The sequence below is a fragment of the Molothrus aeneus genome, chromosome 9, assembly GCF_037042795.1.
Source record: "Molothrus aeneus isolate 106 chromosome 9, BPBGC_Maene_1.0, whole genome shotgun sequence".
In the NCBI taxonomy this organism is placed as follows: domain Eukaryota; kingdom Metazoa; phylum Chordata; class Aves; order Passeriformes; family Icteridae; genus Molothrus; species Molothrus aeneus.
The window spans coordinates 15,149,476-15,220,000 of NC_089654.1; the positions used below are offsets into that span (position 1 = coordinate 15,149,476).

The 70,525-nt window shown below is 41.9% G+C and overlaps 1 protein-coding gene and 1 long non-coding RNA gene across 2 annotated transcripts; both read left to right on the forward strand.

Moving 5' to 3' along the window:
• The first annotated feature begins 2,194 nt into the window (after positions 1–2,194).
• LOC136560400 (uncharacterized) lies at positions 2,195–19,791 on the forward strand. The gene is made up of 3 exons (XR_010784142.1): positions 2,195–2,372; positions 15,049–15,219; positions 19,664–19,791. It is a non-coding gene; the product is annotated as an uncharacterized lncRNA (long non-coding RNA).
• Positions 19,792–45,040: 25,249 nt separating this feature from the next.
• LMO4 (LIM domain only 4) lies at positions 45,041–60,438 on the forward strand. The gene is made up of 5 exons (XM_066556055.1): positions 45,041–45,692; positions 47,944–48,182; positions 54,937–55,033; positions 55,391–55,546; positions 59,694–60,438. Exons 2-5 carry the CDS (start codon positions 47,947–47,949, stop codon positions 59,700–59,702), a joined length of 498 nt encoding a protein of 165 aa, XP_066412152.1. The 5' UTR covers positions 45,041–45,692; positions 47,944–47,946; the 3' UTR covers positions 59,703–60,438.
• Positions 60,439–70,525: the final 10,087 nt, after the last annotated feature.

The window sequence follows — 70,525 nt, forward strand, 5'->3', positions numbered from 1 at the left end:
CTTGTAACCCATCTTCTTCCCATGGCTCTAATGCAAAGTTACATTTGGAGTGGCAGTTTTATAGTGGGGAGGATTAGGGTGCCTAGAAACTCTTCCTCCTCCTCCTCTTTTACCACCTCCTTGTCCTCCTCTCCTTCGGGTCACATATCTGGGGAGCACCCATGGCCCTCATCTGCTGCTGGGTAATGTTGAGCAAGAGGATGTGGACTGACACACCCTCATTCCTTCTGTCTTCCTTAAGGTCCTGGTTTCCCCTTCTCATGCTTTCCCTTGCAGATTTGCTTATTTCTTACCAGCGCAACATAGTATATTATGCTTTTGCGAGGAGCCTAAAAAAGCAAGACAGATTTTATCATTTAGGCTGTAGATATTCAATGCCCATTATGGGCTGACTAAATTTAGCAGAATGGCAATTCACCAGACTACTAAATTTAGTTAGGACATCCGGTCATATCATTTTACTTAGCTTAATATTGGATATCATAAGATAGGGCCTATCAAACAGTATGGCTCCAGCTTCCCCAGCTGCAGATTATATTATCACTATAGCTTTTCAAAACATTCATGCTAAGTTTTTTAAAGTCTTAACATTTTTTAGTTGGTATATTTTGTTACAAATTTATAAATATGGTCAAAATTAATTTGGTTTTCACCATAAAAATCACTGTTAAAAAAAATGCTGCTGTTTTCATTTTAAGTAAGACCTTTGCCTTTCCTTGTTTAACTTCAGTTAGAATAGGAGGAATTTTATCATCAAAGCTAGGTGGACAAGGTGGAATCCCATTTGGAGAGAAATTTTGCACAATTATTTTCATTGCATTCATGCATTTCTTGTTGCTATCAAATTTCTGTTTTGTTCCAGATAGGAAAGAGAAAAGCTTTATGAGAATCCAGACAACCTGGCCTGTGACAGCAAGGAGTACTCAGTGCTGAAAATTCAAACTTCTCTTGTGTAGAGTAAATAGGAAAAAGATCTTGGTAGATCCCATTCACAACAGCTGGAGTTATGGCAATGGGATCAAATATGACTGACAGAATGGCACTTACAAGCTCATCAGCCCTGCTATAATTCTTATGTGTTATATGGCAAGAAAATTGCAGTAGCAATATTTGGGAGTCTGTGCATTTAATATATGGAAAGAAAATTGCAGTTGCAATATTCTGGGAGTCTGTGGACTTAATCTTTTGTGGGAGGCCTTGAAAGGGAGCCAGTGTCTCTCCATCCTGAGTCAGTCATTTCCTATCCAAGTAAACTGGACTGAGATCATCTAGATTCTGGTCTTCGTTTCTAATGAGCTTTCACAGTAAAACAGGAAATAATAATCTTGAAAGGGGAAAAAATGGTCAAAAATCACTCAGAGAACATTTAAAGGTTTGTTCTGAACAAGCAGGGCTAAGAAAAAGGCCTGAGAAAAGTGTGTCCTGGGATCACTCACAGTTAAAGCACTGATTAATTAAGCAGAGGGTCATTCTTCAGAAAGACTCAAGGGCAGTTTTGGCCCCGCGGCTGTAATTTGGACACTTCTGGAGTTCTAGATACACTGAGCTATTCTGTGCAGGGCCTGTGAATATGTGCATTCTTCTGGCTGAACAATGGCATCTTTATTCAAATGGGAGCCACTAAGTAAGTGGCTGTCTCCTAATATGGGTGGTATTTCTTCCTGCTCTGCCTCAATCTCTGCTGCTTTCCCGTGGCCTTATCAGTGCTTTGTAGCACAACTTACAAAATGAAATCTATTCATAATGTTAAAACCCTCCCCCTTTTACAGACACAGGAAAAAAACCCCAAACGCTTACATATCCTCCAATTCTATGGCAGGGTGTTTACTTTTTTAAATGCAATTCTGCTTATCTGACGCTGGTTTGGAAATTAATAAAATGGTGCCTGGCTTTTATTGTTTTGACTATGGGAAGGAAATTAATCCACAACTATTACAAGTGTTTGATCCAAATAAGCAGAGATAAAACTATGGTTTGAAGAAACGTCGTCCCCTGTTTGTCAGGTATCCTAGTGCTCCTGACATGTCTGATTTATTCCTGCCTTGTTTAGCAGCAACACTGTCCAGGTAGTTGATGCCCATTCATCTTGCTTTGTGTAGGTATTTCTTCAGGGTGGCTTTATTTATTATGCCTTAACAACTGTTCCTTCTTACTCGCTAGGTTTGGCTCTGCCAGCGGTTAGAAAAGACATTGTTTGTCTGAAGAGACAAGGGTGTGGTGAAAATACTCTGTGCCAGCCAAGTGAACCAAAACACTCTCTGAATTACTACACAGGCTGAAAAATGAAATTTAACTGACAGAATATCTGGACCCCACCTGTGCTGAGAGACAGAGAGAAAAAGAATCACAGGAATTGCCACGTACAGTTGGAGGTAGGTCTGGAGAGGGGGACTGTGTCCCTCAAATCCTCTCAGCAGTTCACAGCAGAGGAGGATTTATAGCATTATTGCTTGGGGAAAGCTAATATTAATGTTTATGCAATATTAGTTGGTATTGTTAATAGTTAATTTGGCGACAGCAGGCTCACTGTGAAACTGTACTGCAGAAATCTGTGACTTCCCTTATCAGGGGAACTGGGCTGTGGAACCACTCACAGACCAGACCTGTCCCAAAGCTCACTGAAACTGACAATGGCTGCTGGAGTCGCAGTGACCGGAGTGGTGGGGCAGGAATGTTACTTATTTCTAGCAAAAAGCAGAGCCTAGGCATCTTTAGCTGCATGTGTCTCCAGAAATTGGGCTTCCTGAAATACTTCTGAACATCCTAGATCTGTATAATCACCAGAAGTTACTGTACTGAGTGGTGGTTTGGTATTTCATACAATTGCAATGTAATATAAAACACACCATCCCTGGAGTGGAGACCATGTTTGTCTTCCCCTGTAAGAGCCCACCTATGTGAGTGGGCAGCTGCTATCCATCTTCCCAGAGGCTTTTGCTCCACTCCACCATCCCACAAGTGTTAGACAGACCAGCAGCCACACTGGTGGTGTCAGGGCAGCCTGGCAGCTGTGGCCCTTGGTGGAGGCATGACTCCTCACAAATCATGTGGCTACCATCTAAAGCTCCACCAAAACACCTGGCAGTCTTCAGGCTGGGGATAAAATGGGAGGGAAAATGCCATCATTCCTACAGTCTGCCTGACCTGCTAAGCAGTGCGTACTGTGAGAGAGGGCACTGGGTGGATGTGTCTCCCCATGCCTGTGTGGGGAAGGAAGCCATGAGCAGAGCCTTGGAGGACTCCAGAGGACAGAAGTTTTGCATTAGCTATGAGCCAGAGGCAGTTACTCATATTTAAACTGTACCAGATTCTGGGGAAATTCAGATGCAGACCTGAAATACATGGCTTGGCAAAAGACTTTTGTTACTGTCACATGTCTGACCTCTGAAAAATAATACTAATGCAAAAGCTAAATGTGTTCAGCTGACAGTGATACAGTATTTGTGTTAAGGAGGAGATTTTTCAAAGGCATAAAATCAACTTAGCAATGTGGTACAATTGCTTCCTTGATGTCCTACAGAAGGCCTGAGTGCAGCAGGTTCAGAGGACTTTCAGCTGCCATGAGGCACTCATTGCACTGAGGGGTGTGGTTGTGGGCTCCCACTAAAAGGGTTGCATTTCCATAGGTAGTTCTGAAGATTCATGATCTTTCTGGACACTTTACAATTATTCAGGATATTATTTCTCCTTGTTTAGTTTCCAAGCAGGCAGTTAGATTGAGCAACCACAAACATAGATCTTGTAACCAGCTTTGATGTGAGAGCAGTATTACCATGATTCTGGAGATATCTCTTTCTTTTCTGAACTATATTGACAGCCCATGGTACCAGAATGTCAAAATGACATTCACTCTGTATTACACAGTGTATAAAAATTTGTGTTTACATTTTGTCTCCTTTGCCCTTTTCAATTTTGCTTTATTTTCTTATAGTTTTGTAACTTAAGCTGTACATATTTGGAGATTTTTTTTTCCTTTCCTCATCTAGCTTTATGGCTTGTTCTGGCTGAGATGTCCTTACATGATTTGATTTACAAGAAATATAGGCTAACACATGTAATTGTTCCACAGTGAAGCAATCTGTCTGCAGCACTGGGGAAAGATATATATTAAAGTTTTCTTTCATGCAATTTAAATGTATTGCTGGCTGTACAAATGATGCAAAATATTAGGAACTGAAACAATAAGGCTTGGGCTAGTTAGCAGAGAGCATAAATGTATGGGGGAGCCAAATACTCCTCAGAGTAATATTTTCATCAGAGACAGCATGTACTGTAACCAGGGGAGATAAGCATGAGTAGGCAAAACTGGCTATGCTTAGAGCCAACATGCAACAGCAGCTTCAAATCACACACTGCTGAGTGACACCTGAAAAATTGAAGCCTGATTCTTCTATCAGGAAGAGCCCTTCCTGCTCTAAGTAGGGTGTGAGGCAGGAGCAGGTCATAGGGACTGCTAAAGTGTGCCAAAATGCATCTGTGCCAACAGCAAGGAGCAGCTGTGACAATAGCTAGGAGGGGAGGCCAGGCTGTGCTCGGCCTCTGGAGTCCTGCCACTTGGTTCTTGTGCTGGTGGCAAGTGGCCCTCTGATAATGGAGTGTTTAAGGAAGTGTCACAGAGCCAAGTGGATTGAGAGCAGGGAATCATCATGGAGGAGCTCAGTAGCCTTTTCCATGCAAAGAAATGTGGGAGGACTTTGGAGCAGGACAGCAGTGATGAAAACAGCCAAGAATTGTTGCTGAGGTGGAGCAGCAAAGCTTGTTTAACTCAGGGTGCATTGCAGTGGTATCAGCACTGTGGAGTCAGTGCTCCAAGTGCTGCATAGTAGGACTTCTTATTTAAAGCAGCTATTGTAAATGTCTTCGAGCCAGTTAATTACCAGTTTTTGTTATGTCAGGAACTCCTTGAGTTAAAGCAGAAAGAAACTATTCATGAATATGTTCCAGTTCTGTAGTTTAATGGGGCAAATTAAAAAAAAAAAAAAGAAAGAGAATGAAACTGATAAAATGATTTAGTTCATGGAAAGATTGAAAAGCCTTACAAAAAAAGCTGAAATTACATATTGTGCCCCATCTACTCTTGCATAAGCCATTGAAATTGCTAGAGACTTAGCTGGACTAATCGTCCATTGCAGTTATGCATGAACCTTAGGGAGTGCACGAGGTGCATATAGGTCAAAGCACCAGCCTATGAAAGAGAGGGAAATTATCCAACAGCATTTCTAAAAATGTAGATGTCCAGGTATGAAAAGCCAAGAGGCTTGGCTTGCATTTAAAAAGTATTAAGAGCAAGTGAGGAATTTAATTTATTCACCAAATGGACTCGAAGAGGTGTGAAAAAAGGATCGAAGTTGGCCAGGTTGAGCAGGTCTTTGAGCACCCAGATCTTATGGAAGGTGTCCCTGCCCCTTGCAGAGGGGTTGGGACTAGAAAATGTTTAAGATCCCTTCCAACCCAATTCATTCTATGAAGTGATGCTAGGCAAGAGAAAACTTTCAATGGAAAACAAAAATCTACAGAGGACATTAATGTAGACTCATTCCCTTCCTGCTTACATGAGTTTTTCCCTCTGCACCTCCTTGTTTGCTGTGAAGTTACTGAGGGACCATGGTTATTGGAAGCAGATTTGGGCCTAGAAGTTCCATCTGATCAGAAAAAAAGTAATAATGCATGCTGCATATTGAACTGATCTGCAGATATTGGAGTAAATGTCTGTTTAGAGCCTGTCTCATACTATCAGTATTCTTCAAACATCTACTTTGCTCCTTCAGAACACCCTGAAAATCACCTACGCATCTACTGAATTGAGTTTTAAAAACAAATCAGAAACAGAAACAAATCATAGCTTTTGGCTCTGCTGGCTAGAAGAATACTGTTGCTGAGGGGGTGCTTCCTGCATGTGTCTGAGTACCTCTAAAATGATCTGTCATGTATAAATGTGTCCTGGTTTCTTCTGTTGCAAAGAGAGATTTTTAGGAATTTAGCCTATCTCTTGGGAGAAGAAATGAGTCCAGCTTACCAGAATACCCACCTTCCTAATTCTTACCATTCCACAACTGAGACCCCCTAGACCTGCTCATATATGATGAAGCATCTTGGAGGAAGCTTTTATGATTTTGTGCCTATAAATGCAGTAATCTCTCAGGATATGGAGAAAGTGCAGAGGATATTGAACACATTTTGTTAGATATTTTTTCTTGGTATTACTTGTATCTTTTCATCCATGGTAAACTTCTCTGTGCTTGGCTTTTCAGAAGTCCCCAGGTCCTACACCAAACACCTTAGGTAATGATTCTACTGTAATGTAGGGCTGACCACACTGTAGAGGTTATCAGCCTTTCAGCTGTGCTCTCTTCCCAGGGCTGATTTCCCATTTGGCATGCTACTCCTCACTTCTCCCTGCTCCTGCTCCCCTCCCCTGCCCAAGGGCTTTGTTCTGGGTGTAAGAGCCCCTCTGATGCATGCTGAATTTACAGAGTTCAAGACATGAGGCTTTTGCTGTGTTGTTCTTTAAAGTGCTAATTTGGTTTTACTAATATATTTTCAATGTTTGGGATTAGCAGAGCTTGTAAGAACACATCAGACCTGCTAGGTTCACAAGTCCACTCACCACCTTCACCCCCTTACATATTTTTTAATATAGCTAATTAGGAGATAACGCTGGTGGAATGAAACACTGTCATAAGATAATGATCTCACACCACTATAGAAATGGTAAGTGGGAAATGTTTATTTTCAAAGGGAAGAAACACTGATCATTGTGCTTAATCCTATATTCTTAAACAAGTAAAATTCCTATAGATTTCAGTAGAGCCTGAGGTGACAACATCCTATTATGTGGTAGTGTTTCTGGATATCAAATGGCCCTAAGTGATGTAGTCATTTTCTCCAAATGATACTGGTGCAGTATTGGAACAGATGTTTCTCTTACCTTTATTAGCCTGTTGTATCTTCTAACTTGGAGGACAAATTTTGCATGCGCTTCATTGCACCAGCTTAGACAGTTTTTTTAAAGATGTGCTTTAGGAAGCAGTGAGCTGAGGTTTGGATGAAGTTATGCATATTTTTAACTTACTGACAGTTCATAGTGGTGATACACAAGTCTCAGTTGCTACTGCAGGCTCCCTTTGGTACACTAAGGATCCTCTCTGTTTAAGTCAAAGATGGCCTTCCCTCTGTCCTTATGGAATTTTGGAAACAAGGGTTGTCTTAAGTTTACCTTTCAGGAGTACACCACCTTATCTTTGTGGTGAGGGACTACTCACAGGTAACAGGTACAAGAGCATTAGCTCTTCTGGCCTAACTGTTCTTGTTTCCCAGTAATAGAATTGAGACAATGTGGGGCAGCTTTACCTTTCGCTCAGCCTAATCCTTGTGTTTGTATTCCCACCAGCACTGCTGCTGGGGGCTGTGCTGTGCAAATTCTTCCCCAGATCACCTTGCAGGGAGCCTCTCTCTGCTATGAGGTAGCAGTAATGGGGTGGCTACACTCACCTTTACTGTCTCCCCCAGGGGGGCCATCTTTCTACTGCAGCTCTGGACTCACTTCAGATGCAGGGCTGTCTCACAGACAGGGGAATACTGCAGTAGAAATTGGAGGCAGCTACAGAGCTGCTTTCAGAGAAAAGCCTGACAGTAAAAGCATTGAGGTTTGTCCTGGTTAGAATTAACTTGCACAAGTTGTCAGTGCTTCTCCATGGAAGGTGGCCATTGGTTTTCAGAAATTACTGCTGTTTTCACTATTAATGAAGCTTCATCTTTCCATTGGATCATCTCTAACCTGCTGTAATTGTTCTGATTTTTATTTTTTACCTTGTTCACCAGTTCATGTCTAAATACAAGAAGATGTTTATATTGCATACATTCAGCTTTAATTGGCCCTTAAAAGAAGGTGTTGATTAGAATCTTCTCAACATCAACAGCTCGCTCGCACAACATTCTCTAATTACTGTTTATTAATTTAGTTCAAGTGGCATAGTTGAAAGCCCTGCTCAGATGGGAGAAGTAAATTGTCACTGGTATTGAATATGTAAATTATGTGCCATGTAAGTTTCCATGAAGAATGTTTAAAGTTAAATGTTACCCACATAAAGCCTTCCAGTTTCATCTAAGCCAGCCATATGACAGCTTTGCAAAAAGTGTCATGAAAATTTACCAGCCCTGGCAAAAAAAGTACTTGCCTATCCTTTACTTTTTTTCTATTAACATAATCATTATGATAATAATAATTTATTTGCCCATCAAAAAAAAAGTAATCATTCATTCTGGCTGGCTGGAGTTTTGCAAAGCTGCCAATTGAATCTGAATTACATGTTGCTACAGTATAGGCATTCAGCAGCCTGGATTTCTTGCCCTAGTGCAGTAACCCTCCCTTCTCTTTAATTAGCTTATAAAGTCAGAATTTCTTTAACAAAGTACTCATTAAACATTGCCTTGTTACATTACTTTAAAATGCAATTAAAAGTTTTAAGAGTGTTGTGGAGTTTGTGTGCCATTGTCAGCATCCATGTCACTCACTATCGGTTTCCACCCACTCACACAGATCAGAAGCCTCCTGTTAAATATAGATGGCACTTCATAGCATGTCTATATAGACTAGGCATAAAACAATATCCTGATGAGGATGACCTGACTGCACCTTATATTTCTGGGAATAAGAGAGGAATGGAAGGGAGGACATCTAGATGAAGGAGGAGCTCAGAGTATTCGCTGTCCTTCCACCTCTACAGTCCTCTCTCTGTGGCCCTTTGCGTGGCAGTAGCTGCACATTGTTGGTAAGTGTGCTGCTTCCAAATCTTCCCAGACAAAGCTGCATGGGAATACCACATAGTTATTCTATTATGCATCTGAAACAAGAGAGACCAGACATTGCATTAAAAGAGAATGAAAAATATTCAATGCCTGAATGCTGCCTGGGCCTTCACCCAGTCCTCACACTCTCGCTGGCTGCTGTTATCATGAATGGCACTAATCAGTTCCAGGAAATCTCTACAACAAGCATTATGTCACATATGGTTACGTCATTCCCTCTAACCTCTAGGGCTTCCTGTTGACATCTCTGGAGCTCTTCTACTACCAAATGGTATTAGAAGAAATGCCAAGCTGTATTTTTATCCATTTCTGTCTGCCAAAAGGAATTCAAATGTTTCCCATTTGCAGGTTTCACCTGCTGGGTCGCATCTTTGCTTCTTAAAATGAGCAAACCTTAGTGACCCTTCTAAGGGACTCTCCAGATCTTTGCATAAAGGATGGTAAGAACATGTGGGGGGTTATTGAGACAGAAGGGGCAAATGCCTCTGCAAAATGCATTTATTCTTAATGTTTACCAAATTGCTAATCCAGCCTGTCAGCTGTGTAACCTCTGTTATAAATTCCACCCCAGGAAGCTGTTTCTCTGTTTCATTCTTAATTATTTCCTAAGAGATTCTGTTTCCCAGTGTGGAAACAGAATCTCTTAGGAATCTCTTTCACTCTCTCATTGATTTCAAGCATTGTGCTGCATGGCATTCCCCTTTCTCCTTGCAGAGCCATCTCCAAAAGAAGGAGCCATTTCCCTCTTGGAACAGACAGTGACACCACTCAGCTTTTCCTTGCAACCCCCACTTACCCAACAGCTTAGCTGAAAAAAGTAGGGCTCAAAGTCTTTCCAGATCTAACGAGCAAGATTTTTCCTTCTTGAAAACCACTGTGCTCCTTGGTTTGGGTGGTTTTTATTCTTATTATTTGTCTGGTTTATACCATCCTTTCATTCTAAGTGTTTTATTTTTGTGGATGTTTCTGTGTTTATTCACTGCTGCAGTAGGTATCAACAACATGATTAAATTCCAGCTCTGACTGTTGCAACATAAGCGCTCTGCCTTCATTATCTGCAGTGCCTAAAACTATTTGATCTCTAATAAGTTCACCTGCAAGTGTGCCTCATTTGCATGATGAGGCTAACTGGTGCAGCCTGGGTGCATATTGGTCTGTAATTTCAGTTTCTCTTCGATCAGATGCATCAAACAGAAGGAACTATTAGAATTGCCAGCGACTGTATTTTTTAGTGTTAATCATGCCAGAATACTAGGAGTCCCAGGCAGCTTTACCAGGCTGGAGAAATCCAATGATAAAAAGCATGGGAGTGCTTCCGATGTCAGATCGCATACAAAACAGTGCTGTGCTGGGGATAGTTGGTCTGCTTTGATGGCACACAGTGTTAAGATCATACCCAGCTCCTGAGCAGGTTATTCAGTAGCCTTCTTTGGTGAGCTGCACCATTGCTCCAAGCCCTTGAGGGAGCTGTGGGCTGTGCCACCCAGCAAGGACGTCTCCCCTGGCCCATCGGGCTCACAGACGGAGGTGTCCTTCAGCATCTCTGAGAGTCTCAGAGTGCCCCCAGCTCCCATTCATCCTCTCTGGTCCTGCACTTAGATCCAGCTGACATTTATTGGGCAGTAATGCCAAGGGTTTTACTGCCCAAAGTGCGTAGGAAGAGAAAATGTGTTCTCTTACATCAAGCTTTTAGGAACCTGAACCTTTCTTTGTGTCTGAAATAGAAGCAGCAGACTTCAAAGCTAAATGTAAGAACAGAACAGCAGCTCAGAGATTGTGAGATTCATAGCAATAGTGCTGCAAACGTGCCAAGTTGCCTATTTCCTTTCTAGATCAAGCTCAGGATAGTCCTGTGTGTTTTATGTGTTCAGCATGACTTTAAGAAATGTGATTTGCCCCATTGCAGCATCCCTGACTTCTCTAATTTCAGATTTCAGCTTCTTACATTGCATTTTCATTTGAGACAACTTTTAATTGAGCTGAATGATCTCTGAGAACATCAAAATGTCTCTCATTGCTCTGAATGGGTCCTAGACTGAGTTTGCATTTCATACACAAAACCAACTCTTTTCTTTTGCTCTTGGGCTCACACAGCAAATAAAAAACTAAACCAAGCAGAACCAAACAAAAGAATTCTGAGAAGCTCGTCAGCAGTATTTGCTTTGTACAGAACAGTAATTTTTCCCTAGCACATACTTCCAAGAATTTTTTAAAATGTCATTCATACATCATCTGCCCCAACAGACAATAGTTGTTCCAGAGAAGCTGTTGCTCTCTATTAGGTCAATGATCAGTGAACTAAACATTTTCTACTTAGGCCCTCATATGATAAAAGCCTAAGAGCTTTGAAGGAGCCATTACAGACTATTGCCTAGAAGAAATATCCATTTGAAAATTCAGCAATTATGTACTTCTATAATAGCGTGTAAAAGGAGCTCTGGACCCATTATGGGTTATTGAGTAAATAATGTATTTTTAAAAGTGTCTAAGTAATTTATATGATAGCCTGTATTGGCAGCAAAGAGTGACTGTAGACTAAACATTCTGTCTTTCTCTCTTTTTAAAAATCTCATTTAAATCCCTAAATAGCAATTAAAGAAAGAAATCCCTGATGCAGTTTCAGTATTTCTATAGTAGTCAATAGCTAATGGCTCTGACTTTGCTGCACTGAGGCTGCCATTTTGTGCTGAGACTTTTTTCTCTGGTCTGACTTTCTTTTTTTGTTTTGATTGGATAAGACAGGAGGCTTCATTATCAAATATAATATAGGAGTGTCCAGAGGCCTCCTGGAAGTCAGACTCACAGTCATCAGACCTACCCATAATCAGAAACAGCCACTAACCAGAAGAGCCACCAGCCCTGAGAGAGGACAGGAAGCTGACAGTCCCTATTTTGGGGAAGAAATGAGTCTTGGAGAGAAGAAATATGTTGTTTGAGATCATGCAGGAAACAAAGAACCTCTGCCTCCCAAGTCCAAGTTTAGTTTCCCTGCTTTATGTGTGGACCTTCCACGGAGAGGCACAGCCTGAGCTTCTCGTTGCTGTGCATCTTGAGTGCTAATGCAAACTGCTGCTCTGTCAGGTGACCTCAATAGTCTTGCTTCAGACCACTGCATTCAGCCCTCTCAGGCACAGATCCAGGTCAAAGCAGATAGGAAAACACTGCAGTTCAAAAAATTTACACTGTAGCAACAATGCACTATGAAACATGAAGGAAAACAAACTTGTTTTCCTCGTGTAAGCATGGAGTAAGTTTCTTTAGTCCTCCCATTTATCTATCATACTGCTTCCTGCCATAGCAGGAACACAGCATAGTCACCTCTTTAATAATTTTCTGTCAAAATTTGAAAGAATAAGTTGAAACAGTTTTGGTTTTTTTTAAGAAACACTGGTGCTTGAGCTGCTCTGAATTTTTGGACATTATCTTGGGATCTCCAAATATCTGTCAGACCAAGCAGCCTTCAGTGCCCCAGGGACAGTACTGGACTTCTGTACTACCTGTACCTTGCAATATTGCAAGGGGCCTGACTTGAGGCAACAAAAGTAAAACAATTTTCTGCTGATGGTGGTGCTCCATCTTAACTCTTTTTGATGGTACTTTATCTGGCATAAATTTGATGCAAAGTCTCTTTGGTGCTCTGGAACCTGCAGGTCCAGACCTGTGTTGTAACTCATTTTGTACATGAAACACCTGACCAGCCAGCAGGAAGCAAGCATCTGTTTCCCATGTCTGCCAGCAGTCCTGATTTCCCTCTTCAGAGGCTGTGTAATGCTCCTTCATATGTGTTCAGAGCATATTGTGCTTTTCCCAAAACTAGCTACGCTCTTCAGTCATATCTCAAGAACATCAGCTTTAGACCTGAATTTGACTACATCTGCTTAATTCCTCATTGTTTAACAAAAGTGGTTCTGATGCAATGAATAAAATGTGGTGTTTTAGCTGCCCTCTGGGAGATGTCAAGGGATAGGTCTGTGTAGTGAGGCTACTGGCATGTGAGAATTTGTTTTTCATGGGGGGCTTGGAAATACACAAAGAAGAAAAGAAATGCAAGGGTAATGAGCACAGTTCAGAAGACTAAAAAGAAAGGGAGTCAATGTAGAAATGGTAGGTAGTATGGAGAAAGTCCACCTTGTAAAGTAAAAAATGTAAAGGAAAAATGTAAAGTGAAAAATGGTGAAGGACTGGTAACAGAGACAGAAATAAATGAAGAAACAAGGTGAAAGGTGTAAACACATGTAAGTTGAATTCAAGAAAAATATATAATGCCTTAAAACGCCATTGGTCTCTCTCACAGTTAGACTGTATTTGTCACTTAGGAAAGGAGAGTTATCTGTTGGGATAATTGACCGGAGTGATGATGAAGTACCTATCACTGGAGTATTTCTATGACAGAGTAGTCAAAAATCTGAGGAATGCTGCCAGCTATTGGATGAACCTTCCAGTTCTATTTTCTGTGACCTCAGCATCCCATAATGCCTGAGTGGGAGCAGTACCTCAGTTATGTGATCATGGAAAACCTGTTTCTCACCTGGTCACCTCCTCACCAAAATTCTCTATGATCTCAAAGAGTAAACAAGGCACAAATTTGGAAATGAAGTCTATGAGGAAAATTAATGTACAGGGGGAAAAAAAAAGAAAAGGAACTGGTTGATCTGCAGACAACATTTTCTTCTTGCCTATAGACTCAATGCCACAAAACTTGCAATTTCCTCGTCATGCTGAACAGCCCCATTCTGCAACAAATACCTAGTTTGGCTTAGATACAAACCCAAAGCCCTCACAACTTGAGTTAAAAGAGCTTGGGGTTTTTCTTCCAAGAACAGTTATTAATTGATCTACTGTGCTTCAACTCTAAATAATTCTGTTCTCCCATTCAAGGAAAATTCCTTCTTATTTCAACCAAAGTCACACTTCTGAAGTGATCTGGGATTATTCTAGACTGGTGATTATTTTTATGCAAGCCACCAGTTATCATCACTCTATAAAACAATGTGCAAAACAGGGTCTTAAAAGTAAAGTAAAGTGAGGCATCAGATTGAGATGAAACAAACTTTCATTCTCCCATCATGTGGAGTTTCTTGCCAACAGGACCTAGGGCTTGCCAACAGGACCTAGCAAAGCCAAGTATGTTAATGTCAGTGGTCCTCCCTTGCAGGCAGGAGACTTGGATTGCTGCAGTGCATATACACATGTACAGTATAGGAAGGCACAGGCCTTTAAAGTGACCACTCCTTCCCCACACAAATCTGCCCTGTGTTCTTCTTTTTACACTCTGGGCCACTGAGAACAAGGCTGGTAATTGGAGGAAACTGCTTTTTTTTCTCCTGACAGTACTTTAGAGACATTAGATTCATTATTTGAGGGTGTGTATGAGATTTTGGAAGTAGAATTTATGTCTGCTATGCTGTGAGATCTTTGGTATGATATTGACTCACTCATTGGCACCTGAGAGACGCGTGGGTAATTCAGCAAGTTTTCAACAATCCAGTTTGAGAGATTAACAGAATTATAGCTCGCTCAGGTTTGTCCTAATATTATTAAATTTTCACCATTTCTAATTGCATAAACATATGCAGCCAAGTATGCAGGTGGGGACTGGGATGAAGTACAAGGACACTCAGGCTCCATAGGCAGCTAATTGGTGGACTAAGCAATAGGGCACTTGGAAAGACTGGTATTTTTTCAGAACATTCTAGGATAAAATCCTGTCCCCACTTAAACTGAGTGGTTGTTGTGGGCAAGATTTGTTATTTATTTGTCTTGGACACAGGAAAAAAGATATAATGTCTCAAGACCATAGAACTCGCCTGATAAATATGGTGATAGCAGAAGGTTTTTGATCAGGGCTGAACACAAGACAAGCAATGGTTAACATGTTCAGATAATAGTAGGGCAAAGAAGTAATTTTGTGTGAACATTGTTATTGTTAGCAAATGCTAAGCTGAAATGTTTACAGTGATATTTTATATTTTGTTTTATAAAATAAATCTGTTTTTTCTATGTATAGAACTCTTGAGCCCCAAGTTAAAGTATGCTGTGGTAAAATGACACCAGCTGAGGTACTGGCCTGGCTGTTTATGTGGGTACTTTCTCATGAAATAATATTGCTGTCCATATTTGTTAAGGGTATGCTGCTGTTGACTTATTTTCTACAATCATAACAGAAAGAGGAGTAGGAGGGAAAAGTGGGAAAAGTCTACACTGGGTTTTGCTCTGCAGTGTTCTTTATCTCTGATACAGCATCTGCACTATGAAATTCACCCGGAATGAATGGACACTCAGATGTCTTCACTTCCAGCAGAGAATACACAACTCTCAGGCTGAATTAGGCCATTTGGAGAGGTTTACCAAAATCTCCATGGGTTACAGACACAAAACTCTTCTTTCACACTGGTCTGGACTGAGCACTTGGTGAGTAAGTAAAAATTTACTTTTTCCCTTTTGAAAAGTAGAATAAACCAAAGAAGTTGGTCACACATTTGGACTTGGACTTCCCAGCAAAGGTTTGCAAAATCCTCTAAAAAGTCAGAATATTTATAATGAACTATTTTCTAGCAAAAAAAAAAAAAAAAAAACAAAAAAAAAAAACCAAAAAAAAAACAACAAGAGGGATTTAATAATGTTGGGATGAAGTTTTCTGTTAATGACTTAATTTTCTTTTTCCTCCTGTTTAGGCTGTAACATGAACTCTGTTACTGCCTAACTGAGTAACTCTGACCACATCACCGGTGTGAAATTGCTGATTAACCTTTTGACTCTGACAATTGGGACTTCTCTCAACACCAACTGGTAATGCAGAAGACCATTAGTAGTTAATATTGGGACATCCCAGCTCCAGATGTCAAAAGGTTAATGAAAAATCAAGTATCTTGCTTTTGCTGGGGAACTTGGAAACCTTCCCCCCAAAACAGTTCATTTTTTCTGGTAAATAAGCCAGACTGCTTGAGCTGAGAAAGACGGGTATTTTGCTAATGTGTACAACTGTTAATTGAAAAAGATTTGGGTATGCTTGTTCTTCTGGATGTAGATAAAAGAGAGATTTGTTGGCGAACTTAGTTAGTCTTGAACAGCCCTTTGTTCAAATACACTACATAATAATCATGCTTTGTTCTTTCTGTAACAACCATGGAGGGATTTTGAGTGGAATACTCATTTTCTTTAAGTCATATCTGCCAGTAATCATTCCTGGCTTAAGACCAGCTGCCATTTATGTGTTTTATGAAAATATAACAGTTTTATACTCAAAACTATTTTCTTTTTAAGTAAAAGTTTCAGCACAAGCTGGTTCCCCATATCTACCATAAATGCTATTTATCACAGATTTTGGTCTTTAAAACAGAAAGACAATGTTAAAACATTTTGATTACCCTTTCTTGCTGCTATCATTCACAACCCATCTTTTCTAATTATGGTATTAGGACATTTACATAACCGGGAAAAGGGTCCTTTAACTACATTTCTATTATGTTTGGCACTTCTGTGAAAGGATATTATATTCATGTGCATTAGAGATTGCTTATAAAAGATCAAGACAATAATAGCAGATCAGACGATAAAGGTTCCCTTTTCTCCTCCCAGACAGGCTGTCTCTGACAGAAGAATACAGTTCATCAAAATTGTCTGCAGGTTGTCAAACTCAGTGAGATTTGGGGACACTCGGAGGCTGTCATGGCCAACAAGAAGATTTTCTGTAGGGTTCTGCCATCATTCACCCTCAGGAAATAATCACTCACTACATTCTGCATGCTCTCATGATAGAGCTCTATTTGAGAGAAAAGAGCCATTTTATCAAAGGACAATATATCCCTTCTCTTGGTCCATGTAGCTTCCATTATCAGACCATAATAAATCATATTTATGTTCTCAGTTAATAAGACTGATTACAATGCAGGTTACAGGCATGGGAAAAGAAAATCAGGTGAAAAGATGTTTTAATGAAAATATGATAAGCAAACAGCTCCTTGTGAACATTTCAGACTGTTATTTGTAATGATCACAGGCAATTTTTGATACATCTTCTTTAGCAATGGTTTAAGCTGCATAAATTGGCTTGCCACTTTATACGTTGAAATAGGAAGAATCTCAGTGTCCTTCTTATGTTGTCTAGAATCATTATATATATTATAAGCATAAAATGAGTTTAATGTATGTGCTTTGAAAAGAAGGGGAAAACAGAAAATCAGGGAAGACTGATTTTAATGCTGCTCAGAATGATTTTGAAATTTTCTACTCATCTTTGTTACTAACGGTGCATTTTCCATGAAATTTAGGAATGACATGTACTGCTTTCATCTCTTTAAAATTAATATACTGTGCTCTCTGTTTTTCTCAATTTCTTCAAAGTTCTTAGAGCACTGTGCAAAGAGACAGAGAGAAATTCTCCACTCGAAGCGTAAGCATATCTGCTGTTAATGCTGAGGGGAGTTAAGTGTCTGCTTCTACGGGAGAATACACCCCTGAAGTGCTCCTGAAGGGCACCCTTTTAAAATGGTGTAAGAATATTTAACTTTGGCACATGTGATGCATTCAAGGGCCAACTTCCACAGATTTTTTTAAGTGATCAAGGCAGTTTTTTATTAGGGTAAATATTATGATACGATTTCAACATATAAGTGTATGGAGGGAAGTGGCTGGTGGACTGTCTTGCCGTCATCTTGTGAGAAGTCTTATTTTTCTATTATGTTCAGCATCATACTTTCAAGATCAAGTCAGAAATTTAAGGAATAATTTCCTCCTGCCAATACATAATTTTGACTGAGTCTCTGAAATTCTACAGTACTTGCAGAGCAATGGTGACAAAGACTCCTTGGTGTTGTGTCTGCAGGACCTATTTTGCTCTCTGGTATTTCCCTAAAATAATTCTTAAACAAATTTTAAAGCTTTGTATTTGTCCTGGCGCTGGAGAATGGCCATAAAATTACCTTAACCCTTTTAGGACACTTCAAAAGAGCAGTACCCATATAAGAAACAGCAGACTGCTCTTCAAAGGCAATATCCTGATATGACAACAGATGTAGATAATGTACTTCATGATGGAACTGCTTGATACAGAGAAAAACACGTTGTAACTGCCTTCACCGTGAAAGGGGTTTAAAAACACTGCCTGCCAACTCCACAAAAACCAGAGCTGCTATTTCGGTTAAAGGCCAGTGGATTGTATTTTTCACGTCAGTTTTCACTAACCTCAAACATCACTGTTATGACAGACTGTCATCCAACCAAACCAGCATTCTGTTGCCATTCAAGCAAGTAGGAAAAAAGCAAACATGAAGGAAACTTAAAAGTCCAAATAGTAATTGGGGGGTGCATGTGAGTGAACTACTTTTGTGTAACAATACTGATTACTGAAAATGAAACACTTAAAGGAAAATAAACAAAAATCAGTGCTTTCTGAGCCAGTGGTGTTTTCTTGGCTGGCAATTTCTCTTTGTTCTATTTCATGACACCAGGCTCAATGGTTGAAGGGGTGTTCTGGGCCAGATGTCAATCACAATGTCTGACATAAACAAAAATAGCTAAAAAGGCATGCCAGCATCTTCCTTTTGTTTTGCCATTAGCTCCATTTTTCTTTTCATAGGCTGACAAAAAATTACTGCCTCCAAGTGAATTCAGTAATGTCACTATATATCTAATATCTAGGAGACCTTTTGTTTTAGCTTTACCGGGCTTAACCACAAAAGACACTTGACATTGACAAAGAATCTGTCAAACATACAATGATCAGTGCAATGAAACCTCTCATGACAGAAGGGCACTATTCTGCCTCCCCCTTGCCTCCAGCAGCAGCCTGTCTGAGCAAAATATGCTGGAGCACATGTAGCAGCTGAACCATTACAGAGCAGGCCAGAAGCTGAGATGTGTCTTGTTTAAATTGTCATAGCATATTAGTATAATTAAAACTGCCAAAAGAGTAGAAAAGATAGATGGAAATGTTACATTACTTGTTTCTAGAGATTAACCCCCAGCCAGAACTGAAATAGAGAGACATGTTTTGGATTTCTTAGAGCTCTGATATGGAATAAAACAAGCCCAAGAGTACATCTCTCAAAGTGCGAGACATGAAGTCATAGTTCCTATATTTACACCAAAAAAAGCAGAAATAGTGTTTCAGACAGACACTCTGTTTCCTCTGTGATTACAGCTCCCGTTGTGGCTGTGCTCTGCAGAGCAGTTGTATCATCTCTCAGCTAATTCCTTTCCACTCTGCCTTTGTGCCTGCAAGGTCTTGACACCTCCTGGGCTTGCTGATGAGCCGATGTCACCCCTCTTGGTCCTGTCCCCATCAGTGGCCGTGGCTGGTGTCCCAGGTACCCAGCCCTGCAGCAGTACACGGTCACCATGGTCCAGGCTCTGGGCCCCAGCAATGCCCAGCAGCAATGGTCAGGAACTCATCCTGCATAGGTTTCATCCTTTGGGCATGCCTGTTGCTGGGAAAGAGAAACAAATGTCTGCTGGAAGCAGGCACAGATAGACCAGCCCTGAGATTGCTCTTGAATCCAGTTCCCTCATGCACAAAAGAGCCAGAAAGGGAAGACTCAGACTGCTTTGCCTAAGCTGCTTCTGCTTCTCGTTGCAAGGGAAGATGTTTGAACAATGGCTTCAATTTAAAATCTGACCTTTCAAATGCCAAGCTTTATGCTTGTTTCTGTGTTGAATGTATAGATAAAACATGTGGCTTTCTAAAATTGACCCTGACAATAAGGTTCTCTTCATCAATGAGATGTTTTCCTTCCCATGCATCGTTACCTCTCATAACTATTCAGGACAAACTAGTCATGATCCCAATTTATAATTATGCCCTGAGTTATATCTGGTGGTGAGAAAATTATTTAAAACCTTCTGTGTGTTCATTCAGTCGTAGGTGTTGGAATTCAATTTACCCAGAAGCTGGGGAGGACCTGAACTGCAAACAGCCATTCTGAAAGAGAGAAGAAGCAGCACAACTGCCCTCTAACAAAAATGGTACATTCAAGGGGAAGCTTCAGGAATCAGGTAGGACTCATGTTCATTTCTTCTAGTATTAATGAACTTCATAGCTTTGCCTCATTTGCTGACTTGCTTTAAGTAGAGAGATGTTAAATGTGAGCCTTTAATTTTAAGTTCCTCCATATTTCCAGAATTTCCAAAATTTAAATCTTAGTTAATGACTTCTCCATATTGGGCCTGTAGATGTGCAAAACTAGTAAAAAATATGTTATCTGCATTAGTGTTGGCTTTTGGAACCCTCACCGCCAAGTCACCTCTCTACTGCATCTCACCTCACATGCATTTCTGTGTAGTGCCAGGAGAGGAATGGAAAATAGCCATGAAGTAAAAGCAGATTCTGCTCCCATTAAAGGCAATGAAAACTGTGCTTTTACTTCTAGTTACTCATAATAGCGGAGAAAAATGAAGTGGAAACAAGCACAACAAAACACCTCTGCCAGCTATCTACAAGCTAACCAAGGCTTCGGCTAATGAGGTGCTCTGGCATTTTAAGAAAGACAGGTTCTTCCAGAAATGGAAAAAATACGCTGAGTTTTTCCTCCAGTTCTGAAAGGCTAGTGAAAGAATAACAAATTGTATTTCAAAAAAGGGATAACAAACTTTTAATGCCCACTGTGCTATTAAATACTTAAGGATGCCCATACAATTCTTGTAAATTAAATGCTTTTACATACATATTTGGCAGCTTATTAAATATTAATACTTACATACCTCACTTAATTATTGACTGCATTTACAGGGTCCTTTAAATGACCATAAAATTTTTGAGAAAGTTAGTAATTTCAAATTACAGTAATGGAGTAATTTTCAGGTCAAATTTTCTAGTAAATTCTATACCATGGACAATCACATAGTCTATTAAACAGAACACTACAGTTTGTGGAAAAGATAATACTCCAGATCATGAGATAGCACCAGATTTCACATTATGATTTCCAGATGTCTTTGTGAGCTTAATGCATACAGCATTGGTTTAAGTCTAATCTGCATGGCAGAAATGCAAGTTGTTCCAATTTTCTCCTCTCTGGGGCTGTGTGGAGAAACAGGAGGGTATTGTTCTGCTGCTTCAGAGAGAGCAGTTTACCTGAAGCACAGGGTAAAGTCACACCTAGCAGTGTCCACATCCTCATCTGGCTGCAGAAAGCTGGCAAATCTGCCCCTGACCTTTATCTTCCCACCTCAGCAGCCCTTTTTCTGCATGCTTGTCTCCACACAGTGTCTCAGTCACCCAAGACATTGGACAGAGCTGGCCTCCCTGTCCTGTCCCCTGCCCTAACCACTGGAAGCATCAACATTCTCTTTTGTTTAGAATGCTGAAAATATCTGAGTTACAGCAGCCTGTCATAGCTGTCAGTCTGTGACAGTTGTTGTAGTATTCTAAGCAGTGTGTGTTGATTCACTTGAAGGGAGAGAGAGGGTGGAATTTGGCAAACTCAACATCATATATACTCACTAGAAGCTCCTGGAGTGAGTGTCTGTGCAACCAGAAGGCAGCTTCCCAGCTGTTTCCAGGGTGCAGCTTTGGAAACAAAGTTCCCTGAAGATCTACTGTAAAACAATGTATTGCATCAGTTTCCTGGACCAGGGACTAGGTGAAGTCACAGTACATCAGTGGCAGCCTGGGGGATTAACAGCGCTTTGCAGGGCAGCCCAGTATCTTCCTGGGCTCAGAGGGGCACAGATGTCCAGAAGTTTCTGGTGGGTCACACATAACTATAAACATGAAATAGTATTTGCTCTGTTACATTCCTGCTGGAGAGCATTTTACTGCTACAGGTAGGTGGGTAGATAACAGTGCAAGGATATGACAGGACATTTGCTTTTCAATTCTAGCACTCTTGGGCTGGGAAGTGAAAAAGAGCTCTGCAAACAGAACAGGTGTCTAGCATGACAGTGCAATGGGAAAGAAAGGCTGAAGCCTACTTTTTCTCTATGGGAATCTCTACCAAAAATTGCCAATTTGGGGCTTTATGAATTTTTCTCTGGAATCAAATATTCAGTGTGAATTTACAGAGTGTGAGGAAGGAGTATTTTGGCTCCTTCAATCCTGTGTACAATACCTCCCAGGGTTTCAGTGAGGATTTTAGCATCTCTTGCAGTCTTCAAATGTTATGCTGTGCAAGGATGTGCTTATACATAATTTTGTAATTGAAATGGCATGTTTACTGTTCTATTTCATGCTTGATTGTGTTTCTTAAACACCTTTACTCATGCTGTTAGAAGTGGGATTATAATTAAAATGTCCTGTTGAACACCTTGTTCAGTTCAATGAAGGCATAATAGAAGTATAAAGACTTGTTCTCGTTGGCTCTGTGATGTCAGCACAACAAACACAGTAAATGTCATAAAACAAATCTCTCTTTCACCAAAGCATCTGCCAGAAGAGAAGGGAAAATAGAATCTGTGACTGGGCAAAGAGGGGCCTTCCCCTTTGGAAAAAGGAAATACCTTGAGATGTTATCCGTGATATAGATGTGTTAACTAAGGCATGAAATGATTGATTGATTGATTGATTGATTGATTGATTTAGCCAGTTATGAAGCAAAAAAAAGATCAGAGGGGAATTTGTTCCTGTATTCACAGTCCCTTGGCCTAAAGACTTAAGTAGCACTTTCTCCTACACTTGCCATTAGGAAATGCTGAATCTGCCTGTGAAGTGTTAAGGAGCAACTTATATTTCTTAATTTTCCTGTTTCCTTAAAATACTAGGCTCAACACTGCACAAAGCCCATGAGATTTTGGGTTTGTGTCCTTTCAAAGAGGACACAAGAGGGCTCAAAACCAATCCCAGGATGTGTAATATTTCTGTGCCAGAGCAGTACTTGCCAGTCAGTAGCTGCCCTATAGGAAAAGCCCACAGGATCTTTATGAAGCAGGCAAATAAGCTGACCCAAAGGGTGTGGAAATTGCCTTCTGTACCCAGTTTCATTTCCAGCCACTTCAAGCTTAGCAGAAGTTGGACAGGCAGAGGGTTCATAGAATTTAGTCTTTAGAATGAAAATGGTGAGCAAGTGACAAAGTAGGAGGTTTTTTTCCCCTGGGATGAGAGAGGCAGGTGGGTATATAGGACAGTCCAGTCCAGACCAGAAAAAGATTCATCAGCATCAGGGATAAGGCTACAGAACACAGAACACACAGGACAAAATGGACAAAAATGTTGTCAATGAGGATTCCAACTAAATTTAGTGTATTTGTTTGAATGTCTCATTATATGTACAGGTGCAGCTCTACACACCCACACATGCTGCATTTATTTCAGTGTGTGATCATATAAATGCCTGCAGGTGTGATACAGAAGAGATACCCATGCTGAGGCATGAATATGGAGTTCCACATCTGTATTGGCTGCCTGGCTCACACAATGAACTAGTGCAGTCAGTGAGTTCTATTTCCACCTCCTGTATGCACTTCAGAATTAAAAGCAAAGGAAAGTCCATCCTGGTAACTACATTTAACAGGATGTTGTGGCATAGAACTAAAATATGTGTATGGGACAGTCATCATTACCTCACTGTGTTGCACATTATATACAAAATTAGGAAGAAACTAATTTCAGATAAAAATGGCCACATCAATTAAATGTATGGTAATAAATCCATGGAGTTGGAATTTAATGTGTCTTTTGGGACACCTAAAACTTCAGCTGGGCTTCAGTGCAGTGGCTGGTTTCTCACTTCTGGCACACACAGAGATGGCTCCTTGTCTATAATACTGTCAGATAGTCTGTAATACATGGGGTGAAAATTGTGGCTGCTGCAAAACCATGCTTCTGAATCCACTGACTTGCTTACATGTAAAAAAGTCTCAGCCATGGCATTACACTTATGCAGCTGGTTTCATTAAACAATAACATGATGCTAACTACTTGACTACAAACACCCTCCTTTCAGTGTCAAAAATGTAAAACAGCTAAGGGATACAAACTGGGGGCAACCTTTTGCATGTAATTGCTGCCTGCAGAGATTCAAGGTTGTCAAAGTTTCCTACCTTTTATAAGACCTTTAGTGATAACTTTTGTTTCCCAAAGAGAAAAATAAACCTACCAAAGTTCCTTTGAACATTTCAGCAGCCTTTCATAGTGTTAGCTGTGATAGTAATGGTGTCACCTTCCTAATAAGGATGTATACAAACTGTGTTTTAGGAGTCCCTGCTGCTTTCTTTGTGGAAATGATCTCAGATGCTTTGGAATTATTCGGCAGTAACTTCTTTTTGCACCATGATTTCACAGAGATCTTCTCTGTTATCTTCTCTTCAGCATATTCCTTTGAAGATCTAGGTAGGAAATGTGGTGCTTGAGCATTCAGTGAAACCCGGTTTGCATCTCCATCTAGCTAAAGTCTGGGCTGCCCTGTGACAGAAAATGTGAAGGGACCATAGTACCCATAATTCAGCAGAAATTTTACATAGTGTCGTCCAGGCAAAGGAATAACGAGAATATGGTCAAATGAGATTTCATAGGAAGCAAAGAAGGAAAGAAAGCACGATTTTTTTTCAGGATTGAATGTCATTGCTTTGCCCAGAGGGACCCCTATGGCTGCCATCCACGGCTCACAATAGCAAATGTACTCTGTGCAGTGACGTGGGCAAAGGGAACACAAGTGGCTGGGGCAGTGGTAGAAATAACACTGTGCTAATGAAGAGTTTTGTCCAGGCAAATTTAACTCCCTATGAATTAGCCTGGCTATCTCTCCATGACACATTTGTTTTAGAGTCACAGCATGTTGCAAATTTTAGGCTCTGGCAGGCTCCTATGTAGGAACTGTGTCCAAGAGCCTTTATTTCATCTGCTTCAATTGGGAAGAGCATGGCAATTTCTTTTGGTTGAGACTTTGCTATAACGATCTGAGCTTTAGTCACTGTGAGACTGGCCCTCTGTAAAGCATTCACTTGGTGTTACAACCAGGGACAACTGAGCTCCAAAAGTGAGTGCAGGCTGTGTCTACTTATTAAGTAAAGGAGCATGTGGAGAGCCCATTACTCAGTAATTGGTGCTTGCTGCCAGTTAGCATTCACCAGGACTTCCAGGATTTGTATAGACCTTACAGCCCAGAATGGCCTGGGATTGTTCTTGCCTTATTTGCTTCCACTATAATCAGCTGGTGGCTCCCTGCTTTGCAGAGCTACCAAAACCAGCTTGATCAGACAGAAAGGCACCTGGAAGTACAGCACGTCCTCAAGGAATCCATTGAGAGGGACATGCAGTTCTGAGAGATTTTGTGGCTAAGATTGTGTTCCAGTTTTGTGAGCTTGCAGGTTTCTTCCCCTGCCATGGAAGAGGTAAATGATGACTGGGACTTGTGGTAGTGATACAAATGCCTGCCTGATTGTGTAAAACACTGGATAGATCTTTAAAGATGAGGCGCTCAAGTGTCATGTGACTCTTTAAGTGAGACAGACTGCACTTTGGTATGGGGAGACTTGAAAAATAGTGTGGTAAGTCTTTACAGAAAAGCCTATATAGACATTTGACAAAAACACAGCTCAGTGGGGTACATGGCGCTTGCCGCTTTACCGTGGGGAAGCCTTCTGTTGGCCATGTCCCAAGTGCTGCTGTTGCTCCCCAGGAGGCGGCTTGGTGAGGTTTTGAGTAGGTGTCCAGAGCCCCTGGCAGGGCTGATGGGCTCAAGCAGCCCACTCTGCTGCCAGGGGCAGGTGGGCTCCGGGAATGCAGGGGAAGAAAGAGGCTCTTTCATACGCCTATTCCCTGCACTATTGCATTTATTTATTTATTTACAGCATAGGCAGTGTTAGCCCCAGAGGCTGGCAATGTATGCAGACCAGCTGCTCTCCCCAGGCAGGCGGGCTCTGCCAACACCTGAGAAGTGAAAACCTGTCTGCGCCGCAGATGAGACAGCAAATAACGCAGGGTGCTGCCGCGGGAGTACCGCCCGCCAGCGGAGCTGCCGCAGCCACGTCCGCTGCCCCCTGCGACGGCGGCCCGAGGCCCGGGGCCGGGTCAGAGCCCCCGGGACCGGGCAGGGCCCATCGCGGCGCCCGGGCGGGCGGCGGCCCCGCCATCCCCGGCCCGCGCGCCGTTCGCCTTAGCGCCCGCCAGGTGGCGCCCTTGCTCGCCGAGTGGCGTGAGGGCGGGCGGGCCCGAGAAACGCAGGGCCCCCACCCCCCTGCCCGCCCTGCAATTCCGGCAGCATTACAACCAAAGTGTTTTCAACTTATTATTATGCATGAGTAAAAATTCCATGAATGTGTAACATTTTCGCCTGTATTTCCCTCTTTTATAACATCATTTAAATTCCTCATTAATAATTTAGCAACGTTCTGGATTTTAATCACTTTTCTCATCCCCGCGGTCTCTACCCGAGGCAGCGCTCTCCTGCTCACCTGAAGGTGACATGGAGGCAGAGCTGGAGCCAGGGACACCCGCCCCAGCGCCCTGTCCGGCTGCAGGGTGTTTCCTTCATCAATTGAAAATCCAGAGTTTACCAAACCTAAGGCTTGAGTAGGTCACCATTAGTGAAATTTTTTTTTTTTCATCTGAGTTTAATTATGGTGGTATTTGTTTGATAGCTTGTTACTGTAAATAAAAGAGATAAAAGGAGCCCTTCACTCGAGCAGCTTCAGAGTTGTGAAATATGTACCTAATTAAAACTATTGGTGTAAGAGGCTAATAAAGCACATGTGCCTACTAGATGTCTTATTCTAATGAATCTCGGATAACTTACTCTGAGCGATGTATTTTGGTGTTGGTAGTAAGAGCTGAATAATTATAGAATTTATCATGAGGTGCTCATGAAGAACCACGGGGATCTGAGAGGATAAGGGAAGGAGCCCCAGCCATGGTCGGGTGCAGGAGAAGCGGAGCCCAGGCTCCCCCCAAGCACAGGGGCTGCCTGCGGCCCCCAGGGTGGCCGTGAGCCCCGGGCCGGGCCCCGCGGGCTGCAGCCGTGCGGCGGGGGCAGCCCGAGGGGCGGCCTGAGGCGGCCGGGTGCGGGCTGGGTGCGGGGGCGAGAGCGCTCCCGCTGCCCCTGGGCGCTCCGCCCCAGCCAGCTCCTCACCCCCTGCTTTCCCCCTTGTTTTCGCCTGGCACGGGTGAGGAGCGGGCCGCAGCATGCGCTCCTCAGACTCCCAAACCCAGTGCAGATGGGTTGTCTAAAGCATTTCAGATGGAGTTTTGGTCTTGTGCCAGCAGCTAATCAAAGTCTTAATTCTGGAGAATAAAAAGGCCGGGCTTTCCAAGCTTCCTCCAGCTGGTTTCTGCCGGGGATGTGGACGGCCGGCGCTGCTGAAAACCCTTTTGCTGTGGTGCTCCCAGCGTCACGGGCTGGATGCGGGGCTGGATGCGGGGTTGGATGCGGGGCCGGCACAGCTCTACTCCCCTGTGCAGCCAGGCTGCGCTTGAGGTCACTTACCTGGTCCGGCTGAAGGGGTCAGCTTTGCACAGGCCTCAAATCCATGCCAGTCTGACCTGTAGTGAAGTCAGGCACGTGAAAATGTGTGTCGGGAAGCCCTGCCTGAGATACGAGCTTTGCCCTTTGGAGCAGTACAGGCTTGTCAGGATAAAGGGTATGTACTGAGAGAAGCTGGGCAGTAATAAAGGGGCTGGTTAAGCAGAAAAAGAGCCCTCAGACTAGCACATATTTTTATTGCTTTTTTTTGTAACAGAGCAGTGAAAACATCCCAAGGCAAAATGTCTATTGTCGGCTTTGCTGTAGTCCCCAATAACAAGTATTTAAACGCTTGCACGTGTGCGTGTCCTGCCGGCGTCCCCCATTTAGCGGCACCGCGGGCGGCCCGTGGGTTGTGCACTGCGCTCTCCCATCGTAACCTGGCGCCCAGAAAATCTGCGGGGCCCCAGGCACGCCGTGCCTCGGCCCACGTGAGGCTGCAGGGCTTTGTGTACAGCCGAGCCATCTGGGCTCCGCTGTCTGTCCCGGAGTCAGATCTGATGAGTTCAAATGACTATCTGCAAGTGTGTGGTAGCTGCAGCTGCTGAAAGCGCTCCGGCAGTTTCTGATCTGCACATGAATTTGGAGGTTTTTTACAAGTGCTGCATCGGCAGTTTTCCTGCAGAATGAAATTTTCACTATTGCTAGTATCAGCTGGAGAGACGGGTGGAACTTGTTATCTTCCTTGCAAAATCTACCTTTTCACAGGGAAGAGATCGTTTTTCATGGTTGTACAATCTGTTAATGGGGTAGACTGAGAATGAGATTGGGAAGAACTAGTCTGTTTCTCTCTTTGTCCCTGACTTACTGTTTGACCTTAGTAAAGTCTCTTGGTCATTCTGGAAACCTGGTTTCTCTATCTGTAGAAAAAAAAAAGCAATAATAGCTATATCAAAAGAGACAGTCATCAATATCTAGAAGTGGCTGTAAAATTTCAGGTGAAAGTATTATGTATTGTCACACAAACAGTGTCTGTTCTGCTTTCTCAGAGACCTGTAAAAATTTGGTTTTTCCTGCTGAGAGAATTTTTTCCATGTTGCTCAATCAACGATCATTTTAATATATTTTTCTGCCTTTCAGATACATGTCAAATATTTGTGTCTGTACAATTTTCATGGTCTCATATCTTGTCTCTTTCTGTATAAAATGTATGTTGTCAGCTAAGGGGAATGCTTTTTTTTTTTTTTTTTCAGTTTCTTTGTAATTACCAAAAATATTTTTAACCTGTTAAAATATTTTTGTGTTGTTGGCATGATGTGGTACGGTATTGAAACCTCATTACTTTGCAACAAACCTTCCTGTGCATTATCTTCCTTCTGGTAACATTTCTAATAAGAAACCAAACACCAACAGAATGAAGGGGATACTTGCACTGTTGGGTCCAGTGTGACTTTGCATATGAAGATATGCAAAAGTAAATTACACTCTCATGTAGCTAAGAGAGAAATATAATCAAATTGTTTCTGCTGGCTTTTCTTCAAGGCAGAAAACCTGTGTGTGTTTTCTAGACAAGCGTTACTTGTACTATGGTCTGGCATCTGGCAGCAGGGATTCCTGTGCCCTGTGCAAAATTATTTTGATTTCAGCAAGACTCCACCAAGAGTGGAAGTCTGAGAATGATAAATGCAAGGCTTCATCCCTCTGGGTCAGTGGTCTGTGGGACAAGACACAGAGGAGACGGGAGTTGAGGAGACACTGCTGTCCTGAAGTCTGTATTTCAGGTCACAGTCTTGTCAGGTCAACAAAAGTCATACAATGTGAATGGTGCCAAAGCAGACTTGGTGGCTGGGCATGAATATTTATCCTCTGTCTTTTTATTATGAACTTCATTTTGCATTCTGACAGAGCTGTCATTACACACCTTTTTTGAAGACTTACTAGAAAAAAACCCCAAATGTGCTTTGTTTTGTAGTACCCTAGGCAATGAGCCAAAATGTAGGTCTGAGGAAACCTTTGTGTCACCCTCTTATTGGAATTTTCTTCCAGATCTTCTGTGTTGTACTGGATCCAGCCCTTTCCTGCTGGGCTGTGGTCATCCTAGACATTGTCCTGAGATATGTTTTGGGGCTGCTCTCTGGGCTCTGGTGCTACTTACAGCAGCTCTTGAATATCTTCAGCTGATCATCAGTTGGAGATTATGGATGGTGCTTGACCCCTGACTTGTGTCTCAAACCCTTGTTTTAGACCCTGGTGCTGACTGGTGGCCCAGACTGCCTTTCCCCATTCTCTTGAGTTTATAGGTAGTTCTTTGGCATGTATCCAAACCTAATGCAGCATAGAGGGAAAGGTCTTCAGGTTTCCAGAGTGTGTACACACATGTGGTCAAAGCCCCAGCTCATTAAATTAGTATGTGCAGTGGAGAGCAGCTACTGATTTATGTTTTCATCTACGCAAGGTAAATTGGATTGAAACTTCACACTGTTTAAAAAGGAGAGCTGAGATCCTTGCTTACCTTTGAGCTCTAAATTAGCAGGCACATGGCAAAGCTTCATGGACCTGAAGAAGCTGGTTCTGAGTTAATATGATGCCCATACTGTTGATTTCACTGGAGCCTTTTGTATCAGAAACCACATGTACACAGCCTCACATTGTGAAGCAAGATTAATTTAGCTGTTGGCAAATTATGTGCTGTATAAGAATGTTCTGTGAATGACTTTTATTGCAAATTCTACTGCTTAATTTTTGCAATGCAAAGTACCAGTAACAGGAACTACTGGTTTCAGCTGAACTTTACAGAAATGTGAATGACAGGCAGCCAAAATAAGGAGATAAATGGTGGAAAACTAAACAACATAAGGCCCACTGAATCAGATATTAAGGGCCTCAATATAAATGCTAACATGGAAGATGAACTTAATGGCAAAAGTTTTAGAGCTTCAGACCCCCTAAAAATACAGAAGTCATGGCCTCTAAACAAAATGTTTATTTGTGATTCTCAGCTATAATTATAGGGAGCAACACAGGGGTGACTGCTGAGAATATTTCCATGTTTCAGTTTAATATGTTATTTTAATGTTTCTAAAATCTCTCCACTTTTAGAACCAAAATTCTTGTTCTCTCTCTCTTTGAATTGTTGTAGGAGTAGGTGAAGTGAAACAAACTTCCCATGATCTACCTACTTTGAAGAACAGAACCACTCTGGTAGGAGTAAATGATTGGTATGGAAACTTAGTTTTTGGTGTGCTTCCTAACTCTACCAATTCAATACCTTTGATGCAAGTGTTCCTTACTCATATCAGTGAGATGGAGAAAGATGACATTTTCTTGCTCTCTGTATTGCTGATGATAACTTTTTCTTTGAGTTTTATTCAACCTTAAGATTGTATTGGTTCCAAGTCTTCATGTTTATGTGTTCATCTAGTCCAAACAAATATCTTCACCAATGCCTTTAGACACTCTTTACTAGCTGAAAACCACACCACATTTTGCTGCTTGCTCTGGTCCCTCCCCATATCTGTGCCATCAGAAGAGGCCAAGCAAGCATTCCCTAATGCATTACAAGTAAAGCCAGCCTGGTTAGCTCATATCCATGTTCATCACCAGGTGAAATGACTCTGGCTGCCTTAGCTTAAACAGATTAGGTGATTTGTGATCCCTTTTGCTAATGGAGCAGTTTGTTGAGTTCTTGGAAGACAGCAATAAGTGCTATAAACAGTGCTGTCATCTCCCAGAAGAGATTTCCTATAGTCTCAGGTTTTCACAGCACTCCCATCCTTGAACCCAGTCTTGCACCCCTCAACTTCCATGTTTTTTCTATGGATGTTGCCTTTATTTTTACTTTAGCTGCCGGAACTAAAGATATATTTTGACATTTTAAATGAGTCTTCTCTGTTCAGCTTGCTCTGCCTGTCTTTTTTAATTAAACTGGGGTCTTCATATTAGGCTCCTTCAGTTCATCTCTTCCAGTTTCAGCTCTTACTTTCCATTTGCCTTCATTATACTTTGCCATCCTTGAACTGCACTGAACTCTTCCTCATTTCACATCTTCCCATACAATATTCAGATCTGCTATTCCTCTGTCTAATTTTACCATGGCTAATGTGAAAATCATCTTTGCTAGAGAAGCAGCAGTGAGGAGGCAAACCTTTCTTCTCTTTGCCACATTCGTTCTCACTCTTACATAAAATCCCGGCTGAAAAAAGGGCATTCTCTTCTGTGATCATAACTTCACATTCCTCTTTTTCCTGCTACTCTTCCCTTTGGAAAACATTTTAATACATTCTCATCCATGAAAACTATACTGTTTATGTTTGCAATTTTTCAATGTGCTTGGAGTTGGTCTTTTTCAGATGAACGGTGTATTAAGATTTAATCTGAACCTAGTCAGATAATATTGACCTGCAATGAAAAAGCTGTATGAATGAGATAGCAGCAGACAGCTAAAAGTGCTGAATGCCAATTGCTGACTGAAAAATGATACCCAGAATTTAGTGGTGGAGAGTAGATGGGACATTTATGAATGGAAAAGCTTTCTGATTGCTTAAATGTTGTGATTTTTTTTTCCTAAGTTTCTCTGTTTTTTCCAATGTTTGCCAAAATTTGCCTGTGCCTGTAGGGTGGTACAGCTGCAAGCTTCCAGGAGGTGCTTATCCCTCTGCAGGCTACCACATCCTGATATCAACTCGAAGGCCTCTCTGTTTTGCCACAGTAGACTTCCCCAAAATTAAAACAAAGAACTGAATCTAAGACTATGGATTCCTGATGCATCTCTGTGTGCCCATTTCAGCTATATTTCCCTCTGTTCACTGTTAGCAGTCATTAGGAAACATGCATTTTGGTTCCAAAATCAGGATCTCCTGAAACAAATCCCTGGGTGTTACAGTATTGCCACATTGTGTTAGGGCCACAAACAAGGAGTTAGTCCTTGCCCAAAGCAGCTTTTAATCCAGGTCATGTATATGGAAGAGAGGCAAGGGAAGCTGATTCTGTATATATCTGAGTTGCCTGGGCAAAATGTGGTGAATTATTGTAGCAAATACATTCTAAACCCTCCCCTTCAGTTTTTCAGAAATTCCAAATGTGGATGCTGCTCTAAATTAGAAGAAACAATTAAAATGCCTTTCTGAATGCATTTGAAATGAAATAAGTTACTGTAATTTCCCTGGGCAAGCCAGCTCTTTGGAGGGGGCAAAAGTTGCAAATGGAAAAACAAACAAACAAATGAGTGAGTAACTGGGATGTGCTGCCAGAAAATCAGAAATGAGCCTGGTTGAAGGGGGAGGGAAAGGCTCTTGTCTGCCCTGGGACAATTTGTAGAGACTAAAATGTGGGAGAGAGTTGAAATGAACAGGAGAAAAAAATTCCACTGCCTTTTTTTTTTATCCAGATAATCAGGTTAGCAGGACCCATGATGCTGCTATGAAAGATGACTGACTTCAGGCCTTTGAAAAAGAAAATAGAAATTTCCAATTTTGTGGTTCAGGTTTTTCCTTTACAGGGAAAAGGAAATTAGGAGGTGAGTTCCTTGGTTGCAATTGTAAAGGAGAAGACTGAATAACAGTGCCAGATGCCCCAAATTAACAGTGAGTGAGAAAAACCTGACTGTCTTTCTTGCCTTGCAAATCTTAGACCAGCCAGAAATGGAGCCGTGGTTTAGGTCAGTGTGCAGGTACAGAGCATGCTTCACCTCCCATGAACTGGGGACGGGGAAGCAAAGGGAAGAGTGCTGCAGAGCTGCTGATTGTCTGCTCTCTGAAGGCTTCCTGTTAGGGAGAATCCGCAGTATCAGAGCTGCTCAGAGCTGCTGAGGCATGCAGAGGAGCTGCAGATGGGGCTGAGAGTACAGCTTGATACTTCTCTGTTCAGCCACTAGTTACAGCATTATCAAATGTTCACTAGAGGTGGGTACCAAGACTGCTAGAAGGGCTGAAGGCAAAGCAGGAGGTCTGCTTTTAATGAAAAGGTAGTTTACACACAGCATTTTTCTTACTATAATGGTAAAATGGATATGAAACAGTTACACTCCAGACCCTTACTTTTTTTTTAGTGCTTTCTTTTTTTCAGAACATTGAAAACAAAACAAGCAAAAAGAGGGGAGGGAACAAAAAAGGAAAAAGAAAACTCCCTTCAGACAACAATCACCTTTTGAGTTAAATTCTCATGCTTGGTCTTAGCCCAGAGGGATTTGTCTTGAGTGAAGTTCGAAGAAAATCCTTTCAGCAGTTTCTGAGTTACTTAAATGTAACCATGGAAGTTTGGATTCAGATGCTTTTTTTTACTTATATAACTCAAAAATAGCTTTGCTTTAAAACTTTTAAATTAACCCTCCTTAACTTTTCAACTTGTCACCTATCCTACTGTATGGCTTATAAAATTTTAAAGCTAATAGTATAACAAACTCAAATAATGATACTGCAGATGTTCAAATGAATCTTGGGGGAAATAAATTATAGGAGTTACAGTGGGTTGTTACTGAAGAAAGAGCGGCTGCATGCCTTAAACCATGTGTTCTTTCTGGTCTGAAAAAGGCTCAATTTTTTTCTACTGTTAAGAAGCATAAGTGTTCTGGGTGTGGATTTTAATACTTGGTTACACATACAAAATTAAGCATATAAGTCCTGTTCCTTTTTTCCCTCCTGATAGCCCTGATTTAGACTTGTCAAAACATTTTCTTAAATTTTCCTGCTCTCTTTTTAACACAATCTCAATCAGCAGGCCACTTAAATGTCTCCTAAATATTTATGGACTTCAAAGTCACTGAAATGCTCTGTGATTCTCTTACTGTTATTATTTTATTGCCAGCAGATTGAGGCAATAAGAAGTGAAGTGTCTTGGTTAGAAATGTTTTTTTTCCATTTTCTTTGTCCAATCCTCCTGTTGCTCTCTGATGTTTCTTCCTCTTTGTCTTCTTTCCAACATTTCTGCCTCACTTACTAGTCCCATTCTCACTGTCTCCTATCTATCTTTCAACCATCTTTCTCCATTTATTCTTCTCCAACAATTGCACTGAAGAGAGCCCATGATAGAAATTATTTTTACTTTGGCAGCCACTTTTTACTTTTATCTTTTCCCTGAATGTCTGGGATGGGTCCAGGCAGCTCTCCCCACTTTCATCATCTCTCTTCACATTCCTCGTGACCCTGAGCTCTAGTCAGCAATCTGATGTCTGCCATGAGAGCACCTCCCATTATCCAAAGCCACAATCAGACTAAGGTGTTGTAACACTGTGTGTTGCTTTACTTACCACGCTTGCTCTGCTGCTTTCTAGGAACTGCACACCTGTGCCAGGTTTTTCTCACAGAATAATAATGACAGCACTGTCACCTTTTGCACGTCTCTCCTCCTTGCTCCTGTGCCCATCTTCCTCTGCTGAGCTTTGTGGCTCAGTCTCCTGGCTGGTGCAGTTTAGCCAGGATATGGGAGACTTGTATTTACACTCTGCCCGAGGCAATTTGAACTTGAATCTCTTGCCCCTTGAATTTGCACCCTACCCAAGAGATTATCAACTCTTCTGTGAGGAGGGTGACCTGAGTCCTTTCTTTGAGTGGGAAAGCCTGAGCTTGACCTTTCAGTCTTGTACTGGAGACACTCTCCCGGGTGGGGAAACCACGTCTGCCAGGGCCTGCCCCAGTCAATGCTTAAATCCAAGTATGGAGGTGTTCCCTGGAAGACAGTAGCAAACCCCAGGTTTCTTGCTCTCAGTAGTGCTTTGCCAACAACCACACAGAACAATCAATTTAATCCATTTAATTATTCCATACGGGCTGGAACAGCTCCAACAGGATGGACCGGAGAAAGACCCTGCTCAACAAGATCCCTTTAGAACTGTGCTGAGCTCACTGGGCTGCCATGGGTCAGTTCCCTCATAGCCCAGAGCAGCCATGGAGCTGCCTCAGCACCACTGATTTGACAAGGGACTGGGTAGTGAGGACGTGTGGAGACTGGAGGGGAGGGGAGGGAAGGGAAGTGTGCTCCTCCACTCTGTTATCCATGGTGGCAGGTTTGTAGCTGTAGCTGAAACACACATCTGCCAGTGCTGCCTCAGTCACCATTCTGGATAGGAGTGGCAGCAAATATGTGGTGGAGGGAAAAGAATTCTATTAAAAGACAGGGCAGCATGCTGGAGCATTACAAGGCAAATTGCTTTTAAAGGTGGAAATACAATAAAAATAGACTAAAGAGTCTTAAAATACAAAATCAGTGCCAAAACAGAGAAAGCCAGAATGACTTCCAGAACTCAGCTATAGGCAGTTGTCCCCCAGTATAAGCCAGATACTGTGTGGGAGACATCCAGGAATTTTCTCTCCTACAAAAATATTAGGGACATTATATGTTCTAACTGTAATGGAAAACTAGAGCTCTAGTGCTCAGTTCCAAAGAAGAGCACTAACCATTAGAGGTGATGTGGTACAGGGTGTGTGTGTGTGTGTGTGGCTGCTCCTTTTCTCCTCGAGATTCTATAGCTTCCTTCATTCTTCGCTTCTCTCATATTACAGAAAGAAGGTAATTTTTCCTGGCCATTTACTAAAGCTCATTAAAGACTGAAGAGAACAAACAATGCTATTCCTTAGAGACTACCATTCAAAGTCATTCTACAATTCTCTGTTCTAATACTTGAGACAAATTAATTATTCCTTAGTGAAAAGTGTATAATTCCTATTCTTCATTTTTGGGGTGGGGAGTGGGGAATAATAATAGGAAGTTTATATCTGAGTCAAAAGCTGTCTGAGCTGAAGGGAAATGAGAAAAAATGTGTGTTCCAAGAAGAGTAAAAGCAATTACTCTAATAATAATTCTAGGGATATTAATGTCTTTTTAAAGTAAATTGCTTTCAAATAAACACCAAAGTTGAAGGCATAGGAAAGGCTGGTTTATTTATTAATCATTCCAAAAGTGCATTTTTCTAAATGAACAAGTGCATGAGCAACTTCACTGGCACATATTAAATTTAGTTAAACGGCAACTTGTAAATATCTAAAAACTTCTGTAACCAGAGACTAATTTGTTTAACGTGTTGAAAATGTTCTGTGGATGTGAGGAGCTACATATTAAACTTCAAAGCAAAATGCTCCAGAGATTACACCATCTTAAAGACTGCATATTGGAAAGGCCTTTATACATTAAACATAAAGGACTTTTAATTCTCTTCTATTTTGAATACTTGTCAATCTGTGTGACTCATGCTTAAGATTGTAAACTATCATTTTAAGGTGTGATGTCCAAGTTGAGACCTGAACCATGATTTGCAAGGGGCTAGCTTTTCTCTTTCATCTCTATTAATTAATCCTGTTTCAGTTTGCCCAGCGTACACTTCTGTTGACATCACCTTTTCCATATACTTTAAAGAGTCCCCAGAGAGATCTACTGCAGAACAAAAACTGGACAGAGAATACATTTGGAAACCATTTTATTTCTCAATTACCAACCAAAACGTATGGAAAAGATTTACACTCTATCTGATTTACACAATAATTATACTTTGAAAGCTTAGAAATAAATGGCTTGATCCCTGAAATCATTAGTTACTATACCAAATGTAATTGGTGTAAACTAATGAGTTTACTGGATGGCTGACCCTTAATTACTGATTATAGTTAAACTCTAGCCAATCAAAATTTCGTTTACTTATAAAAGTACAGTGTAGTATTAACAAGCATTACATTTCCAAGCAAGCAGCTTTATGATTAGTTGTAGCACACAACTCAAGCCTGTTCAGGGCTATCAAAAGCAGCTTTTTAATAACAGTGCACTAAGCAACCATCATTCTCTTACCTCAGCTTCTATCAGACAAACAGAAAGAAACCACATAATTAATCATCTCATGCAATAGAAATAAAGCATCTGGGCCAGATCCAGGTGGGATATACACAGCCTCCTTAGTTCAAAGAGCTGCAAGAGGCTGGGGATCTGCCTTAGGATAGGATAACTGACAAGGGGAATTCTTGCTCTCTTGGGGGAGCAGTATGGGGTATGGAAATGAAATACTGATTGGTTGTGTGCAGTCCCATGTGATGTGGAGAAACCTATCAACAAAATAGGTTTAATAATTCCTTAAATTGAGGAGGATTTCTTGGGCAGATTCAGTACGTGGTGGTAGGACATACAATTACTGTACTGGCAATCCCAAAAATCCAGAAGTCATGACTCCTCTCTATTTATTAGATCAAATGGAGAATATTTTTTAAAAATAAAATACTAAATGGGAACAAATTATTTTCATTTGTCTCTGGTTGATCTTTAATAACTAATGTCTTGCCTAACCAGGAAGACTCAAAATTGCTACTAAAAAAGTTGAAAGCAGATTTCTATTTAGACCATGATTCCAAAGTTGGAACTTTAAACAGGTACACCAAATATATTAATAAAATCATAAGACTTTGCAATGCTTACAGTTACATCCTTAAAGGTACTTAGGTAAATGACTCAAGTGATTTAAGGATGTGGAAATTCTCCATCTCCGAGATCATTCCTGTGAATCCTAAACTTCAGATAGGAGATTGATACCAGAAGTCACAAGCAGAAGATCAGGGGCTATGGAAGGATATGTATTTGCTGGAGCTCTGCACTGTATGATGACCCAACAGACCTGACAGCTGCAAGGGTTAATTCTGTCACGATTGCAGGTCTCTCCTATTTCTGTTTTTCTCTATGAACCTTACCTGATGGCCCTTTAGAACAGGTACTGTAACACTTGCCCACTTGTTAGTATAAACATTTTCTTAAAACTCAGAAATTTAAGAATGAAGTAGTTCTCAGAATATCTGCACATGGGTTAAAGTGAAATTTTTGTATTTACTGAACTCCTGTTTGTGAGATGTGTCTGGGGTCAAGAAAAGGTTAAATTTGTTTACTGCCTTCAAGCTCTGGTCTTAGAAGTTAATTCAGAACTGTGCTTTGAGCAGCTACAGAGAGTAGTAAGTCCTTGCAGCAGTGAATTGCTGGTTTGATGTCAAGGTCCTTGAGCCTTAATCATAAAATTAGTTTGTTTCTTAAGGAAACCCTAGCAGGGACTTTATGGTTATATAAAGTCATTATACTATTTTACAACACAGCTTTAAAGATGCCTCAGAATGATCAGAGTTTGTAGGAAGGGATCATGTTTTTTATTATTTGTGGAATATCCTCAAGCTGTCATAGCTACAGCACTGCCACTTGGAATAGCTGCTCCACAGTTCAAAAGAAAAGACAAAGGATTTGTTGAAGCCTAAGTCAGGCAATTAGGGCATATCTGTCCAGAGAAAGCTCATTGAATTGAATGGATTCCATGTACTTCCTGACAAGTGACTCCAGTTTTGTAGGAGCTGTATATTTGGGGCAATCAAGGTGTTTTATTACAATTCTACAAGAGCAGATAGAGGGCCTATGAAGCTCTACAAGTTCTGCTTTTCACAGTTCTCTGTTGGAGAATTCAGAGGTGAGTAATTTTGAAAGTCATGGAGAAAGGAGCAGGCAAATTTTCCAAAACCTCGAGATCCTGTGAATGCAAAGACAAAGGAAACACTAGACTACACAAAAACTTTCCCATCCACCCTCTGCACAGCAGCGCTGGTAAGAACACTCCTGCCATTTCTGATTTACTAACACTGAGACAACACCCTCCAATGCAGAAGGGGGACAAGGAACCATTGATTTAGGAGGAGGGGAACACACTACAGACAGGTTCACTGTCCCCAGCCTGCCATCCCTGCGGCATGGAGGAAAGGGCAGGCTTCTGGAATGACTGGTGGAACGAGCACCAAAGGGCCCCTCTCTCCTCCTTTCCTGTGAACCCTGTATGACTCTTTCTGTGGAAGAAAGCATCAAGCCCCATCTTGTTCATGGAAATACAACATATTTGAAAGCCATAGTTAATGGATAAACTGTTTTCTGATAGGATGAGCCACACAATAAATCTCTTCCCAAGCCAAGTGCAATGCAGCTTATTCAGTTACAGTGAAATGAGCCACTGTCACTTTGCTGCACTTGCATACATCAGGCAAAATGCTTCCATCTTCATCAGTCTCTTAGTGAAATAGAAATAAAACAATTTTAACAGAATGGTGTCACTAGATCTGTGGCACCTGCTTTAAAAATAAATCTCTTAGCTTTGTCTTCACTATTACTTTCAATAAATGTCCTAGCATTGCCACAGCATTTATCTAGCAGCAGGAAACCATTATCCTATGACAACAATCTATTCCATTAACATTAGCTCTTAATTGTAAGATTGTTTATAAGACAGCAAAAGCTACTGAATCATACTAGAATGATAAAAAGAGTTATGGTCATGGAGTATAGTAGTCCCTCCAGTTATGAAAAATAACCTAAGAGTAGAAAGCTATATTTTTATATTAAAAATAATGTAATATTCTTACACAATATAATATTTTAAAATAATGGATTATATCAGGAAGGTAGCTATTAAAGAGTTAATTTTAAAAACTGTTACTAAGAAACTCTTTCTTTGATAAGGCTATGGCTGAAAAATGAAATAGAAAGCTTAGAAACCCTTCCTCTTGCTTTTAGCAATGCTGCACTGAGCTAGAGAAATCATAATAACAGAAATATATTTGTCTGGTGGAGTGAACAGAAGAAATGTTGCAGAATTGAGATACCAAGAACCTCACTGCAGAATTGAAGGAGAACTGTCATTCTGATTGTTTGTCATTATTGCTTCATGTCCAGTTAAGTGAAATTAAAGTGACAGTTGTGTCATAACTGCTGGCATCTATGTAAATTTCAAATCAAATATGATAGAGGCATTTCTGCCAGACAGAAGTCACCAGGCTGCTCTTCCTCTTCATTTTTGTAACCCTCCATTTTCCCATGCCATTGCTGGTAGCCCTTAAATTAAAAAGACAACTTCAACAGGGGATCTCTGTCTTGTGTGTGTGTTTTCAGTGCTTAGCCTGTACCTTGCTTACTCTCAGCTTTTTGAAACAATGCCCAGTGTCAAATTTCCACCAGAAACAGTCACCACAAACATCTAGATGGATTAGCTAAACCTGTGCCTTCCCATTAATGATGTATCATACAACAAGACCCTGTGAAGTTCCAGGATGAGAATGTCCCCTGAAGACCTACAGAGAAAACAGCTTGAGCAAGTGTTCCTCCATTGGTTTACTGCAGCCCAAGACAGACATCTTCTCTGTGGATAGGAGCAAAATAGGCAGAAAACATTGGTCATGGACCTTTCTGTGCATTACAGCATTGTTCAGAGGTCATGGGAACTTCATAAAGATATCAGACATACTCCTCCACTGCAATGAGCTACATGTAAATAATTAATTTCTTGGATACACTCAGACAGATATTCTAATTACACAGGATTTGCTACTGGACACACATCTTTGAAAATAATTTCAATGCAATTATAAAGGTATTTTGTGTGGACAACACCATGAAAAAATATTAAATGTGCTATTTATTCATTCAAGGATAATATACTATTTTTTCCTGCATATTTAAAGTTACTTGGCTAATTAATTAGATAATACATGCTAGAGTTAAGTTTTCATTTTTCACTGCAACACATTGCATAAATGATAATGTTATAAACATGTACCTCTGCATTAGGTAAGTGCATTTTGGTCAGCTGATTGAGTCGGATTTTTATTTTTGTAATTCCTTTCCAGTTTTCCAGACTAGAACTTTTTTGTACTGTAAATTTCAATTAGCTCAGTGACTACCTTTCCCTATAATTTGGGCCTTCCAAACAGCACCAAATTGTGCTTTCCCACCTTTCCATTTGTTACAGTGGCTAGTGAAGAGAGGCAATATATTAATGCCAGTACTATAAAAGTATCTGTGAAGAAAACACTTTTTTACCCCAAAGGGTAAGTTCTGTATGAGTTTATATTAGGTATTTGTCAAAGGACTTTTTTCCCTGTTAAAGATGGAGACATATGAATCATAAAAATATTCATATTTGAGACAAAATATCACTACAGATATGTCACCACAAAAATCACTTGTCAGTATATGTTTAAGAGTAGCAAATCAGTGTTAACTGATTTGCCATAAAAATTCCTATGGACTGTGGAATGTAAAGCCCTCTTTCAAAATTCACATAGTATTTCCAATTTTTTTTAATGTAGTGAGTGAACTTGTTATTACAGACACATATTCTAGAGGCCTTTCAAGAGTTTTAATTTTAAACAAAAATTATATGTAATGTCAAGGTCTGATATCTTGCCTGTAGTCACAGAACCCACTTGCAGACCTTGCTGCTGCTACTGGCTTGCAGTAATGTATCAATTTCTCCTGACAGAAATGTGCACAGGACAAATTGGTGAAGTGATTTCAGCCATATGACGTCATTACAAATACAGCCTTAGCTCTTCCAAAAGTGGACTTTATTGTTAATATAAATATATATCTGTAATTACTGACATTTATATTATTTGGCTCCTGTCCTAAGTTATAGATACAGTGATGATAAAAGGTCTTGCAAGCCCTTACCTAAGCAAACTGTGCTTACTAATTACCTCCCATGGTTCTGGGTTCCTGTAAATAAAATTACTCATATATTTATAAGCAAGTCAAAATCTATACACATATTTCTAAACGTAACTTATCTTACTCTTTTGGGCAAACAGTACTGTCTACTGCTTCGAAAAGAATGCTAAGAGTGAAGCCATCCAGGATTCTTCCCAGCTTCTGCCAGGATGTGACTCTGCCATATCACTGGATATCCGACTTAAATACTTTATCCAGTCACATTTTTAAATTGATTGAGGCCTGAACCAGAAGATCCTATGTGAGTGAAAGGATGCATTACTTTTAAGTAAGGAATGGCTGTTGATTTTTCATCACTGTTTCTGGACAGACTGGGGTCAGAGTGTTTGTTTTAGAAGCTTGTTTGTTCAAAAGGTGTAGCTTGCAAGACACGTGGATCAGGAAAGTGCCACATGGAAGATCTCAAAGCAGCAGCCTCAACATTTCTCCCTAATGTGAAAAGGAAGTCCCTTAGGTATGTACTATTCAGGGAGAGAACCTAGAGGTCCCATAGGGATCCAGTATTTAGGGAGAGAACGAAGACTCCTCCCCTGAATGGAGAGACAAGTGATGAATTCTGGACTACCTGGTATCTTAGGGGCACATCTCGGTTTAAGAATTATTTGGATCCCAGGCTGTAACATTTTCCAGACATTCAGATTGCAACTACTAAGCCAGCAATTTTATGCTTTCCCTTCCCTGACTCCAACAGCACCGCAACATAAGCAGCCAGATTTTCTTCTGCATTGTGTTTTTTATCCATTCAGCCAAAATTAACAGTCTTCTAGGATAACGTATGCCAAGTGAATTTAAATCTTGTGGACTCAAATCGACCTAAAGTTGATGGATACATTCATGCCTACTGCTGAAATCTACCAATTACACAGAACTATGTTAACTTACCATAGAAACATCTCATCTAATAGCACAGATGATGTTGAACTAACTAATTACATTATGGCACATAGACAATGAAAAACATAACGAAGATGACAGCACTGCAACAGCAGATGCTGCACAAAAGAAAAATTAGAAAAATATTGCTCTGCAAAATGCTCTCAGTTAAGGTTTCCTCTGTTAAAATTAATCACAAAAATTAGTGATGATCAGATTTCAGAAAAAGATATGAACATTGTAATGCAATTTGGAAGACATCATTAAGCCATTTAAAACTGCTCCTTGAGAAGGTAATTCCTGTTTTTTGTATCACCCTCATTTTTAAGACTAGTAAACATTTTAGTGCCTATGGCAGAGTTTCTTGGTAGAATATCTTTTCCAATAAGGAGAGGTCCTAATGGCTCTCCCAGAGTCTGATTTTGGTAGCTTCCAGCCATTACAGGCTTAGATAATTAGACAATGTAGATTTTATTTGAGCTTGGCATTTGCTCTGTTCTTGTGCTCTTAACTGTCAGAGAGCTAAAATATCAGTGATTGTTGATTATCTGTAGCATGCCTTGTTGCTTTATATATTTTAAATTGTACCAGATCCTACATAACAAATCTAAAACTGCTGAGTATGTTTAAATGTAATATGTACATGGAGATTACATCCAGATGATATATTTCTAGACCTATGCTAAAAAAAATTAACCACAACACTGGTCCTCTCCCCTTTCCCTGTGGAAGCTTTCCATGAATTCCCAAGTCTGAATGAATCCCAAGTATGCTTTAAGCAGACTCTGAACATATCCCAGTCTATGGAAGAACATAGAAATAGATTTTTCTCCCGTGTTTAAATCATACCTATGGTGCCATTCAAATGTCGATATTTTATTTTCTATATATTTAGAAGCAAAATATATCTTCGCTATCCTACGCTTTCCCATTTACATTTCTCCCAGGTAGACGATTTTCCTTTCAATTCTAAATGATCGCTGGGCACACGGCTCCGTGCCCAGCCCAGGCCGGGGCTGCAGGGCTGCGGGAGACCCACAGATGGCGATGTGGATAAAGCACACCTGGGCTGCGACTGCGGGGCCGGGCTCGCCGCCAGGCTGTCCCCGGGCGGGCAGCATTCCTGCGCCGGGGCGCTCAGTCATTAGGAAGTACTCCCAGGAGAGTTCCGTGTACCTGTGCGGGGCACCGCGTCTGCGTGAGCCGCCGGCAGGGGCAGGTTTAAAATATCTTGTTGTCTCGGACACCGGGGGGGCGCACGGAACTCGTAGCTCGGTCACGCTGCCACCACCACGTACTTGACAGGGCAGCGAACGAGCCCACGGGCGGCGGGGCCGCCCTGCCCTGCCCTGCCCTGCCCTGCCCGCGGCTCACGTCGAGCGGGGCCCGAGCGCTGCTGCCGTCCGGCGGGCGCTGCATTGGCTGCGCTTACGTCAGCGCTCTGGAATCGAGAAACTCCTGCTCCCAAGTTTTTCTGCCCTTTAACAGATCCCGGCAGTGCCGCTGAGGGGGCTCCGCCGCGAGCGCGGGGTGACAGGGGCCGTGTGTCCCCTGTGCCGGGCATCGCCGGGCGCGGAGCTGCGCCGCGGACAGCACCCGCATCCAGGAGCACTGTGTTATTCCGGGGGTGGGTGTGTTCCAGCGATTCGCGGCTGTGCTTATCCTGTGTGCTGCACTTAGGCCTCGCAGGCGTGCAGTTAATACGTAATGGGTTTTTCATAGTTTTAAGCGTTCCCACTGAACATTACTTCTTCCGATTTGCCGTCATCCCCGGGCTTCTCTCTCAGAAATGCAGCTGCCTGCTCTGCTGAGGAGCGGCGCCGCCAACTGCGGCTGCTTAACCCACCGAAACCTCCACTGGGGCGGCCACCGCGGGCCGTGCCCGCCTTGGTCCCGCAGCGCAGCTCCCGCGGGGAACGTGTGGCAGGGGCGGCTGGACACGGCACCTGCGCTCGCAGGGCGAGCCGGGCACGGCCCGTCGCCGCCTCTCCCCGCCCCAGCGCGGGATCCCAGGACGGGGTGCGGGCACCGGGGCCGGACGCGGCAGCGGGGGGCGCCACGAAGGCGGCAAGCAGCGGCTGCTGTGGCCGCGCCTCCCGTCGGCACCTCCCCCAGCACGGCAGGGCCGCGGTGGCGGGGGAAGCGCCCAGCGGCCGGGGAGGGCTCCGACAGACATCGCTCCCCGGGCGGAGCGGGCCTGCCCTCGGGGACAGCGGGATGACCCCTCGCCGCCAAGTTTCTCAACTGGTGGCCGGGAGCTGGCGGGCGGGGCCGGGCGGGACGGACGGTGCCCTCACGGTCGCGCGCCTCCCCTCACCGCCCGGGCGGCCGGCGCGGCTGGCGCTGCCCACCTGACTCCCTCCTTCCTCTCCATTCCCCTCCTCCTCCTCCTCGCCCCCTCCCTTCCTCCCTCTCTCTCTTTTTTTTTTTTTTTTTTTCTTTTTTTTTTCCTCCCCTCTCACTCATTCCTTTGTCTTCCCGGGGATTGGCAGGTTTTATTATTCCGCCTGAACAAGCCGGGGGCGGATTGGCTGCGGCGGGCTGACGAGGGCGCCGAGCCGGAGTGTAGTTGGGATTCTGCTCTGTCAGTAACACATGTGTGAGGGCAGCGGGCACACGCGCACCGTGCGGGCACACACGCACTTGCAGCCTCACGCTTAGACGGGCACAAGGGCCGCCCCCCGCGCCCCGCCGCCGCCGCAGGATCCCGGCAGCAGCTCCGCGCCCGGCCCCGCTCAAACTCGCCGCTCCCGCCCGCTCCGCCGAGGCGCTCCGGCGGGCCGCGGCCGGCCGACTCCGCGCCGCGGGAGGCTCGGGAGCCGCCGCAGCCCGGAGAGGGGGCGGAGGTGGGGGAGCGGGGGGGAAGCGGCACAAAGTGAAGCCACATTGCCAAACTTGCCCGGCGATTGCAGCATCGAGCGGCGGCGGCGCCCTGCGTGTGCGGCTCAGCGGCGGGGACCGAGCTCTGCAGCTCCCCTCCCGGGAAGCGGGAGCTGGAGGAAGGATCCGGGCAGACGCCTCTCATAGCAATATCTATATTTTTCCAGCCTGGGCTGCCCCTTGCCGGGCGGGGGGCTCCCTCCAGCCGGCGAGAGGGCGAGCGCTGTGCTTATTTCTTTGCAAGAAGATCTCCTCAGGCACCCCGAGCGGCGCTCCCCGGCCTTTTGCAATATAGAGGGGAAGCAGGTAAGAAGTGCCGGTCGCTCCCCCGTGTCTCGCAGCGTTCGTGTGCGCGGTGCCCGCCGCCGCCGCCGTCCCGCTGCCCGCCGGGTGGAGGGGCGCGGAGCCGCGGACCCCGGGCATTGTCGCGGCCTCCCGTACAAAGCCTGGCGGCGGCCGCCGCTGGAGCGCCTTCCCTTACCCCCCTTCCCAGCTGCCGCCGGGAAAGGGCTCTGCCTGCCTCGGCTGTGAATGGAGGGGACGGGGGGGTGCGTGGGGGGAGGCTGGGGCACCCGCTTCCCCTGTAGTAAACACTGTTCTGAAACAGTGGCAAAAAAGATCAAAGTGAGCTCTCTGTTTCTCTCCTCTCCGGTTCCCTTCCTGCCCCACACACAGTCTTTTGTTTCAATCCAGGAGAAAATCGGTGAATCACCTAATTAAAACCAAGACATGAATTAAGCATCCATTTTTGTACTACAAATTTCCAGCTCTCCGCTTGTCCCTCCCTTGGTCTCCATTAAAAAAGCACCAGAGACGCTGTTAAAAGGGGGGTATTTTGCCTCTAGCTTCTAGCTCTGCTTTCTATTTCACTGACTCCTATCCCAGGACCAAAATTGCTTGGCTCTGTAATTACTAGAGTAAGCCTATTTAAGTTAAAAGCTTTCCCCCCCCAACTCTAAATGAAACTTGATGAGGGCCCGTCCTTAGTTATCAAGGGAGTCACTTTCTGGTCAGTCCTCTTGATTCATCTTTTTAGATTTAATCAGCATTAAGGTATTGCTTGTCCTTAAGAGCTTTAGCTTAATGGGGTTACTGGATGGTTTTCTCAGTGTAACGTTTCCCATTTTATATTTATACATATTTGTCTTCGACAAAGACAGGTTAAGGTGGTGGCTTGGAGCCTTTTTCTTTCTTTTAAGAAATCCGAAGTGATTTAAAGCATAGGAAAACGGTTTTAAGACTCGGAGCAGGAAATGCAGATTCATTAGGCTGTAGCTGGAAACTGTAACAAAAGGCAATTCCTTGAACAAATGCATCAGAAATCAATTTACATAAAGGTACACGATGCGTTCGGATAAATGCAATGCTAATGGCTTTTAGAGTGGTTTTCTTTCCAAAGTCTCGGGGTTTTTGTTACAGCTTAATTGGTGCAGTTCTCCTGGTTTATTGTGCGGTCACTGGACATACCTCCAGGTACTCTTTCTGAGGAAATGTGTGTTTAAATCGGCCTCAGTTCTCCTCCTGCAGCCGAGTTGGGCCAGTGTCAGGAAAAGTTCGTCCTCGCTGCTCTGGACGTATCAGTCTGAAGGTCCTTAGCAGATAGCCAGATGCCTCGGCATGAGCACATACGGCTTACAAAGGACAAAGACAAAACATGCTGCTTAATTGGCAGTAAATAACTTGATCTTTTTATAGTATAAGTGACTGGAGGAACACCGGGAGTTTATTGGACCCTGGATTGAAGGCAACAAATTAATCGGTTTAGAGTAAGCTTTATGAATTGATTCCTATATTATCTCTCGGTTGTCCTGCTTGCATAAAGCATTTATTAGAAAGTGAAAAATGCCCTTAGTAGCAGTTTCGGGGGCGGCCAGAGCAACCGCAGCCGGAGCGATTCACTTCATTACTCTACTGCTTTCTTAGGGTCGGTAAACTTTTTTCTCTCTTTTTCCTTTTTTTTTTTTTTTTTTTTTTTGGTAACAAAGCTTTAGCATTTAAACTGCTGATCAAGGGCAGATTAGCGAGACAAAAGTTGAGTATGTTTGTGTAGGAAGTTAACAGGCGTCCTGAAGTTCAATGATCTATTATTCGGGCCAGTGTTCTCAATCTGGAGTGTTTTCTCGGGGTGTTTTTAGTTCTCCAAAATAAAACTACAGAAAATAAAATCCCAAGGCCTCGAGGGCCGGTCCGGAACCCCTCGTTACCGCCCCGAGCCTGCGGAGCCTCTCCTAGACTGAAAAACCAGTTTCACAACTTTTTTTTTTTCCCCCTCCACTCTTCACACACTTTTTTTCATAAGCAAAACAAACCCCGGGACTGTTCCTGACTTGTGAGCTGCAGCTGCACAAGCCCGGGGCGGGGGGGCGGCGGGTTGCGCTCGCTCTGCCCCCCGCGCCCGCCGCTCCCGCCAGCTGCGCGGCCGCGCCCCCGCCCCGCGGCCCGGCCCGGCCCGGCCGCCGCTCCCCGCGGGGCCCGGAGCGGCGCTGGCTCCGCGCTGCGCCCGGCCCGGCCCGTTCTGTCCCGGCGCTGACCCGCCCCCGCCCCTCTCTCCGCGCAGGCCATGGTGAACCCCGGCGGCAGCGCGCAGCCGCCCCCGGTCACGGCGGGCTCCCTCTCCTGGAAGAGGTGCGCCGGCTGCGGGGGGAAGATCGCCGACCGCTTCCTGCTCTACGCCATGGACAGCTACTGGCACAGCCGCTGCCTCAAGTGCTCCTGCTGCCAGGCCCAGCTGGGGGACATCGGCACCTCCTGCTACACCAAGAGCGGGATGATTCTCTGCAGAAACGACTACATCAGGTGAGGCGACGGCCAGGCTGGTGAGGACAGCTTTCCCCCTTTCCTGCTGCCTTTTTCTCCATTTTTCTCTTCCCCCTCCCGCCCCCCCCCCCTTTATTTCTCGTGGTGGGTGTCTGCAGGGCAGAGGGGTGGGCTGGCTCAGGATGGCTCCTTCCTTAGGAGGGAGAGACGTGCGGGTGCGGATGTTAGCGCCTAGCCCAGGGCGAGTTGCGACTGCCAAGTGGAGGAAAGAGTTGGGGGGGCTGAACGACGACTGTAACTTTAAAGTGGTTTGTCAGCACAAAACAAGTCCTAACTAAAAATAAACAGCAATCAGAGAGGCTAAATTAATCTGCTTTGTTGTAGTGTTGAAGGAGAAGTGTGCATATCTGAACAGTAAATGTTAAAATCGTAGGGCTTAAATAAGGCTGTGGCAGAGGTGCTAAATAATGAAATGCCTGCCTTTAGTATCTGATTAATTATGATATTTACATAAGCACCTTTAAACTCCTTTGAGTGGAAACAGAATGACTCATTCTCTGTTCTCCTTGTGAAAGAACTGATTAACCATCAGTTGGAGGGCCATGGATTCTACTTATAGGAAAAAAACCAGTGGTATGATGTTTGTCTCAGCATTGTTACAGAGAACCTTTGAACTGATATTTCTCTTAACTTCGAGCGACAATGCAGGAGATAGCAGAGGAGGTATACGCTCTTGCCCTTTATTTCTTATCTCTTCCTCTTTTGAAGCTGTTTGCTTTAAATGCCACAGATTTGGGTAGGGGGAACTAAGCCTCACTAATCTCACATCTGTTGGGGTACAGTAAGATTATGCAGAGTATCCCTTCCAACAAGTTTCCAATATAATTAATAGAATTCATGAGGTCAGGTGCCCGTACGATCTTTTCAGGTGAACTCAAGCTACTTAAACTCATTAATTTAAAAGGAGGCATTTTGAAGGATTACACATTTAATTTGAGTAAATGGTTTGATAGACTGATGCACATGAATGCTTCAAGGAGGTGTTCTGTTTCAACATTCAGTAATTAAAAAAAACAACAAAAAAGCCCCATACCTTCCCAGCATCACAGAAATGCTTAGTTAAAACAAATTGTGTTCTGTTTAAATGCTTCTGGCTCCTCATTAATAGTAAATGTCAAGAGTTAACCCTGGACTTCCTTTCTTTCTGATGGCCAAAAAGCGCCACTTTTTTTTCCTTTCTGAAGGGAAAAAAAAATACCAAAAGCAGCCATCAAATGTTACAAGTTTGGTTATGTTGTAAAACTTAGGTTTGAGAAGATGTGGATTGAGCACAGGGACCTCTGTAGTTAAGAGGATGGAGTTAGGATTTAGTTACTATGATAGTGCAGTCTCTGACCTGGTACATGGCCGTGGCTTTGTGTAGTGAAGTACATGGAACAGGTCCTGTGCTACGTCTGAGCAATCGAAGCCTTAGCTTTGCTAGTTTCAGAGGTATTTTTAGAGAGAAATGCTAAAAAATCAGCACATTGTGGGTGCACAGTGGTGCTTTTTGGTCGTCGTCCTAAGCAACAAGCCTAAGTCTGGCAGAATAGTAATTAAATAGAGCAGAACAGTGTAAGGGAAGGAATCTTGTTTGAAGTGGAAAAATTTACACTACTGTTAAGATGCACTGAATAGTACAGATTCATCACTTGACCAACACCATCAAACAAACCCTCGTGTCTGATTGCTACTAATTAAAAAGAGAAGATGCGTCCACTGTGTCCCAGAGGCAAGTTCAGGCAAGCTTATCGCAGTCCTCTGGTTTTGTGTTGCCAAAAATTAATACTCGTTTATTTTAATGTAGGCAATTATGAATAGGATGCTTTATCAGATGAGGGGTTTCAGTTGATCTCCTTGTCCTGTCGCCTGACTTCTCCTTAGATCTGTGTAATTTGACTTGCAAAAATAACTCTGACAGATGCTTGCTGAAACTTGAACTGGACACTGTACACTCAAGGTGGGGTAGGATGGCCTGGCGCTGCCAGGGCTGAGTTAACTTGGAGCTGTCCCGCTGGAAATGGACTTTGCGGGCTTGCTCGTGGGACACGCTGGCATGAGCGAAGCCCTCAGGTTCCATTTGGTTGTGGAGGCAGTGCCACTGACAGCGAGTCTCTCTGGTTCCCCTCTGCCATCCTTCTCCCCTCTGAGTTTTCCGGCGGGCTTTTGTGGTGGCGCGTTCTCTTCCCAGGCAAGAGCCACAGCGCAGCTCTCAGCCGGAGATGGGGGCACGCTGGACATGACTGGCAAAATGGGAAAGAGGATTGATTGGCCCGGCAGGCGCCAGGTGAAAGGGACTTGACTCCTACGGGCCAGGACCGCAGGGCCATTTATTAATGAGCTTTTTAGCTGTATGTGGGGTTTTTTTGTTGTTGCTTAAACAACACAACACTCCCCTTTCCCTCCCTCTCCCTCCCCCCAAAATCCGAAAACAAATTGGCCGTAGAGCTACAGCTGCAGCTTTCATTGAAGGCCAAGGTTCCTGGGAAAAGAGGGAGGTGAAAACCTCGGTCCATTCCCTTCCCTCCCCACGGCGAGCAACGCGCTCAGGGAGAGGAGTGGAGCGCAGCCCTCCCAACCTTGAGATGCCAGATAAAGCAGCAGCGTGGCAGCGAATCCGCACAATTAAAAGCTTTAATTAGTGTCTCCTCCATTTTCTCTTAGTTCTGATGGGTTTTATCTAATGAGATCTGGTCGCTGGCTTAGATCTGCTCGGAATGACGTGTCCGAAATGAATGAGAGCCGCGTCGCAAACAAAACATTTAATTAACAAAATTGGCCTCTAAGAGAGAGCAGGGAGTGGTGGGGAAGGGGGAGAGGGGAAGGTTGCCCGGGCGCCTTTTAAAGGGGCAGCGCCCGGCACCCCTCCCCGGGCGGCTGCTCCGCGCAGCGCGGCGGGGGCGCAGCCCCGGGGGCGGGGGCGGCCGGAGCCGGGCGCGCCGCAGCGAGGCCGCTCCGGGGAGGGGGCCGCCGGGCAGCCAGTTCATTTCCCTGGTAATCAGCGGCAAGCTGCTATATTCAGGGAATGCTGTCCCTTTAATTGAACAGGCTAGGTAATTAAATGGCACTTTTCCAATAGGACGTGCTAGGTAAATCTAATAGTTGGTTATTTAATATCACTTTGAAGTCTGCCCACTCAAGCACAATGACAGCACAGGAGCATGTGAACTATTAGCTAGGAAAAAAAGAAAAAAACAGGATCTCAAAAATTAATTAAATCGCATGCAATTTAGGGGGAACGTTTATCTTGATTTGTCATAACAGAATTAATTCAAGGCCTCCAATTCACTTGGGGGCAGATCTGTTACTCTGAATTAACCAAGCGTAATTTGGCTGGGGTTTTTTTTCCCTTTTTTTTTCTTCCTCTTCTCTAATGCAGCACTTGCCATTATGCACAGCCCCCCTTTTAAGTATCAATAGCTTCTGGTGCTTTTAAGGTGCTTGGTCTCTAGTTATTCTGAAGTACCTTTAATGGACTTGGCTTCAGGCATAATTTCTGTGTTGCCTTTCTTTGTTACATTTAATATAGCTGGTGCAGAATGTAGATTAAATGTGGGGAATGTACAAAAACACTGATTCCTTCTGGATCAGTAGGTCTGGATGTGCATTTCTCTTTGCTAGGGCTTGGATATATGTATGTAGACACAAATGTGCACCATGTCGTGCAAGAATCAAGAGTGCTTAAATCTGTCTCCACGATTTTGGAAAGCAGTGGAACCTTACTTTGTTAGTACAAGTTGCTAGAGACGTGTTTCTGCTGATGCTGAATTTTGAGCAGCAAGATGGGAAACTGGGTTGAGAAGATTTCTTGCTGCTTTCATTTCCACTCTCCTACAGAAAGTTCCGAAAAAAACCCCACCAGCAAAAAAAACCCCAGAAGCATTTGGAACTGTGGGGAATGCTGTGTTGGAACCACACAGTAGTTAATTTAAGGTGGCTCAGTAAAATGCTGCTAAGTGTAGAAGAGCTGCCTTGTCCATAAAGGGAACCTCTTGATGTTTGTGATTGATTGCATTGCCCAAATGTTGAAATATTAATGACCTTCTTGGACTGAGGACCCAAAGAGGAAACTGAAACCAATTCTGTCATCACAATTAAAGAGTCCCCTGGCTTTAATTAGCCTGACCTGGGGTATCTCTACCCATTGCTGCAGTTAAAGAGAAAAGAGCCCATTAAAGTCCAGTCTGAGACCGATAGCTACTTAATTGAGCACCTAAAGCCTCAAGCCTTTTAAATCAAATACTGTCCTGGACAGTCCCCCTGGTTAGATAATTAGCTCTCCAGCTTCCCAGAAACCATGCAAAACAACTTTTTCAGTAAAGAATAGTTAATGTGGAAGACTTCCTTTGCTGGTAAGAAGCAAAAACATTTTTTTAAAAGATAAAACTTCTTTCTGTTAATGGCATTACAGAACAAAACCATTCATAACAGTAGAGATGGAAAAATAAGTTTAGTTTTGTTGGTAAATAATAATAAGCAGCGGAAAGTTGTTCTGAGTTTGTAAGTAATTTTTAGGAATTTTAGCAGAAGATTCAGCTGAAGTGGCTTCCCAGAGTAGAGTTGTTCTGGGAACATGCCTGGGGAAAACTTAAAATGTGTGGAAAGCCTCGGGATTAGTTTGACTCCATTTATTAGAATTCACAGACATTCAAGGTGTGGGACCACTCTAGTTCAGAGAGAATAGTATAACGAATGCTTAATGAAGACAAGCAGTGCAATGAGATCAGCATTCTGAAAGCTGTGTTTTCAGTTGGGTGGTGCAATTGTACAGGGGGAAGAGGGGGGTTGTAGGAGACAGCTCATCACGTTCAGATGGACGACTGACACATCTGTCCATCTTTGCCCTTCTACCCAGCAATGCCCTTGCTGCCACCTCCTTACTCTGGATTGTTGAATCTTTGCTCTGGAAAGTGTAGCAGTGCTTTTCTGCCTCCTCTCACAGCCCTTTCCCGTGCAATCTCTAGTGCCAACTTCATTCCTAGTAAGGATGAAGGAAGGAAAATGCATATTTCAATGCTTTGGAACTAATCTGGGTATATCATGTAACTGTTCTGAACTGGTCCTGGTTTGGAAGATGCCCTAATAATGGACCTTTAGTTTCCAGACAGTTTAGTCCCTTTGGCGGGGAGGTCCTGACAATGTATTAGTTCAGCTTTCCCTTTGTAACCGCTGTGATTCTGCAAGAACGTGTCAATGTGTCGTGGATCTCAGACTAATTAGTTTTGAAATGGAGTTTTGATTGAACTCTTCAAATCGATGCTGCTGCAAAATTTGTTTCTCAGCTTCCTATTAAAAGCCATCTTAAGGGGCAGTTTTACTACTCTCTCTGTCGTTCAGTCGATACATTTAATAACAACTTACAGGCTATTTTCAATAAAGTGGCGACAGCAAATTAGTAGTTTGAACATGACAAGCCTCCTCTGCAAGCTCAGATTCTGAAAATTCAAAGCAATTATTTTTATACAGAGGCACACCGCAATCATTCAGATTACGGGTATTCTGTTGTAATGTGTGTCCTAGGTTGACACAAACAGAATTTTATGACTTTATTTGGACAGGAAGGAGATGCAAATATTAATATTTATTATGACACCAATACGCTAATTTGTAAATCCTATTGCTGTGTTTTACATCGTACAGAAAAGTGGGTCTGTGACCCTGCCAGCTAGTTCAATTTCCTTTTTTACTGCAAAATGAATTGTGGTAGTCTTTATAAATATTTGTGTCTATTAGAGACTCGCGCAAAAGCAAATAAAGGTTTTTCTAATTCTAGCTAAGGCAGCCTGTAAAAGTAGAACTCAATAATCATTACTGTATTATATTTTGAATCGATGCATTGTGCCTTTAAATGGATTTGAAGAATTATGTATATATTTTTCTTCACCACTCTTCTGCCTATTCCCCCTCCCCCCACTGCGTGTGCCCCCCCCCAATGGCAGATGTTGTGGTCTCATTTGATTGCATAGGAAAACTGCAGTGATACAGCAAACACCCAGAGAGATATGATGACAAATGGGTCCAGATCCCGGTAAATTACTTTCTGCTCAAATCGAAATTTCATTCAGTTTGTTGCTAGCAGAGATGAAGTAATCTAAATTGTGGACTCAGGAGCAGATAGAGGGAAGTTGGAGCAAGCATTTCATTATCAAGAGAGAGAGAAGGTTAGGATGAAAGAGATGAGCAGAGGCAAATCTAAAGTGTTGACACCATGATTGAAAAGGTTAACCCATACACATTATATATCAACCTGGATAGCAGAGAGTTTCTAATGGAAACTCTGCACTGATGGAGGTTTACTGGAGTTTCAATACACTGAGCATGATGTCTTCTTAGATATACAATCAAATCCTCTTAACCCTTTTGATGACTCATATCTCAAGATATGATTAAAGTACAAAAGAGTTCTTCATATAATTTCAAGGACACAATGCATTTAAACTCCAGTCATGAATTGTATCTTTTTTTTATGATGAACCCAGTAATCTGATAAAATGTGTGTAGTACAGAATTGTTTGTGTTTCTAGAGGTGTAAGTCAATATTTCTGATTAAATCCTGTGTAACCACATCCAAGGTAAGGTGAAGCTACCAGTTGTTACACAAAAATAAACTTTTTCGTATTATGAAACATAAGCAAGTTGGAAGACGGGGGTCAGAAGTCTAAAATAGTTGTGTAATAAACCGTGGCAGTGATGTGCAAAAATGCCTAGAGCCTTCTGTGTATTAAATTATTCATGATCATCACCTCTGTTTCAGGTTATTTGGAAATAGTGGTGCTTGCAGTGCCTGTGGACAGTCCATTCCTGCTAGTGAGCTGGTCATGAGGGCACAGGGCAATGTCTATCATCTTAAGGTGAGAGTTTTTTTCTGTGTACTTTCGTTTTTAGCAGTTGATTAGTGTTGCCATGCCCCTTTAGTGTATAACCTGCATCTGCCTATGAATGAAATGCAAAATAATAACTACAAGAAGGAGTATCTATTATAAAGCTTTGCTTAGTGCGTAGCTTTGTTCCTTCGTAATCGCTAAAACTCTGCTTGAGTTATGTACTGCATAGTCCCAACAGGTAAGACTAATGCCATATTTGGAGATACTAGAAACCAAGCAGCTCCATATCTCAACTGCACTTGCAGTCTCTGAAGTGTAATTTTCAAACCTGCAGCATACTTAATTTGTGCTGTAGTTTCACTTGCTGTCTCTCTCTTTTCCCAGTGTTTTACATGCTCTACCTGCCGGAATCGCCTGGTCCCCGGAGATCGGTTTCACTACATCAATGGCAGTTTATTTTGTGAACATGATAGACCTACAGCTCTCATCAATGGCCATTTGAATTCACTTCAGAGTAATCCACTACTGCCAGACCAGAAGGTGAATACTCCACAATTACTAATAAGCTTTCTTAGAGCTAAATGAAGATCAATTTCTTTTCATACTAATAGTGGACATTCCCTGCCCCTGCAAAGAGACCTTTAAGTAGCTGAACTTACCTTAAGTTATTTAGGCACAGGGTTTGGGGGAGAAAATAGTAACCTTTTAAATATGACATACAGGGTGAGTCAGTTCATTTTGGTTTGGGCACGTGCATCTGTACAGGTGTTGAACTCCTTATGTACAAAGCAAAATGGAGAGCATATATTAATACAGACTTTTAAGAAAGAGAAGTAGTATTTTATTTTATAATCCTGAAATTAAATGCTACAAGAGAGCAGGTTTCTGAGGGAAGCAAATTAGATCCTTTAATATGGAAATAAATGCCTTGTGAAGAGAAAGTTCCTGGACTAAGCTAATGTATTTTATTTTAATATTAAGATTTTAGTTGAGGAAGGATGCTGGGGTACTCTTTCAGAAGTATTTGCTTGCCTGTTTTGCATGTCATAACTCAGATTTTAAAACCAAAGTGCTATTTACTTACTGTTCCTTAACACTAATATCTCAGCTAGAGGTTGTGTATCTCTGTGGTTGATAGTTTTGGTTTCTAGCTAAATGAGTAAATGACGATTGCACAGGTCGTAGAGTGAAGAAGAAGAAAAAAAAATTCTGATCAACAGTTGTCTTGTAACTCTGAAACTAGATAGTTTTAGATGTATTTTAATCTTCTTAATCAGTCCTAAAGCTATGCAAGTGAGTGCATTTTGATAACTGCTGTGCCTAATTTGTAACAATTACTGTCAACCTTGAGTTAAGAGACTGTTCATTCCACCCTGGTCCAGAAAAGAGTGGATGTATGACTCTTGCACATAATTTTATTCACATCATATTTCATACTGATTATGTATTGATGACATTGATTCATTTACTCTTTACAGCGCCACTTGCATGGATATTAAATCTTATTGACCACAGATGAATTTTAATTTCAGATTGGTGATAGATTTTTCCATCAGCTCTGATAGTATATTTGACTTTTTCATCATTAACCCAGGCAATCACACAGCACTGAGTTATTGCAATGAAACAAAAAGTGCACACTTCAGTTGGTAATTCTTTATAGATTTACAATAGGAACTTCATTAATGTCTGTAAGGATCACAAAAAATAACATTTATCTGCAAGTAGGAATTCGAAAGATTAAAAAAAATCTGGGGCAAATGCTAGGCTGATCTTTTCTGTAGTGTGCAGTGTATTTTGGAGTGCTTTTAGTCCATGGAGAAATATGTCCGAGAAAACAGAAACTGTTCTTTATTTTACTTTTTGTTTTTGGTTGTGTTGCTACATTTCAATATCTATGTTTGCTTTTTTTTTTCTGTGCATAAATTTACTGATTAATTTTAAGTATTCTTTTAAGTCTTATACAGTGAATGTAATTACATCAAAATAAAGCATGGACCTTTTTTATTTACTTAATTTGTCAATTGAGGTGATGAGAGAATTGAGTGCAAAAATGCTACATAGTTAGGCAGAACAAAGATAATTAAGATTGGAAGAGAATGTGCAGCCTCTTCTCAAGGAAGTACAAATACAGTTAAAGATTCATAGATTTATACTGTTGTGAATTTTAATGAAACAAATCTGTAATATAGACTGGCTAGCAGTGATTCTGTTAAATGAATATTTATAGGTATCCCATTTCAAAATATAGGTAAAACCATTCATCTTTATACACTGCAGTAAAAGGTTTACCATTCTGAGAGTGGTTTATCCACTTGTCTTCTACGAATGTAAAGTTTAATGTAACTTCAAATAGGTGTCTAAATTGTCATTTAGTTTTATCAGTTTCTTTCTCTGCCTTAGCAAAACATAAAAATGATTTAGCTGCAATAAAAGCAGCAGACATGATGAGGAACATCGAACATGGCAAAGAGAAGTAAAAGGGACTGGGGTTGCAGAGCTCGTGACTGCAGGTCCCTGGTGGGGGCTAAGTGCAGAGTGGTGAGGGCAGGTTTTTGTCAGCCCCTGTCACTCCCTGGCAGTGGCATTGCTGCAGCCAGAGCTGAGGCACACGAGCAGCTGCTGGGGAGAAGGCTGAGGGGACACGAGCTTGAGGGTTTTTCCTTTATCATACAATATCTCTAGAAATTGTTCTGACTTCTCCTACTGTTTTTCAAAAGGAATTGCAGAGCACCGTAACTCCAGAAAACAAACACAGTTAAAGAGACAAATTGATAATTCATGTATTTGTCAGGTTTCTGGAATTTTGGAAGCTGCAGGGGCAGTTGCTAAGAGAGTTATATTTTATAATATATTTTTTTATATTTTATATTTTTTAATAGTTTTATATTTTTCTTTTTTAGTAGTCTAAAGATTTTAACATCAGAGATGTTTTACAGGAAGCTGCATGTTTAGGGACACTAATTAAAAATATTCTTCCACTGTAACACAGTTGGCTGTAACAGATACTTTTTATTAAGCATTACAGATCAATCATTTTCCATGTTATTCTATCACTAGAGATTACAGAGATAGCATAATATGCACAGGTTTGTTTTTTTTTAATTTAACCAAGGAGATTGAGATACTCCCAGCATTAGAACACATTTTTGTTATGCATTGAAGGTGACAGTGATGAACTTACTTGTCTCGCTGCAGTTTACAGGTGACCAGTGCAGGCAGGAAGGGTTGCATGGCCTAACTTGCTTTAAAAGCTTGGGTTTTTTTTAAGGAGACAAACGCAGGGCTGTTTGCCATTCGCCATTCCTGCCTTTTGCCTCCCTGAGGCAATTCACACATGTAAATTATAAGTTCCCATCACTTGCCCTGTAGTTTAAAAAACCCTGTTTTCTCTGAACTCAGTACTGTTGCCTGCTGAGTGCAGACTTAGTTTGTAATGTCCTGTGTGCCATTTCATTTGAAGGAGCTGTATTGTCAAGAATTCTCTCTGCTTTTTTTGTACTGGTAGTATTCCTGTAGTATTTCTTGTTTGCAACAGTATTACCACCTACTGAAAGTGTACATTTCCCACTGGTTGGCAGTGTTTGTAACAAATGTTTGTCTTCAGCTTCTATGCTTTTAAATAAAGTATGAGTTACATTACGTCTCTTAGAGAAGATCTTAAAAATCTTCTAGTTTACATATCACTCAGCAATTCCCTTGTAGTTACATAATTGGTGTTGTCTGTGTCCATAGTAGAAGATATTTGATGCTCATTTATTAAATATGCTTGCTGGCTGCTCCCTAATCTTTGTTCTGGACAGACAAATTACCTTTCTCACACTGAGCTTTGGCTCTGGGGAATTAAACCTCCAAGCTTCTACTACTTTAATTAGCTTGAAAGTGGGGGGTTGCAGTTACTAATAGACCTCAGGCTTTTAGTAACTTAGAGAAAGGGTGAGAAAAGAACTTCCTGGGAAGCGCAAAATGTCATTTAAAAGCCATAAAAATCTAATATATATTATTTCATTTTGGTAATTGCAAACAGATTGTATTTGAAGACTATGGATGATCATTCCTATTTTATCCACGAAAGTTTAGATTTTTATTGAGTTAGACACTTTTAATTATCACAATTCATTAACACCAGTATGAAAGCACATGTTTGACTTCATATATTAAAATGTTTATGTAACATTAACTAATGTACCAGATGAGGAATTTAAATGGGAGGGGGGAATCCTGAAATATCTATATTTAGCTCTTGTGCAATGCAGCATATTAACCAAAGTTGCCTTGGGAGGATATTGGCTGTACTTCATATTTGCTTTACACACTATTTCTTCCAATTACAAGATCATGTTACTTGCTTCTTCAAAGGCATGGCATAATGGTTCTTCCCTTTCAAACGGGGCCCAGAAAAACCACCTTATTCACTGTATGATTTGTTAACAGAAAGTACTCATTTCTTGTTGTAGTCTTCTTTTCATTTCTGCTTTCTTTAGTAGTGAAACTGTGAAAAATGTTTGCTTTTTGCTGTTTAAAGTTGAAACGTTAGCAGTATGAATGGGCAGCATAGAAAGCCTTAAGTCACAGTTAGCAAGTAGTCTAATAAAAAAGAGATTAGTGAATAGGGAAAAACAAAAGCAGTCATGTTGTAGTTTCCTATCTCAAATTTAGCTAAGATACCCATTTTTATTTCTTACAGGTCTGCTAAAAGGTCAGAGTAATGCAGAATGCGTGCCTTCATCTCAAATTTTGTTCATCACAGATGGATCCCATGTCTCCAAGTAGACAAGTCACCTTTGTAGCTAGCATCAATGCCAGCTCCATACCATTGCACCTTCTTTATTCTTGATTGCCCTTCCCACATTTATTGGTGTATTAAAATGACTGAATATGAACATTAAGGACTCCATGAACCCGGGCTAATGGGAGACTGTAGAGAAAATGAAAAAAGATCCACCGGAGGACATCTTGGGGGGGGCGGGTGGGGAAGATGACTAATGAAGCTAATTAAAAGAAACATTGAAATCTGCTTTCTACCCTCATTAACAATTAGCAGGGCACTGGCCAGTTTGTACCCTGTGTTTTACCTTAACAACATTCTATTTGCTCTTTGTATATTTAAGTGTTGTAAGGAAATGTGTTTCAATCAAACTGAACATGAGATAAAGATGTGGCTTTTGTGATATTCTATCACAAACACTTTTATTGTATCTCTGTAAAATACAATGTATGTATGCATGTAAGTGTTTTTGTCCTAATGTTGCTACTTCCCATGGCAAAAAAAAAAAAAAGAAAAAAAAAGTCAAGCTCATAGCAGCTACTGTGTAGAAATTTTCACCTACTTCTAATTTGCTGAATGAAGAAAAATCTTTTATTTGTGATATTTTCAGAGACATTTGCTCTAGTATGGTGTATTTAAATAATAAAAAGTAAAACAAAACCAAGTATGGGTTTTAGAAGCTTTGCTTTTTTTAAAAAATTACATTCAAAACGTTCTGCAACTTCATCTTACATAGTTGTTACCTGAGTTGTCAATTACCTTTAAAAGTAGGTTTTTAGTTTGGATTTTTTCTTTTGTCTCATGCCAAGAAAGACTCTGCTAAACTACTTGACCGTGTTACTTGTGGCAAGGATAATGAGTACTACTTCCAAATTATATTTTTTTTCATGGCAATTCTTAATTCTGGTATCAAGAAGTACATTAGAATTCCCATTTGCAGTGAATTACAGCACACACAGAGGTAGTGTGGTGTCTTTCTTTCCAGTTCCTTCTGTTTTAAGGATGTGCCTGTGTCTCTGAGCATGCAAGCATAGGAGAGTATGAATATACCATAAGAGGTCAAAAAAATAAAAGCCAACGAAAGGTCTGTACCTCATGCTGAGCACTAGAATTGACTATTCATGAAAAGGAATACAATAGCTATTCTGATCTGAACAACATAACTTTGTTTGCTGGGGTGAGAGACTTTAGCTTTTCAACACTGATAATCTTAAGGAAAGAAAAACCTGTTTCCTGGGCTGTTTCTGAGAACTAGCTGATCTCAAAATATGATCTGTTTTCTGAAAGCAAACAAACAAAAACCACCTCCCCACAAAGCAGCAGAGCCACCTCTAAGCTTACAAAGGGAACAACTTCATTTTGCATGTTTTTCCCATCAGGCTGTTTAGTGGTAGATCTGTGCAGAATACTTTTGAGAAAAAAAAAATCTGACTTTTCATGTTTTTAGCAAGAATACTAACATGGATCTGTGGCTGTCCACTGTCTGCCTTCAGTCAGGAACCTTCAAGCAACAAAGCTGCCTTTGCTGCAATTTAAAGCAAATCAATATTAAGGGAAATCAATATTAATAGGAAACTAATACATTCATAACACACCATTATTTTGTTTAATTCTGTTTTTTAGAATGTGTTCACTGCTCAGCTGCTTGGTTATGGAGTAAGCTTGACTTTTTTTTTTTGTGATGCCAAGAACACAAAAAGCTGATTTATAGATTCATCTGTATAAACAACCAACAGCAGATATTTTTGTTTCAGATTCTACTTCATGATGTCTAGTATATTGGAGGGCTGCTGAATTTTTTTCTTTTAACACATCAGTGCTTGAGGAAGCCCCACTTCAGAGAAAAGAAAACGTAGCAACGTACAGTATCAGACAGTAAAGACAAAAGTCTTCTTGCATAACATAAATGACTGACACTATGTATGACTTTTAATTAAATGCACTTATGGGTATTTTAAATAAGTTTCTAAGCTTTTTGATCTGGCATTAAAGTCTTCAGAGTCTGCAAATTGTGCTGCTTCAGTATCTTTGAAAAGACACTTGAAGTCATATGAATATAGAATTCAAGTATTAGTGAGACTGTAGACATCTTTTTATATTCTTTCAGTATAAGCACTCAAGGTACTGTGTTTAAATCTAACATGTACAGATTTTTGGTTGTCCAATATAACCTAGAAGTGCTAAGAAGATAGCTAATAACTTCTAGTAAGAAATGTAGTATAGCATTTAGTGATGTAGAGGTTGAAGTTCATTAACAGCTTTAAATAAACTATTATATGACTCATTTGTAAAGCACAGCTACCTATTTAATAGCTTACTTTAAAAGCATTTCTTAAGTTGCCGACCTATAAGATTACAAATGTCACTCATGTTAGCATAATCCACATGCAAGTGATGAAGCCTTTGCTTTGATGTGCTAAATTGCAGGAGGACTAATGGAGCTATGAATATACAATAGAACATATTTAAGCAGTATTCTTGCTTTAGGTAAAACACTTTCTTGAAACCAGAGGCATTTCACACAATGAAACAGGCTGTAATGGGGATGGTAGGTGTGGGCAGAAGGCTACTGAAAACACTTAGATTTGTCCTTATGTGAAAAATCACTTTTTTAAGGAGATCTGTGAAGAAAAACACATACTTGTTCACCTATTGTCACATGCATTTGGTGCACTGAGGCTGAAATACACCCTCTGCATTTAGTGCTGCTGAAAAGTCAAATAATCATTCAGTAAGAGCTTCCCTTTCAAAAATGAATGCTGTTAAAAAAAGAATCAAAGGAAATATTACTAATCTGAAATCATCCTCATGAACCTGGATAAAATGCACTGTCTATGCTGCATCTAAACATCTCAATCATATAAATTGTCACTCTTATTAATGAAACAATTTTGTAAAAAGATTGCCCTCTAAATGGGTTTAATGTTTTTACCTATCCAGCTGTCTAGTTATGAGATTTACGCATCCTGGCAGGCAGTGGGACATTAAGCCTTTCCAAACCAAATTCTGTTTGCAACAAGATACTGTCTTTTCAGTCCTACATGATTTATCTTTAAATATTTTAAGAGGTTATGCAGTATCTTATGAAATATAAAATGAGAATGTCTTAACAAAATGAAGCCTATGAAATTAAGTCACATCTTCAGAATATTAACCGCACTGAGTTTGTCTTTCTTTTTCCCTGTTAGTTAGCACTGATAAAATTTGCATCACCTAACATTAGGGTAAATACTAAAAAGCCCCCAAACTCACACAGTGGCAGAGTATGCCTTGCTATCAAGGCAGTGGAGTCACTGCTCCTGGAGGTGTTTAAGGAAGGACTGGACATGGCACTGAGTGCCACAGTCTGGTTGACACGGTGGTGTTCAGTTTAACTCAATGATCTCAGAGGTCTTTTCCAACCTGATTCTCTGATTTCAAAAGATCGTTTCAATTTAAATCTTTTATCAAAGTATTTTGCTGATAGTTGCATGTGAAGTGTGCAGCTTTTTGCAAGTATCTATTCTGAACAGCTCCATTAAAATAAAAAAAATCAAATTGAGATTAGGAAATTTATGTATATACATTTGTTTCAGGTATTAAATTTAATCCGTGTGAAATTGTGTTCTGGGTTTGATGGCACTGCCTGAAACTCCTGTACATGCAGTACTAGATAACCCTCCTTGCTGCTTGTTACTGTTACTACCAGGTGTATGCCTATTGTCAGTCCAGCTAAGCCACAGACAAGCTTATTGCAATTAAATAGCAATTTGTTTCTATGAAACTGCAATTAAAGTATTACTGATCAGCCATTTTAGATTGGCAGTGCTGTGACTGCATGTTAAACAGAGGAGCTCTGGATTCCTTTCTGCAGGAGAGGCGAGTAACAGTGAGGTGTAGTACACTCACCTCTGTCCCTTGTCAAGCTGGAGTATGAGTCCTTGGTGAAGTGCTCTGATCTCATCACCAGCATGCTGAGAGCGATGACAAGTCAGGGCTCATCTCTGTGAGCTGAACTTGCAGCTTACAGGACCTGAAGTTATTGCTGTTTCTGTTCCTGTATAAGCAGGGATGTGTACACTTCCTACGGGGATGTTTTCAGCTCCAGATTGATTCTGTTCAGAATGGACAGCAAGTTGTGGGCCCCAAGCCAATAACGTTCTGCAGGTCCTGACTTGTTAGAGCTGTGTAAACAGGGCTACTATAGCTCCTAAAATCATAACTGATAAAAGACTTGAAGAAAGCAATCAATTACCTTATAGGTTTGGTTTGTTTTGTTTGGGTTTGTTTTTAATAAAAAGCAGAAGTTTATCTGACACTGTGATTATTTTCACACTCATACAAGGGATGAGAGATTAAAGCAATCCAATGGGCTTACCTGTGTGTACCTGGGCTTTGCTGGCAACTATATGCTTGTGATATTCTGGGGAAGCCACAGTGCCCTTGCCCCTAGGCCCTGCAGAACCCACCAGCCACTGCCTGGAGTCCCTGACCAAGCTTGTACCATTCCTGGTTGAGTTGAAATCTGAAATGTAAATTTTTGGTGCAAATTAAAAACTTGTTTGTAAGAACTCAGAGAGGAATGAACTTTGTAGTGGTAATTTTGTTTTTTAATTATCACCATATTTTAACAAAGTCTGAGACATGTTAACTTTAGTTCCTGCATTTTTGTGGAGTGGAGGCTGTAGACATCCTGGTTCCTCTGCCAGAGGGGATGACATCACACCTGTGGCATGCATGAGATAAGCATTGCTTCATTTAGGCACAGGTTCTTGGCTCTGAGAGATGTTCCTTGTGGGGGTGAAGGCTGGAGTCCTGCAGTGTGACCCATGGGGTGGGTGGTTGCTGCTGGGGAAACTGCTGCAGGTTTGCTGCTCATGTGGCACATGGATAACAAATGTCACCTGAGCAGCTCTTGGCTCCTGGCAAATGGCAGGTAAAATGCCTGTGCTTAAACCTAAGCACAAGCGGCCCAGCTGACAGTAATTCATTCACCCTGGTAGAGTGGTCTTATGTCTGAGCCCAAGGCCTGAAAAGAGCCCTGTTTACTGGAGACCGACGCTACTGTGTTGAGGAATTTTTTTTTTCCTTCCTCTGTGGGTATTTTTTAATGAGTTCTGTTGTTGTGTTTCTTTTCACAGTAGTTCAGGCATTAAGCTCACAGAAATGTTTCTGGTGTGCAGGAGGCTGCACAATTCAGAGGAGGAGGCAATAGGATGTAAGGGAGTAGTTGGGGGTGGCTCTCCAGAGGCTTTTTTTACCCCACTCACCTGTAGCTTGTCCTCTGAAGGCCCCTGAGGAAGACCAGGGTTGAGGAAGGCTCTGAGGGGGCTCAGGCCCCTGAAGAACCAGTTCTGACAAGGGCCTTGGCTTTCAAAAGCAGAGCATGCATCCCAGGAAAGCTGAAATTTTATTAGGTGCTAACTTTCAGCAAATGTAAGCTAAAAGTTCTCTCATATTCATTGTCATAATGGAGACCTTGTAGACCATTTTGCTATTTTGTTTGTGTGTAATATGGCTCTTATATTTTTTTGATCATTTTATCTTCTTAAATCAGTTCTCTGCTACATTATTCACCCGAGCTTACAAATGCTAAAGCTCAAAAAAAATTGGGTTTTTTTTATTATCAAAATGTTTAAAAAATACAATGTTTTGCTTCTTAGAATTGTTTTTATTTGCTGCTATGTATTTACCTTTAAAAAACCAAAATCAAAACAAAATCCCTCAACAATTTTGTTGAAACAATCCTACAAACTGTAGCATTAAGACCAGAATTAGGCCTAAGACATGCCTGCTGCAAAAGAATTTTTTTGAGAGACAGTATAGTGGAGAGAAAATGAATGTTTTGATACAAGTTCTTCTTCCTGATTGGGTGCTGGCCCCAGGGAAGCTGCCCACGAGGAGGGGGCCGTGCTGCCGAGCACAGTGAGATGGGCAGCATGAAAGGAGCCCCCACAGACAGAGCCTGCCCTGCCACCTTTCCCAGCACTGGTGAGGGGTCCCCTCTGGTGCCCATCGTGTTCTTTGCTCCTGGTGGTGGCTGCTGAGCAAGCCAAAGCTCTCCCTGTGCAGTCAGATTGCTCTGCAGCTAAACCAGATGATGTTTCTTTCTCACATTGTTGGAATATGCTGTTAATTACATTTTGAAATATCCATATACTTTTCCTCTTAGGGGATCTTATGAGCAAGGTTTTCGCTAACAACTTCTGTGGTTCACCATAACCTCTCAGAATAATCATTGCTTCCATTGAACCTATGCCAGTTGTTTTGTTAAACTAAGTTGAGAGAACGGGGCCTGTATTAATTCTCGAAAGGCAAGAGATTGCCCTGTGATTTGGGGAAATCTTGATTGCTTACAGTATGAATAACTGAACAAGGCAGATATTAACTTTACACCTGACTTCAATTTCTTTGAGCAGTGAAGTAATGTCCATTAGGAGGGTAAAAATCCTGCTAAAACTCATAAGCCAGCCATTAATAGGCTAACTTTATTGTGCTGTAAAATCCTCAGCTGCTTATAGAAAACAAAGAGGCAACGAATGCAGTATTTGTCTTTTATTCTTAGAAAAAACCTTAGATCAAACGGCCCCTAAAAGACTGAGCTGATCTGCATCCTACTTCCATATTTTTGGATATCATCTGATATTCATTCCACTGATGTATTTGATAGGTAATTATATCAGCCATATCGAGATGCTGATACCAAATAGTGGAAGACTCCAGTGTTCTGCCATGAAGCTTATACCCCTTGTTACTGAACTCTCATCGCACTTGAGAGCTGCAGCAATCATTTGAAAGCTGTAGTTGGTATTTTTGTGCTTATGCCACATTTAAAAATTATTATTCTTGCTTCATCAGTTAGTCTTTTTAGCTGACTTGAAAAAAAAAGCATATTGCAAATGAGCTACTATTCTTATTTGTTGTTTTAAGAAGGGTAAGCACTGAAGTATTCAAATGGAACAGATTATACCTTTAATTACATCCAAACAGGATGCTGAGCTGATTTTTCTATTTTCCGTTTAATTGCTATAGTTCAAAAAGATATTGCAAATTTGTAGATGAATTATTTAAGCATAGCCTTCTGGCCTCTGTGTTTATGGGAGAGACCAAACCAGGGGGGGAAAAAGAAAACAGAATTTAAAGGGAAAAATTACCACTTCCTTCTTTAAAAAAAAAGCTTGAATAAAACATCTTGAGGGAAGATTTTTTTACCTGGAGAGATATTTTATGCTTCGTGGGAGCATCTTGGTTCTCCATGGGATTTGTTTGTACCCGACCAACCAGAGGGGGTGCCTGACTCCTGAGGGCCCCCCTGTCTCATGCCATGGGTACAAAAGTGCTGTTTCTTCTCCAACCTGCTCCTTGGTGACTGTGCTGCTTCACAGACGTGATCCCAACCAGCCACCCTTTTCACGGATGTGCCTGATCTCTGTTCTCCTATGTACAAAATGAGAATAATGAAAGCAAGCACAATTCATCAATTCTTAAACTAAATATATTTCCATTTTGTTTGCATGTTCATGTGTATATATCATTCACCGTAAAGATTTTGAATATGTACAGCGACATTACAGCCAGTGATAAATCCTACTCACTTACTATATGTGTTATTTGCTGCAACATTAAACTGAGTAAGAATTTTATATGTAACTTGTACCAAAACTAAATATATTATGAAATTGATGCACAGCTGTAAACAAGTACATCACTCCCTGCTTCAACACAGTCGAACGTGGCAGCTTGTGTGGCAATTCTTTTGTAAACAACTGTACACATTCCAAAGAATAAGCCAGTTAATTACATTTTTAATGATGTTTTTAGAAAATAATATTCTTGGGGGGGGGGGGAACCCCCAACCTATAAACCAACAAGAAAAGTAAACTTAAAGCTTGTACTGTATAAAGAAATGCTGTTGGTGAAAAAGTGGACTCTGCTGGGTGCAGGTCTTTTGCTTCCCCCATCTTATTTTTTTTCTTGTGCTGAACTTGCCTGCGTAAAATACTTTTTTATAGCTCTACTCTGAATTCAAAGAAAGATGACACTGGCACAATCTATTCAAGTTTTTTGGTGGATTATCTTATTTCATTATTTTCAATACTGCTAAGTATGTGCTACCCACTTAGAGAGCTGATGTGGTGCATAGCAAAGCTCAAGATGTCCTCTTAAATACACAAAGCTTATGCAAGGCTGTGACACAAGGAGGTTTTAAACATCAGCAGTGTTGGCAGCTCTGAAGGGCTGAGACAGTACAGCCTTGCTGACACAGGTTACAGGGAAAGATTCAGGAAGAAACTGAACTAACCAGAGTAAGACTAGGACACAACTTTTATGGATGGAGTTCAGGGGAAAGAGGCACCAGGGGCAGCTGTATTAATCCCATAATAACTTGAAATATAATCAGTACATTGCTGCAGGGATGGCTAGGAAGGCAGGGAGGTGGAGGTGTCAGGGTTTAAGTTCACAGGCATTCCCAGTTCATTAAAAAGTGAATCAATCAGAAAAACAGGCTGGCTTTTCAAAGGGCTGGCACCTGTAAAGGGGCTGTGGACGTTGGGAGGAACGCAGATGGTGAGCCCTGCCTCGTGCAGGGGCTGCTGGAGCTCATCAGCCATTCATTTGAGGAGATGGCTGTGTTCTACCCTGCTCAAACCAGTAAAATGTGTTATAATGTGCTAGGGGAGATTCTGGCTGCATTCTGAGAACTTAAAAGCTAGGCAGTGTTGGAGCTGTGGGCCATATTAAGGTGACGCTGATAGATGTTTATAAAGAGAAAAAAGTTTTGTTTTATAATTTCTAGAGTGGTGGTTTAACCAGCAGGCAAATGGGCAGAAGGAGTCTGCCTACAGGACCCCTCTTTGTAAGCAGCTGGTATAATAATTAGCTCATTACTATTAATTTTTGCCATCCCTGGACTGATCAATGATGTGTTTTAAAAAAAAAATGGAATCTGTATATCTGGATCTGGCATTTCCTACATCCTTTTGATGAAGCTGGTGTATGTACACAGACCAGAGAACATCCTTGGAGAATGAGCTTACTCACACCCACGGGCACTCATAGGTTTAGGACAGAATGCCCTATATTTAAATAGGACTCATGACTTTTTAATTACTGCACAGTGCAACAGGGCTCAGTGAGAACACATGGTTGTCCAAACTGGTGTGCTGTGACTGCTCACTACTGGTATAGGAGTGCATGTAAGCAGTGGTCTGTAGTTCACCTGAAACTCAGCACCCACCACAGGCACAGGTAGGAACACTGACAGACAGACAGTATTTCCATAGGAACCTCAGGCCTATTTGGGAAGATGGTATAAGAAAAACTGTGTCCTATGGATGAGTGATGCAGGCTGAAGAACATCCATGTTAGAAGGCAGCAGTGTCAGTGGGACCTGATAGCTCCTTAGAGGGAAGAACATTCTTCTGTGGACATCTTTGCTAGAATGAGCCCAAATATTCCTCTGTATCTGCCCCCTTGCATGGATTCTGCCATGCTTGCAGTGGGCCAGGGACTGCCCACAGGTTAATTGATAGTTCTACTGATTGCTGGAGGAGCTGTGGAGAAGGGCAAAGACATACTTGTCAGTGTGACAGTTAAGAGAGGCAGGCTCTTTTTTTGACTTTTCCTTTTAAATAATTTTTGCTTTCTAAGAAGTTTATAACAACATGAACAACTCAGACTTATTATTCAGCAAATATTCACAGCATATATTTGGCAAGTACATATTTTAATCCCACCTGCCCAGCTTCACTGTACATTACTTTGAGCTAGCGAAAGACTTCTTTGGATATGATTAGCCATAGCATGAACCTCTCCATATCTCTACAATGTGGTTTAAAGCTCAAACCTCGCTGATTCCACACCTCTTTTCTTGCATTCATAGGTCTTTCCAAGCACTATCCTGAGCCACAGCCTAAGGTCAGTGAGTAGAAAACCTACCTGCTGGTTTAATTTTATTTTCTTGTTTAGTGTCAGTTTCAAGCACTTCCCAAAATGGTCATTTTTCTACATGTTAATTTCCTCTTCCATTCTCCTTCATCCCAATGCCTGGCTCAGGCTTGCCTGTGTGTCAGCCTGCTCTGAGGACTCACGTTCAAACGGATTCAGCTGGAATGCTAACGTGGCTGGGAGCTGGCGCTCATGCAGGGCTTGGGGCAGCTCATAGTGACCTGACCTGGTTTTACTGAATCAGTTCCAGTTCAGCAGAAGTGGGTCAGACTACCTTCAGCCATGCCGATCCAGAGCTTCACAAGAACTTGCCACTTTGGCAAAGTGGAAATTAATTCAGCTGAAGAACAACCTCAGAAAAGCGAGGGATGTCACTGGCATCCCGTTGGCACCATAAACACCCCCAGCTTGAACACTGTAGATCCCCCACGCTCTCAGCACTGTTTTGGTGGTGGGGAGGGGCTGGGAGGAAGTGCTGGAGGAAGGGCAGTGCAGCTCAGCCACACACTGGGGCTCCTCAGTGTCCTGGCCAGCGAGGAGGAGGAGCACACCCAGCACTGGGAAGAGGACTCATCCAGTGGTCTCCAAGGCAGGGGTTCACACCACCCCATCTCCTGGAAAGCTACCGAGGATGACATAAAGATATGCTTCCTGCCATCCCATAATGGTGAATCTCCTGATTATACATGTGTCCCTTACTCCCTCTTGGGATAGATCCAGCCCACACTTGCCCTGATCTGGGAATGTCCTCAAGCCTGTGTTGGGAGCAGGCTGCAGCTCCAAGGACTTCACTGGATCAGAGCCAGGCTCTGCACTGGGGACAT

Excerpts from the sequence above, each read along its gene's own strand:
- LMO4 (XM_066556055.1), top strand. The coding sequence starts at position 47,947 with ATGGTGAACCCCGGCGGCAGCGCGCAGCCGCCCCCGGTCACGGCGGGC. Across the intron at positions 48,183-54,936 it reads TGCAGAAACGACTACATCAG|GTTATTTGGAAATAGTGGTG; the intron begins GTGAGGCGACGG and ends CCTCTGTTTCAG. Across the intron at positions 55,034-55,390 it reads GCAATGTCTATCATCTTAAG|TGTTTTACATGCTCTACCTG; the intron begins GTGAGAGTTTTT and ends CTCTTTTCCCAG.